Source organism: Triticum urartu, chromosome 2A, assembly GCF_056163025.1.
Source record: "Triticum urartu cultivar PI428250 chromosome 2A, HENAU_Tu73, whole genome shotgun sequence".
Taxonomy (NCBI): Eukaryota; Viridiplantae; Streptophyta; class Magnoliopsida; order Poales; family Poaceae; genus Triticum; species Triticum urartu.
In genome coordinates, this window is record NC_141874.1 from 754,817,555 (window position 1) to 754,889,643 (window position 72,089).

The window sequence follows — 72,089 nt, forward strand, 5'->3', positions numbered from 1 at the left end:
AAACGCGCTGCTGTTATAGCTATGTAATTTTCTTCCATTTTTTAATTTTCTTTTCTGTTTCTATAGCGGGGGTCTAGGACACGCGCTGCAGCTATGTTAGCTATAGCGCCTCTTACAAACACACGCTACTGCTATGCCTTCCTCCGTTTTTTCGCTTTTTTAATTATTATGCTTTACATTTTATTTTTTCCTTTCTCCTTTTTCTATTTCTTTCATTTTCATTTACTTTTCTATTTGTTTTTCATCTTATTTTATTTCCATTAGTAGTAGCGCTCTTCGTTGGGAACGCGCTACTACTTATGACCTAGCGGTAGCGCGCTTCTTCCAAGCCCGCTACTGCTATGCGTATCCTATCATTCTATCAACGGGAATATTAGTAGTAGCGCTTTTGGCACTACACGCGCGACTGCTAAGATTGTATCTGTAGCGCGGTTTTTCCTCAATCGCTACTGCTATCTAGCACTAGCGCTCTTTTTTGACCCGTGCTGTTGCTAAATTTCTGTGTATAGGCTTTTCCCTAGTAGTGTGACCTTGGAAGCATGCAGGTAAGAACGAGTGTAGCTTGAGCGGTGTGAGGTGCTGCAGCTTGGTTTCCTGCAAGCAAACAATGCTGGGGCAACAAAAGGTCATAATATCTCGAACCAACATTATCATCATCATCAAGGCTGCGTACATTCTAGTTTAAGATCTTCATGGCAAAACAAGGAGCATACAACCCAGATTATGAAGCAGGCAAACGCAAAGAACAAAGTGAACTAGGCATGACATAATTCTTGATAGATGCACCTGAGGGTGGACGCGATACAGACTTGAACGCGAGCAACAAAGACCTGACACATGGGCAAACATGCAGAGTGTGCTGCTACTGACTACTAACCCAACACAACAGACAGACTAACAGAAATAAACGGCGTAGAGCGCATGAACAGACTTGAGCAGACAGAACCAAAGGAAAATGGTAACAGTAAGCAATGGACTAATCATCGAGGCCGGAGAGGACATGCACATATGATGCAGACGAGTCACTGCTGGCAGGAGAGCCAGCCAAAACTGATGACACCGCAAAGGAGGCACGTAGGCTGGCTTGGTCGAGGATGGCAGCGGCATTGAGATCGCAAACCTCAGCGATCTGCTTCAGCTTGCCCCTGGTCAGCGGAGAGGGAGTCGACAGCAGAGGCAGCTCAAGGAGGCCGGCAACCACCACCGTCTCGGACTTCTTGCGGCGGGACGACGAGGAGCCGGAGCGGCGAGAGGGGCCTGCGCCCGAGCCCGTGCCCGAGCCAAACGCCGCCGCCTTGCGCTTGGCCGCGTGCTCCACTGAGCTCAAGAGCACGCCTGAGGCGCTGATTGCGCCACGAAGAAAGGTGGCCCTGCACAGCAGGGGGCGCGACCACCAGTCCGGCGACATCTCCAGGAGCGCAATCATTGACAGGCTCCAGATTCAGATCGAGCGCATCATGAACCAGGCTGTGCTTGCCAGCAGCAAAGCCTCCCAAGGGGCCGAGAAGCTGCAACGTGGGCGGTGAAGAGAGGAGCTCGCTGGCGGCAGGATCTTGCGGCGGATCGCGGCAGCTGCAGAAGACTGTGGCAACATGGGGAGGGAGCGCGGCGCTCGCGCCGTGCTTAAGGTCAGTCACAGCCATGGGAGAGACCTGACCATAGGGTAGGATACCAGGCTCAGGCCTGGGAATGCGGTTGGCGGGCCGCAAGTAGATGGGCCCAGAGGTGAGGATCTGGTGAGCTTTGAGATGGTCCTGGGCTGGGAAGTAAGCTACCGCGGGTAGGAGTGGCTTTCAGCAGAAGAGATGTGCAGGCCTACTGTAGGTAAGAGGCTGGAAGGCACATTAGGCTTGGGCGGGTATTTGCACTCCATAGACGGGAGCAGAGGTAGCGTGCGGGAGCAAAGACTGCCATCGAGCAGTTTGGGCCAGAATTTGAAAAAGAGGGAACGGCAGCTTTCCCGCGTCAGCTCCAGTGAGATGTAGTTGAAACACGGGAAGTAGCCATCCCCCACCGCCACTGGCCGCACCGTAATGGACCCGGCGACCGAGCGGCGGTTGTTCAACTCAAGCTTCAAGGAGAACCGTAGCTCTTCCGGGTTGAAGGAGACGATCGTGCGCGGCACGCGCGTGTCAGCAGCGAGTAGGGAAGCGTGGGGGCAATGCCGGGCTTCGTCCTCATGGCCGATCCGCGCGACCGTTGGGAGGAAGAAAGTGGCGTTCTTGATAAGCTTCGTCTTGACGACGACCTTGAGCATGGGTAGGCAGTCCCCATGAAGGCCATCTTAGGGTGGAGGAAGGCCCGGAAGGCCCGGTCAGCCATGCCCTCGTTGCCCCCAAGGCTTGCCAGGGCCGGCCGAGGATGCGCATTCCCTTGGCGCGGCATGGCGGGCTGGAGCGAGCCGCTGGTGCCCCCTCCATTGACCAGACCGGCTGGCTGCGGTAGTGCGGTCGGGGCGCCGAGGGAGCGGGCCAGGTCCCAGATCTCATTGATGATGTCGTCTGTGTAAATGCCATTGCCGTCGACACGGTGGAAGGTGAGGTGGTTAGGGATATGGTGGAGGGCTTCCACCTTGACGAGCACAAAGATAGACGAGAGTTCGCTGCCATGGAGGCAAGCATGCTCCAGCCTGAAGAGGTTGGCAAAACCAGCCACGCTAGCCGTCACCCCCTCCTATTCCACAGCTCGAGCGGCATCTTCTCAAGGGAGATGCTAACGACGTGGCGGTAGGAGAAGGAGAAGGCATTATCACCTGCGTTCTGAAGTCGGATCCAAATCTTACGGCTGCCTAAGCAGATTGGGCTGGCATGCAGGGCGGCAACCTGCTCCCATTCGCGCTGGAAGACAACAAAGACTGTGCCCACAGAGCAACCGGCGAAGCGAACGGCGTGCGCGTATTGTGTCAAGGAAAGGAATTCAACGCCATGGCAGGAGAGAGAGGAGCTGCTCCTAGTACAGGACGCCATGGAAGGTTCTCCTTTCTTGTTCTGCCTTTTTAACATTTCTGTTTCTTTTCCCGATATAGACAGGTTGAAGGATCTGTTTTGTGCAGGTGCTGCTCTGATGAGGATAAACTGCTGCTGTAGGACGCCCTCCTCCCCTCCTCCTACCCCCACACGTAGTGAGCTCCAATGCATATGTGGATAATCAGGAACTGGTGGTACAGCTAATGTTTAATAATCGGTTACTCGATAATCTGTTCCACTGTGTGCATGAACCCGCACACATTTTTTCCTGCTATTTACATACATAACTATTGGACAGTGAGAAGATTTCCATTGTGTGCATGAACGTACTTTTTTCCGTCAATCCATCTCTTATCATGCATACATACTACCACATATTATATGATAAATCTTTTAGTTGCTCACTGTATATATAGGTGCTCAAATTTTTAGATTCCATAGAACTTCTGTTTGTAGTGAAAAAAGGGTATCTGCAGCTTTTAGTCAGTGTCTATTTAAATAAATATATAAATAGAATACCTATTGAGTATATGTGTTCATTGGTGCACCATGCCGAATTACTTTTCCGTTTAAAAAAGAAATTACTTCTGTATATTGTGATGCTTCCCATAGTAGTTTGCACTCAGGAACCAACCAAGGAGAGATGCAATATATTTTACCAAGTATATACCGCCCTTACTATTTAAAAAATAGACATTGAGGATACCTATTTTTATTTTTTCCTACACCCTGCTGTGGGATTCTTAATAGCCTTACCTGCACATGAACAAACTGCAGGAGATAGATATAATTCATGACCTGTGAAAGGCTGTTTTATGACTTATCCATCTCACATGGCCACCTTCTATATCTACATGTATCGATCACTTCTTTCTACTTACAAGGTAGATATATCTACAAATAAACCTAGATTGGTTCTTTGTATAGTTCAGATGGAGTATCCTATATCATTTTTATTATTATGCAGAACTGTTTGTTCAGTCACATTTGCCCTTTGCTAGAGAGAGCGAAAACGGAAAACTGTTGTGGAGCAAATTAGATGGGCGAACCAATAGATAATTATGTAGCTGTAGTTGGCCAACAATGGTTCACAGGGATATTCCTTACTTATATATATTTACTTGATATTTGATCTTAATATTCACTGGACACAATCCTCTCATGGTTGCAATGTTTTTTTCCCCTAAGTTCACTCCAATTGTGTTGGCATTCATGCTTAGTTCGCGTTCATGCTTTATTTCTTTTAATCAATTTACTAATCATATTGAGAAAATAAATATAACTACTTGAGAATAAAGGGAAAATGTGCAAGCAAAGTTGATCATCAAGAATAAATGAAAAATGTCAAAGCAAAGTTGATCAAGCATGCATCAATCAAAGTACTTAGCTTGTAAGTGAAGCAATGGGTTAATGATGGTGATTTTGTTCTATTTGGAGGCATTCGCGCCCCATCATTGAGTGCACGGATGCAACAACAAGAAGAAGATCATGGTCGTGCACACCATGGAGATCATCCACCTCCTCACCGATGCTAACTCAATCCAGATCACCGTCAACGCTATCATCAACATGTATCTCTCTCGGTTTCCTTTATTCTCTCCCGCCGTTGTGATGTTAGCATGTGTGCGCTGACTAGTATTTTTGGAACTTGCAAGTTGAATGGATGGTTGTGGTAGTACAATGGTATTTTCGCTTAGGCGCAATCATACTTATGGAGTAGTAAATAACCTGTCATGTGATTCTTCAAGTCTGCACATAGCATTGTTATTTTAGGAGCATATTTCTCATCCTTAAGAAACCTGAACTTGCTTAATAGCCAATTTAGCGGTGTATTGCTAGTTCCTTGATGTCAACTCTAATGCCTCTGTTTACATTCCTTGATGTCATTTCTGGTATGCAATCATATGACATGTCTCATGTAAATGAATATGGGCTGCTGTCAATTTTTTAATCTACAATTGATCTAGTGTTTTTTACATGGTAGCTTAATATCCTATTTCCTTTCCTAATATGCAAACTTCTAATATGTGAGGTGCATAAGTGCATGAGGTGCGGTTCGCCATAAACCCTAATAAACTTGTGTCTGGTGCCATATGTCAGCCATTTGCTTTCTAAATTTATCTGAGTATAGTTTGATCTTTATTACATCTACACTTGGAATAGCGATGCCAGTTTTAACACACATGGGACTATTTAAATAGTGTACTTGCGCAAGGTAGCTTTTACTACATATATGAGAGTTCCTCTTTTCAGCAATCATGACTTACATAAGTTATGCAATAAAGTCAATAGTTGGTGTTAGATGAGCCAATTTATTTACCATGATCATGTTACAATGATTAAGTTGGATCATTTAATCACTTGTATGCATATCTTCCTGTTGCTATTTCTTTAGGAGTTTCCATTGGCTCAATAAAATTCATGGTCATTCATCAATGTGTTTTCTTCCTATTAGGGTAAAAACTGGAAATATTCATTTTTTTTTGACATGAACACTGACTTAGTCGTTCATTACTCACTAGGGAAAAATCAAGTGGCAACAATATAAGTGCTAGAAGTACTGTAAATAACCTTGGGGTTGTTGGCAGGGGCTTCAAATGTGATGTCAGGCTTCAGATGGCAACATACTATTGAAATATGATTCTGCTAGATATAAAGTGATGATATCACGAAGATATGCCTGATGCATCGTACAAGATGTTTCTACTCTATTTTCATGTTGCCTCAGTGGTCAATACTCATCTTTTGATGTTTATACAAGTAGCTACATAGAAGTGGGTGTCATCCAACATTTAATCTGTTAATTTTTTTTGTCAATGCTATTGCAGTGTTTTCCATGTTCCATATTCAATTACAACTGCTCTGAAAAGTCTCCATTGTTTTCCATTTGCCGTGATGACAATCTTTGCATTAGTCTACGAGGGTTGTATAAACCATTTTGCATGTTCTTGTGTTGTGTGAAATGTTGCCTTTTTGGTAAAGTTCATGTTTCATTCTACTAGCATTACATGCCACTTATATGAGTTTAGCTTTCGATTTATATATCTGTTATTCAGCTGTATTAACATCTCAATCTGGTAGTGTAGTTTACATTCCAGACTAAACTTTTTTGTGGTATTGGCTGTCAAGTAGAACAAAATGCTTGTAGATTTTGTAGGGATGGTGTGTGTTGCAGTATTTAGCATTTAACTTAACAAAATGCTTGTAGATTTTCTAGAGATGGTGTGTATTGCAGTATTTAGCATTTAGCTTAATCAATCAACTAATTGTATATATAGTGTTATCTGACCACTTCCAAGTAAAGTACTGCTGCCTATTTGTGACCTACATGTGTAAGTGATTTTTTTGTTTGTCTTTCTAGCATTGGTCAGGATACTTGGGCAGAAGTGTTGTGCACTGACCTCTCTGAGTGTGTAATCCTTATCCATTTTCCCCAGGTCGCCTTGAAGGAGAGGTCACCAGCGGCGATGGTTCAGCTCTTCCCGGTACTGGTGGGTGGCGACCACGGCCGTGTTCTTGCCGGCGCCGATTCCATGCGACGTGCCCTCCTTGCCCCTAGTACCAAGAGCTGAAACACGTGCGAGTACTCCTGCCCTAACCTAGCCGACGACACAAGGCTGCTGCTGCTCCCCGTCTTTATCATGGTGGTTCTGCCGTAGATCTCTAGGTCTGTTTCTAGTGTTGATCATTGTCTCCTGATAGCAGTTGCCAACATTTACTTTGGTTTTGTTCATGAGCACAATCATCTCCATTAGTTCAGCTGCTGAAAAGAAGAGCAGAGAAGGATGACGTCTGCAAGTATCAGGGTGGATGGATGAATTCATCGGCGTAGTTAACTAGGTTCTTATTTCTTTTCTAGAAGAGAAGAGAGTTCCTCTATGTGCCCTTTTGTTTTTTGCTGTGGAACAAACAACCAAACAAACATACTGTTGTGTACATAATAAAATTTGTGAATTCTCAAAAGGTTGATTCTTTGTTGATTTGGAGGTGCATTGATGAATGAACCGGGACCTGTTGGTCTCCTTGTGAAATAAATGGATTTGCTTGCTTCATACGCCTAGAACTCTGTCTTGACAGAGATCTATAAAAATCGTTTGTGAGGTTGAGGAGCCACAATTTGAACATGTTTATACTAAACATTTATGCTTATTTTTAACTCATTTTTATCATATCACATTCAGAGCTAATATAGTTTTTAATAACTTATGACAACATGATGTGATAATGTTGTTAAATATTAATAACAAACTCATGTTACATTTGTAATGTTCGTCGTCTAAAATATGCATCCACTGTGCACAATCTAATCGTGTTTGTAATATAAGTGACATTAGATAGTTTTGACACATTACACCTTAAAGATTTAAATCCAATCCCATATATGAGAGAAAATAAGAACAAACAATACAGTCTTGAATGTTTTCATGGATTTATTGGTGATACTTGCATAAACAGAGTTTATACATTTCTGGTATGAATTGATGGTCTTGAATATATCCTGATAGCGATGTCTAGATTATGATTAGGCTTCGTGAATAGAAAATTCTAGAATAAGAATTTTTAATAAAAACAACAGGACTGGCCTTTCCTAGGTAATTTTTGCCATTATGGCACCCACACATCAAAGGATAAATCCAAAAATACAAATGAGAGGTAGAACTTCTTTTTACAGGGATTTTATTAAAAAAAAGTCTATCCAACCCTTCTGAATTTGTATAATACTAGCAAACAAGCCCGTGCGTTGCAACAGGAGAATCACACACTCATTGCTTATAAGCATGCCTTAACCCCTCCCTCCCAAACACACACATGTCCATGTCTTCTAGTATTTCAAGATGACTTTCTCAAGGGAGGCTCGAATATTCTCTCTTTGGCATGTCCTGTCCTCTGTTGCTCCATCCCTCAATGCGAATAAAACCGAGGCCGAAATCAATCGTCCACCCTATTTGACCCTTCTTGTTCTCGAGGCATTCGCTCATTGGGAAGGAAGCTCAATAGCTCATATTTCTACAACCACTACATGGTTCATCGGTGCTTTGATACGGAGCCAACATCAATTACCATAAATCAGAATTGGCCGGGTCAAAGGGTCAAGATTCACATTGGACGAGATTGAGAAAGCCTAATAGGAACTTTCAACAAAGATTAATTTCCTTGCATAATTTTTCACCTTGCTCCATCCTGCCGCTAATATAATATAATAGGGAAGAGTGAGAAGTTAGTGTCGGAAACAGGAGAGATTTTTTTTTTTGATCTGATCCGCTGTCTTCGCTTTTGATTCCATTCTGATTCTGACTCATCGTGTCGAAGACGCACTCCACCATGGCCACATCCGGATGATTTTGTCTGGCAAAGATTATCACCTCACAAGACCCGGCCTAAATTGTAAGAGCGGGAAAAAGACTACAGCATGGACCAATTCACATGAGGTTTCGATCTAGGGTTGATGTTAGCAAACAATATGTACTCTCGTGCTTTCAATTATTAACCCAGCAGTCCTATGAATATACTTGGTTCAGAGAAAAATCAGTATAATTTCTTTTTGAAAAGAAGATCTAAAGCATACTGAGTAATAATCAAACATCGGGTTTTTAAGGATGGGCGTAGATCAAACCTGCATGATTCCCACATTAACTTGCGTGCAACAGGAGATACATACGTATGTATGCAGAGGCCAAAGCAAACATTAGCAGATGATGAGCTGCCGCCGGCAAGTACTTTTTCAACTCCTTGCATACGTACGTGTAGAGAACAAACCAAACATGATGATGTGATGAAGCTGCCGCCAACAATTACTTGTCGTCGACTCCTCGCATGCATGCGCCTCACGAACGCTTCATCTTTCGTTGGGTAATTAAGTGCCAAAGAGACATTCATCAACACCACGACTTGATCAGGACTTGATCAGGAAGCGCCCTATGACTGTCTTTTGCATGTACCTGATGAAACACTGGGGCTGTCAAATAGAGTTCCGGTTCGATGGCCGGAGGGGGTGGGTGTAGGCGCTCCGGTGGTGCCTGTTATATGCCTCCTCATCGATGGTGTTGGTGAATGGTGAACATGTCCACCGTGGCTCCGCGCTGGCAAGGTCGACACCAACTTGACATAGGAACATGGCTTCCTCGCCTCGCCGTTAGGCAGCTCGATGACCTAAGTAATCATCCGACCAGCACTGATCATGATTCATGACTGTGGATGAAGACCGTGGGCAACAGAGTAAGGACAGTACATGCAAACAAAAAGTGCGTCTAGGCATATCGATGAGAATCAGGTTCAATACCATGGCGGTACTATACCTGTACGATGTATTTACCTGACATTATCTATGTTGAACTCGTAGAGGAGCTACTCATAGTTAGAGAAGAAGAGAGAGTTGGCCTCGGAGGTGGCGATGATCCACTCGTACGCAGTGTTCAGTAAATCAGGGCTCGTCGTCATCATACAGTCATGCTGGATGTTCATCCTAGCCGAGGCTGCGTTCGGTGCACGGGATTTTCACAGGATTTCTTCAGGCCTAATTTCCACGGGAATAAATTCCAGGAAGTCCGTTCGCTTCGCAGGAAGTAGCTTGTCTGTTCCACTGGAAAGCGTCGCTAACCTGTACTTTTCACAGGAAAAACAACATCTACTCGTACCAAAGGGAACGCCCGGTGAAAATCCTCCCCTCGCTCCATCACTCTCCCGCCCCATCCCGCACCCTTCTCCCGCGAGCTTCGCGCGAAATCGACATGGATGACCATCGGTGCAGCATGCCCAACCGGCGGATCCGAGCACCTCCTCCTCCTCCTCCTCCACCCCCTCCACCTCATCCGCCCCCTCCCTGTGTGTCCTTCGAGCTCCACCCCCCGTTCCATCGACACAAGGGTTGGAAGATCTGAAATTTGGGGAAGTGAGGAGATCTTGCAAGGAATAGGTAATTCGCTTAATACATCTTGCTCTCTCATTCGGAAATCTCAATCTGGTGTTTTTTTATTAGGACAGATCTGTTTCTCTTTGTATAGTGTGGTAATCTGATTAGTTTGATAAGAGTGCTCCAGTGTGCTGGGGCGTTGGTGGTATCATCCCCGGTCCTGGCCTCCCCTTCAGAACGAATTTGTTGCAAAAGAAAAGGCAAATCCCAATGCTAAACTCACTTCTAATCACCGGCCCCTCTAATCACCGGCCCCTCTAATCACCCGGCCTCTCTAATCTCCCCAGCCGTTTTGGGGGCGTGCCCTTGTTTGGCCCCCACTTAAATTCAGCTCACACACTCCGCCACTGCCTGTGTGTTTCCATGTAGTAGCATATAGTTCTGATTAGTTAAATGGTAGTGTGCATCCATCATTTTCAGATAATATTTTTTTACCACAAATTAGGCAAGCATACATGCACTGATGTATATATATGTCACTGCATCAGCAGTTAACATTGTGCAGCTATAGCATGGCGTTCCTAGCTATCTTAAAAATTCTTTGAGATTATTTAGCAAACTATATTATGGATCCAGAGCATTAGGAAGACTGAACTTGTATGCGCATATGAGCAATTAACTTGTTATTCGATAACTATTACTAAAATTGCCCTTTTCCTGTCATTAGGTACCAACAAAAATTGTGCTAGAGCTAGCTGGAATCACAAAATGAAGTCATATCTTATTTGGCTCTTGAAAGAACATGATGTCCCAAGATATCGAACACAAAATGCATGGAGCAAAGAGGCTTGGAGAAGTATTGTGAATGCATTCAATATAAAGTTTGGTTTATCACTCACAGTAACTCAGATCAAACAAAAGGAGCAGGATCTGAAGAAAGATTTAAAAGCTATACAAGACTTGATATCTGAAAGTGGTTTTGGTTGGGATCATGATAGAATGATGGTGGTTGCTCTGGACAGTGTTTGGGAAGCATTAAAGGCCCGTAAGAACAAAGATGCCCTCCGATGGCAAGACAAGTCATTCCCATACTATAATGATCTATTTGCTCTATATGATGGCAAGTTTTAAATCATCGACTTGAGTTATGGTTTGTCTTGTACAATGTTCTTAAGTGAGATTATTCTGGACATAATTCATGCAGGGCACTACGCTCAAGGAAGGAGTTGTCGTGGCATGGATTATTACGCAAACAAGGCCACAGAACTCTCTCAGGTCACTACATCATATTCGCAACAGTTGGAAGGTCCCGAGGAGCATCATCGCTCACCTACACCGAACTTACCTGCACCTGGGGAATCGTGCATGCATATTGATACTGAAGAGGACAATGGAAGCACTAATTGGTTCTGCACCGATGATCCATTAGACCTAGAAGCTGCGAACTCAACTCAAGTGAAAGATTCTGCATTACATGTTCAATCACAAGATGCACTACCAACACTATTTTCTTCAAAACAAGCCCCACATATGTCGATGGAACTTCCAGAAGACATACGTAGAAATTGTCAACCATCTCATTCTGCTCCTGAGCTTACTAGTACTAAGAGGGGGAAAAGACTGAAGACTAATTCTAGTATTGATGATTTCCACGAGAGGTACCTGAGCCTCAAAAGAGAAGAGATGGAACGGTTTGCAGCCATCGAGGAGAGGAAATTGGAGGATCCCTATAGCATACAAAAATGCATTGCTGCACTTGAGGGGTTGCCGGACTTGCAAATGGGAGATATACTAAAAGCAGCTGACCTCTTCACCAACAACAAGGACAACAGGGAAGTCTTCCTCTCATTTTCAACTGATGCATTACGACTGGGCTGGTTAAGAAATAAAATTCAAAACACCTAGTGTACTAGCTATGGGAATATGCCCCTTGGAGAATGCTTTTGTGTTAATTACAAAAGTGGCTTTTGTATGTTGCTGTAGGCACTTGTACTGCTGAGTTAATGGTACCAAATTATCATGTAGTGCTAATGCTAAGTGTACGTGACTTTTGTGTATGTGTTCCTGGTCAGACTAGTACTAATGCAATGTTAAATGACACTTGATCACAAATCCTTTTGATTGGCTAGAATTACTTGCAGTACAAACCAAATTGTTTTACATTTATTATATATGGTTCATCGCCTTGCATTGTAGTCAGCCCACATTGCATTTGCCATGGCATCTCGCATGTCATTCCCAGCTTGCCTCATGCTGTCAAATAATGGCACATCAACATTGTATTTGGTATCTCCATCTGGTACATCTTCCATATTGCTTTCATTTATATCAGTACATCTGTCTGGCAATGACATGTCACCATCATGTAGCCGTATGAAATTGTGCATCACACAACAAGCCATAGAAATATCAACCTGAGTGTCAATATCATAAAACGTAGCAGCCTATAGTATGGGATACCTCTTTTTTAATATACCGATAATTCTCTCAACATGATTCCGAAGCTGAGCATGGCGGAGGTTGAACAATTCTTTGGCGGATTGTGGCCTCTGCTGGACTCTTCCCTGTTCTTGCAAATGATACCTTGTTCCCCTATATGGAGCAATGAATTGAGGTGTGTTTGCATAACCCGCATCTACAAGATAGAATTTACCAGGGGGTACACTAAAACCATGCTTAAGTGAGTCTTGTAGAACTCTTGCATCTGAAGCAGACCCCTCCCAACCAGGATGTACATGCACGAACTTTAGATCAAAGTCACATGCGACCATGCAATTTTGTGAAAGGCCTTGTTTTCTGTTTCTATATGGATCTTGCTGCCCAGGTGGAATGGTCATGGGAAAGTGAGTGCCGTCAATAGCTCCCAAGACAATTCTGTAAATTTCATGCTACAGTTAGAGATATGCAAACGTCAAATTTGCCTAGTATGAATTTACCATGTCAAAATATAGAACATAAGTAGTACCTGAAAGTATGCAAATTTTCGCTGCCTTAAGATGCGATGTGGGTGTAGGGACGGCAAGCGTATGTAGTTGCATGATAGTGATGTAATCGCATTGAGCACAACTCGAAAATAATAACTAACAATTGATCCACTGTGTTGGAATATATCTTGCACTGTCCGATTGCTCGCATTTTTTGATATTGTGTATAGAAATATAGCTACTTGCTCTTCCACGGATACATATGTTCCGTCTTCAAGTTTGCACTTCTCACACAATTTTTGAACTAAGGCTTGAAAGATCTCTCTCTCCATGTGGAATCGTCTCTGGCACAAGACCTCATGGCCGGTAAGTGTTTCATGCATGTATGTGGATCCTGTGAGGATGGATGTATGTATTGGCATTTTTGTGGATGAGCTGCTGCCTTCTAATGTAGGATGTATGAGAAAAACGAACTCATCTTCATTTTCTGAACGCCTACGGTAGTTTGGATTCATCGCTTGAATGAGAAACGTGATGTTGAAATGAACTCAGCAGTGAGGAATGGCTGTGGGAATGGTTGGCTGTGTGATGTGAACGGCTGTGTGATGTGTGTTGTTCTTAAGCTTGTGGATTTGTACGTCTATATAGAGCAAAGGTAGTGCAACGGCTAGTACGTGTGACGGTCAAAACTCAAGGCAACGGCTAGAAAGCTTCCTGTGATGCGAACACACCTCATTTTTCTATTCCTCTGGAGACCTATGATTTGTACTGTACACCCAACCTCACTTCCTGTACTTTTTCCCATTCCTTTGCTCTCAGCCTGAGTGTTCTTTCTCCAGGTCCAGTCCAACCAGCATCATCGGCAGGACACAATGAATCCACCAAGCGCTGCTGGTTTGCGGCCACCTCCAATCTGTGGCTCTACGCCGACGCAGCGCTCGGTCATGAAGCTCTTTCGTTCCTTCGCGCGGGACTGTGATCGTGCAAGCCTCAGATTGTAGTCGATGTAGGATCGAGCCGCGGGGGCTCGCATCGGCGGTTGCGCCGATCGACCTCATCGACGGAACCTTGAGTAGGCGAGACACGGATCTAGTCAGATGCACCGGAGGTAGCTATCGCCAATGACCTAACCCACCGTGATCTCCTTTTCGTCTCAAATAGGTACAAACAGAGACAGTCAGATTAAGGAAGGGATATTACACTGTAGGATTCCAATCCGAGTCGTCAAGAGTTGTTTTCCTTTTTCCATCCAGTCCAGCAGGACGTGCATAGTTCGTTTTTCCTTTTTTCTTCACCAAGCCAAACGTGTAGACTTTGTCTGTAGTGCTTTTGTGTTTTTTTCCCTTGCACGTGTGTAGAGCAACATATGTAGGACAAAAAATTCACCTAAACGGGGCGGACGAAAACAACAACACAGTGGGGAATATATAGATAGATTATAGTACCACCTTGGGTATAGAAAATAAATATAGACGTGTTGAAGAAAAAAAACTGAAAGCTTAAATTCACAGAAAGAAAGCGTATTGTGACGATGAACCTAAGGAGTCAATCCGTGCTTTATTATTATATATAGGGAAAAATATATATAATCGATAGAATTAAAGTTGTCTTCTGGGCAAACAAGTTTCTTAGGGGTTGCGTCACTATCATTTCATAGACGATGTGGTTAATTACATGACTGATACTTTGAGGAGCTTACAACTATAACGACATGCTGAGGGTACCTACACTTGCAGGATGCCTCCATTGACCAGTGGAGTATTATCATGCGAGAAACCCTGGAAGAAAAAACTTCTTACTGCCATTACGGCCACTGCCTCACAAAAGCTTAAGACAGAACAAGAGACCTTACACACTGCCTCACATGACTAAACCCTTAAAAGACCGTTACCTTCACTAGGTCTACCTTGTGGACAATATCGATCCACTGAACTTCAATTTCATCCTCAGGGTGCATGATTACATGGATGACTGGGACTACGACAGCTACTGCCTAAACACCCTCCTGGCCAAGACCCGGGGTTTCATCGACCGGCGAACCGGACAGCCCACTGTCTTCGAGCCCGACGTCACGAGGGTTCTGACATTGTGCAGGAACAACTCCCAGCACGCGTCCAGGTTCATGGAGCGGTTCATGGTGCTCATCATAGAGTTCGACTTCCCTGGGCTCGTGGCATGCCTTCAGCACACCCTGTTTAGGGCTGGGCTACTGCACTTCAACCTTGAGGCCACAATGCATGGGCTGATCTGCGCTCACAGGAACTCTTGAGAAGATCATGGCGACCTCCAAAGGGAACAAATGCATAGAATCTCTGGCTCACGGCATGATTTATAGTCTTTAGCCAAACGATTCATATTCATATTCATTCGCTTGTGAATATTGCTAGTTGAAACTGTACATGCTATAGGTGAATTTTGCAATATGAATAGTCAGTAGTAGTCTGACCACGGACTCGTTTGCTTGTGATCCCCCCTACATATACAGCCTGCCATCTACAAGCACCTCACGTTTCTTGCATGTTCTTCTCTCTTGTTTTTGCCCTTTGATATACTCTAGCAACAGCATCAGGCTCCTTTGCAGGCGCAGCTTCCAGCACTTTGCCGTTGTCGTGTTTTCTGCATGCGCTTCCACCCTCCCTCCCTTGCACATCCTTCAACCGCTCCTCGCATGAGCGCCCAATAGATCGATGGGACAGCCACACATACCTGTACAACATTATCCACTGTTAGGTGCACTAGGATCAATGATTAATAAGGTTCAATATGAGATAAGCATTTTGGCTTCAACAAATCCTTAATTTTCCAGCACCACACCACCACGAGAAAGGAGGGCACCGATTCAGGCCAAGCTCAATTGCAAATAGCAGTACAGTATGGACACTATTGTCTCTCTTAGAACAATATGAGCTGACTGTCTCTCTTAGAACAAACCATTTGAGCTGCAGCTTGAGGGCTGAAAAAATGTGTAATTTCTGCTGCTAAGGCAGTCTTTGGGAATGAAAAAGATCAACACAGTAATAGAGACATGTGCTAAGAAGAAAACTGAGAAAAAAACACTCAACATGACTCAACGAAATAACACCTAATCATTCTTTAACTGAAAACAAAGAACTTACTTGGTTTAAAACCTAGAAACCTGAGGTCCAATGTCTAAATTTAGCTTGCTTTGGAAAGAGCAAGAGTACCACATCTCAGTTTTGTTCAACCATAGGACCATGGCCATCTTCCTAAATGTATATGTTTCAGCAACAGATCTAGTGACACACATCAATAACTAGCATAATAAAAAATAGAACACGGATCAAGTAGCGCACAATTTCCAAGCAAACAGAACATTTTATTGATTCCACTTTTTCTAGGAGGAAAAAGCACAACATGAACCAGTGACAGTCAAGCAGGGATTTTGGAACAAGCCAAACAGTTTCTACATCCAAAATGCTACAGGACCAAAATGATCTTTATGACTAGACACTATGAAGGAGCGCGTGGAGCGGTGATCTGTGATCCGCAGCTCTCCCTTGTGATTGTACTTGAGCCCAAATATGGTGATATGGAGCACACAGCCATCATGGTCTCCGAGAGCCTGTCCCTCCTCCTCTCCCTTCACGCACTCGACGAGGCAGAACTTGCTCGTGCCCATGTAGGTGAGAGAGGCTCTCATGTGCATCTGCGTAGGAGTTGACGCGGCGGTGGAACGTTGGCGGTGGTGGCGGCAGAGTCTTCCAGGACCAGCCCTCAGTTGGCTGTTGCAGCACATCCGGGGCGGTGGACCCCCATGACATGACCCCAAAGGAGTGTTGTTTCTCGCGGAAGTGGTAAGATAATGCATAGAGCATCTCACCAACGACCACGGTGATGCCGAAGCCACAGACCATGTCAGCAGGGGCGTGGGCGCCAATCGTCATTGCGGCCGTCTTGGTGTCGTAGATGAGGCTGCATCACTGGTTCATGAAGGTGAAGATGTTGGTGCCCAAGGCAGAGAACGACATGCCGGGATGGGGTACAGTGCCAACCGGGCACTCTAACCGCAGGGTCGGAGGCTCCGGGAGATGCCGGGCACGGGCAGCGCCGCTGTGCTGGTCATCAGAGTCAGAGTCAGAGTCAGAAGCTGTCGGATTGGATCTTGTGGATGCTGTACCCCTTGGTCCAGTCATCCAACACGAGGTACAGATGCTTGATCCGCCGCGACCTCTTTTCACCGCCGTCGCCGGCATATCCCCGGCGCTTATTAGACATCCCCACTGCGATTTGACACAAGACCTAATAATAATAGTAATAACAGAGTAATCTATCTAATCCTCCTCCTGCTGCAGCTCTGCCTCTGTTCACCAATCAAGCGTCCTTGAAGAGTTTCGGCAGAAAGATCGAGCCTTGAATTTATTATATGATGCCGCTGCCGCCCTGCAAAATCAGTGTTAGAATCGGAATTGGATTCCGAAGACGATTAGCAATCTGGTGGCGTGACGGAGACGACGGCCAGATCAGACAAGATCGGTGGTGAACACCTACCCAAATCAATTCGCATCTAGTAGCAATCACGGAAGGAAAGGGATCTGTGTACCTGCCCTGCCTGCGGCGAGGGCGAATCGGGGACGGACGATGGCGCCAGATTCAATCCACACCCTGCCCTGCGCCGCCTCGCCTCTCCGTCACACCGGCGCGCCAGAATCAGTCCTGCGAAGGGAAGATGACTGGCAGCACTGCGGCGGCGGCGGCGGCGGCGGAGTTAGCGCGACGGAGAGCGGCCGCCCAAGACCCAGGAATATAATATATGGCTGGTGTTTTTTTAGAAGGAGAAAAGTATTCGTGGACGCGGCTACGTAGCGGTGCCGCTTCCCGTGCGCTTGCTAATCGCTCCGCCGATTAGCCACATCTTTGTGGTGGATCTGTGTCCTCATACTCCGCCGTTGCGATTGCGACGGCGTTTGCTCCAGCGTCGGTGTGGAACTTGGGAGGTAGCCCAGGAGCGGATGCAAATTGTGGTCTGCATCGACAGTATTTGGAAGATGGTGGATCGTGTGCTGGGTTTGTAGTTTGTGGATGGCAGGTGTGGTTTTCTCCTCCGGCGTCTTAGTCGTATGGGGGTGCCAGATCTAGAGTCCGATGGCGTGTCCGGGGTGTTGCCCCGGCCTGATTCGTTCAACGGTAATGGTTTCGCTTTTGCGGAGCCACCTTGGAGGTCCGCAAAGCTGTATATCAGCGATGGAGCCGCTTTGAGCTCGGGTGTGAAGGTGATTTGTCATTTTTTTCTTTGGTGGCTGCTATGATGGTTCGAGAGGCAGGTGACGGGCGTTGGTGTCAAGTTCAGAGGTTTTTTCGGTCTTGATTGTAATTTTACTTCTTGGCTGTTGTTCCTTTGTGCAAAGGCTAGCGATTTGCTGTCTTTTCAGTTTTACCAGTTCGGTTTGTGCGTGCCTTGTACTATGATCCTTATATGATATAAAGAGACATGTATTAGAGCATCTCCAACGGCCACGCCAAACGACGCGCGCGTGGGGTAAACCCAGCTTTTAGCGTGCGCGGGGCGTTTTGCCGCGCTCCAGCAGCCACGGGAAACTCGCGTGTGCGGAAACCGTCTGCGCGCGCGCGCCATTTTTTGCGCGCCGCTTCCGGCGCGCCTATAAAAGTGCAGCGCGCGCCACGCGCCTTCTCCACGCTTCCTCTTCTCCTCTTCCTCTCCCTCTCTGCCACGCGCCGCTCCACCGCCCCGCCACCGACGTGCCGCCGAGGAGCGTCCGGCTACCGCGGCGTCCGCCTGCGCCCCAACGGCAGCTACTCCGCGGAGTTACGCTCCGTCGATCTTCGGCTCGGCCTCGGCACGTACGGGACGGCGCGCGAGGCCGCCCGCGCGTACGACGCGGCGGCGTGGCGCCTAGGTCGGCCGCGCGGCCAGATGAACTTCCAAGATGTGTACACGCTCCAGCAAGCACTCAACTTCACCCCGCCGCCTCGTCTGAACACGGCGGAAGACCGTGCGGAGCACGCCGAGCGGCAACGCCGCCTCCTCGTCGCCCAGGAGGACGAGCGGGTCATGGCGGAGTGGCGCCAGCGCCACCCGGAGGACGTCGCCTACGAGCAGGCCTACTGGGCAAGGCGCCGCGAGGAGGACATGCGAAGGCGCCGCGAGACGCGGTTGGAAAGGCGTCAGCGGAAGGCGTTGGCGAATGCGCAGTTCGACATCGTTGCAGCAGGTGGGCAGTCGTTCTTCATGCCGGACGATGATCGGTGGCTGGACATCTGGCTAGACACCTCGGACGACACCGCCGATGATGATAATGGTGATGATGATAGCGACTTAGAGTAGTTTCTATCTAGTTGCGCCGTAGTTTATCTACGCTTTCGAACTATCTATCTAGTTGCACCGATGTAAAATACCTTTGTATCGTTTTTTACTTATGCAATCTATCTAGTTTTTATTTTATCTATGCTTTTGAAAATAAAAAAAAATGTTGTGTGCGCGCTGCATTTTTTGCGCGCTGCTGGAGCGGCGCGCGCTGCATTTTAGCGTGGCTGCTGGAGCGGGCGCAGCGCGCCGCGCCAAACTAGGCGATTGGGGCGCGCTAAAGCTGTTTTTTGCGCGCGCCGCGTTCGGCGCCTGTTGGAGATACTCTTACCATGCAAAAAAAATCGCTCCGCCAATGCGTGGGTTACAACAATCCTGTAAAACTTCTTTTTTAATAGGCGCCTGCTACAAATCAACCAACTGATTTCCTCCAGAAATCAGTCGGGTCCCTAGCCATCCGATTCATCCCTGTGTAGCCGTAGATGGGGTCAACGCATCAGCATGCTCCCGGCTTTCTCCTCCTGAGTCAGCAAACGCAAATGTTCGCAGCGGACCTTTCTGTCACCGCCGCTCCAGCGCTGCTGCAGAGTAGGAGAACCACCCCATGGCCGGCGAAGAGGCTTCATTGCAGCACTGGCAGCCGGCGACGAGGGCTTCATTGCAGCACCGGCAGCGACGACGAGAGCTTCATTGTAGCACCGGCAGCCGGCGACGAGGGCTTCATTGCAGCACCGCCAACCGGCGACGAGGGCTTCATTGCAGCACCGGCGGCGACGACGAGAGCTTCATTGTAGCACCGGCGGCTTCACTGCAGCACCGGTGGCCGTGACAATGCCTTCATTGCATCACCGGCGCCGGCGGCTTCATCGCAGCACCTGTGACCCGACGGCGTCGCGCCCCATACAACATGCAGCACCAGCGAGTGGGTTGCAGGCTCGCAACACGGGTGGAAGTTGCAACGCAGCATGCCAAATGCCCCCCTTGCCGACGCCGGCGACGCTCTGTAGCATTGGCCGGCAGCGCCCCTAGTGCATTGAAGCGACTGGTTCTTCACAGCCCCGACGGAGCTCCATTGCAGCCCTGGTGGCATTAACGGCCCCCGAACGACGCTCCATTGCAGCCCCGCCGGCCTCCATATTCTTCTGCAGCTCCGGCGGCCACCACTGCAGCCCCGGGGGCATGTCTCTGCAGCTACGGTGTCCGGAGTGTCTCTGCATGTCGGTGTACAAAAAGAGGGGTACACTTTTTGTACCCCTATAACTGTGCACGGGCAGTCTGAGCCACGGGCACCACCGCACTGAGCAAGGCAAGGGAAGTGAGCCAAGGTAAGGCCGAAGCTCGAGAGGAGCTGAACGACGCCAAGACCAAGACCACAAAGAGCAAAGGGGACGAAGCGGACTCTCCCGGCAAGATCCTTGCCGGGAGGCGGTTTTAGCAAACCCGGCAAAACCCTTGCCGTGGCAACTCGCCCCACACCTACGGAGCGAGTCACCCTTGAGTCCACTGCCCCCATGGGGCAAGGATTCGGGAGACATCCCCGTGGTGGTGTGCAGATCTGTCTGAAGATATCCAAGATCAGATACACACGATAGAAGACGATGACCCTTGGCGGTATCCCAGCCAAGGAGGACCACAAGGCCCCCGGCAAGAGCCTTGCCGGGGATGACAGCAGGCGCCACGGCAAGACCCTTGTCGGGGCTACGACGAGGCCCTTGCCAAGAGCACCCGTAGGGCTACCATCAGGCCCACGCCAGTCAAATCTCCACCACCGTTCGCATGCAGCTGCCAACCCAACCAGTTGGGCAGGCAGCTGCATGGCGGCAAGCGGGTCTTCGTGGAGACCCACCACTGCGCCACCTCAGCTGCCTGCCTGCCTAGATGGCACCGCGGGCACCGCTGGCCAGGGCGCGTGTCAACACGGAAGGAAGCGGCGACGGAGACTCTCCCCCGCCCCCGATAAAGCAAGGACACCTAAGCAAGACGCATTTAAGGCGCCTTGTCATGTAATGCGAGGGATAAACTCGCATCACTGTCCCCTTTCCACCTCCTGTATGCCACTGTGGCAACCCCTTTACCTATAAGAGGAGGGCCCAGGCGACCAGGAGGGGGATTCGGCTTTTTGGAGCTCCTCGCGCCCCATTGCTAGCTCAAGAACACAGATAAACAAACCATCAAAGCAGGAGTAGGGTTTTACGCATCCTAGCGGCCCGAACCTGGATAAAGAAACCGCGTGCTATCTGTTCGATCCGCTCTTCTCACGACCCCGCGCCCCGCAACCGTAGTAGGGATTCTTGTGATCCCATAGGTGTCGTTCCACACCGACATCTTTGGCGCGCCAGGTAAGGGGCGCAGTTGTGAGAATCGGCTCTAGCAGTTAGTTCGGCACTCCTTCATCTTCGTGACCCTTGAAGAAGAAAGGAGGCCAGAAGATCAACACTCGAGTGATCGCAAACAGAAGCTAAGTTGCACTGAACCCTTATTTGTGCTACCCTTCTTATTTGAGGTTATTCCCCCCCCAGAGATGGCACGTCTTTGTATGAGAAACCTGCACGCCAGGGGTCTCTCCCACGATTGGCAACGCCCTTGCCCTGTTTCGAGTCCGCTCAACAGCTCAAGCGGCTGCGTCGAGAATGGAAGTGTAACCTTCCGTGATTAACAACGCCCTCGGTTCTGACTCGAGTCAAGCTCGACAGTTCGAGCGGCCGCGTTCGGAACGGGAAGGTGGCTCGTCCGGTAGCACGTGTGCCCGGCAGGCCCTGGGGATCCGTCCCCAAAACGCCGCTAGGGGCTTCCGCACTGGCAAGCCTACCCGATCGACGTAGGGCACGCATACAAAGAGGAATTGAACGGGGGAATAACATGCATAAAAATTAAGAGTGCTTCAAAGTTATATTACATCACGTCATAGCTGCGGTTCTAACTAAAGATAAAAATTTTCTTGGTCGGGAACCCGCAGCGGCAAAGAAGAACGGGATGCCTAATCCCGGCGCTGGCCTTCCACCCTCTTGATTTCGTCGATGCAGTCGGTGATGGTTTTGATGCGCTCCTTGAGCCCCGTGAGGTCAACACCATCCGGCAAGCTCTTCATCGCAGCCGCGAAGTCAAGGTCGGGATTCCAGTGCGCCACCTTGGTGAGGACCTTGGTCACGACCCTCCGGCAAAGTCGCCGGGCCTCCTCGGCCAGCATGGCCGTCCTGTTGGAGTGAAGATAGGCCAAGGCTCCGAGGACGCCCTCGAAGAACTGGGTCAGCTTGGCGTTGGCGGTCCCGCTGCGCTCAGGGGCGTACCTCACGTTTGGCATCCCCATGGTGGCCAATTGCAAGGTGACCCTGCCGGCGACGGCCTCCAGATGGCTGATCCACCTGTTCTCACCCACCACATATTCCTGGTGGGAGGCGGCCTCGGCTGCCCGCAGCTGCTTCTCCTCCTCGAGGCTCCTGGTAAAGTTCATGTTTCATTCTACTAGCATTACATGCCACTTATATGAGTTTAGCTTTCGATTTATATATCTGTTATTCAGCTGTATTAACATCTCAATCTGGTAGTGTAGTTTACATTCCAGACTAAACTTTTTTGTGGTATTGGCTGTCAAGTAGAACAAAATGCTTGTAGATTTTGTAGGGATGGTGTGTATTGCAGTATTTAGCATTTAACTTAACAAAATGCTTGTAGATTTTCTAGAGATGGTGTGTATTGCAATATTTAGCATTTAGCTTAATCAATCAACTAATTGTATATATAGTGTTATCTGACCACTTCCAAGTAAAGTACTGCTGCCTATTTGTGACCTACATGTGTAAGTGATTTTTTTGTTTGTCTTTCTAGCATTGGTCAGGATACTTGGGCAGAAGTGTTGTGCACTGACCTCTCTGAGTGTGTAATCCTTATCCATTTTCCCCAGGTCGCCTTGAAGGAGAGGTCACCAGCGGCGATGGTTCAGCTCTTCCCGGTACTGGTGGGTGGCGACCACGGCCGTGTTCTTGCCGGCGCCGATTCCATGCGACGTGCCCTCCCTGCCCCTAGTACCAAGAGCTGAAACACGTGCGAGTACTCCTGCCCTAACCTAGCCGACGACACAAGGCTGCTGCTGCTCCCCGTCTTTATCATGGTGGTTCTGCCGTAGATCTCTAGGTCTGTTTCTAGTGTTGATCATTGTCTCCTGATAGCAGTTGCCAACATTTACTTTGGTTTTGTTCATGAGCACAATCATCTCCATTAGTTCAGCTGCTGAAAAGAAGAGCAGAGAAGGATGACGTCTGCAAGTATCAGGGTGGATGGATGAATTCATCGGCGTAGTTAACTAGGTTCTTATTTCTTTTCTAGAAGAGAAGAGAGTTCCTCTATGTGCCCTTTTGTTTTTTGCTGTGGAACAAACAACCAAACAAACATACTGTTGTGTACATAATAAAATTTGTGAATTCTCAAAAGGTTGATTCTTTGTTGATTTGGAGGTGCATTGATGAATGAACCGGGACCTGTTGGTCTCCTTGTGAAATAAATGGATTTGCTTGCTTCATACGCCTAGAACTCTGTCTTGACAGAGATCTATAAAAATCGTTTGTGAGGTTGAGGAGCCACAATTTGAACATGTTTATACTAAACATTTATGCTTATTTTTAACTCATTTTTATCATATCACATTCAGAGCTAATATAGTTTTTAATAACTTATGACAACATGATGTGATAATGTTGTTAAATATTAATAACAAACTCATGTTACATTTGTAATGTTCGTCGTCTAAAATATGCATCCACTGTGCACAATCTAATCGTGTTTGTAATATAAGTGACATTAGATAGTTTTGACACATTACACCTTAAAGATTTAAATCCAATCCCATATATGAGAGAAAATAAGAACAAACAATACAGTCTTGAATGTTTTCATGGATTTATTGGTGATACTTGCATAAACAGAGTTTATACATTTCTGGTATGAATTGATGGTCTTGAATATATCCTGATAGCGATGTCTAGATTATGATTAGGCTTCGTGAATAGAAAATTCTAGAATAAGAATTTTTAATAAAAACAACAGGACTGGCCTTTCCTAGGTAATTTTTGCCATTATGGCACCCACACATCAAAGGATAAATCCAAAAATACAAATGAGAGGTAGAACTTCTTTTTACAGGGATTTTATTAAAAAAAAGTCTATCCAACCCTTCTGAATTTGTATAATACTAGCAAACAAGCCCGTGCGTTGCAACAGGAGAATCACACACTCATTGCTTATAAGCATGCCTTAACCCCTCCCTCCCAAACACACACATGTCCATGTCTTCTAGTATTTCAAGATGACTTTCTCAAGGGAGGCTCGAATATTCTCTCTTTGGCATGTCCTGTCCTCTGTTGCTCCATCCCTCAATGCGAATAAAACCGAAGCCGAAATCAATCGTCCACCCTATTTGACCCTTCTTGTTCTCGAGGCATTCGCTCATTGGGAAGGAAGCTCAATAGCTCATATTTCTACAACCACTACATGGTTCATCGGTGCTTTGATACGGAGCCAACATCAATTACCATAAATCAGAATTGGCCGGGTCAAAGGGTCAAGATTCACATTGGACGAGATTGAGAAAGCCTAATAGGAACTTTCAACAAAGATTAATTTCCTTGCATAATTTTTCACCTTGCTCCATCCTGCCGCTAATATAATATAATAGGGAAGAGTGAAAAGTTAGTGTCGGAAACAGGAGAGATTTTTTTTTTTGATCTGATCCGCTGTCTTCGCTTTTGATTCCATTCTGATTCTGACTCATCGTGTCGAAGACGCACTCCACCATGGCCACATCCGGATGATTTTGTCTGGCAAAGATTATCACCTCACAAGACCCGGCCTAAATTGTAAGAGCGGGAAAAAGACTACAGCATGGACCAATTCACATGAGGTTTCGATCTAGGGTTGATGTTAGCAAACAATATGTACTCTCGTGCTTTCAATTATTAACCCAGCAGTCCTATGAATATACTTGGTTCAGAGAAAAATCAGTATAATTTCTTTTTGAAAAGAAGATCTAAAGCATACTGAGTAATAATCAAACATCGGGTTTTTAAGGATGGGCGTAGATCAAACCTGCATGATTCCCACATTAACTTGCGTGCAACAGGAGATACATACGTATGTATGCAGAGGCCAAAGCAAACATTAGCAGATGATGAGCTGCCGCCGGCAAGTACTTTTTCAACTCCTTGCATACGTACGTGTAGAGAACAAACCAAACATGATGATGTGATGAAGCTGCCGCCAACAATTACTTGTCGTCGACTCCTCGCATGCATGCGCCTCACGAACGCTTCATCTTTCGTTGGGTAATTAAGTGCCAAAGAGACATTCATCAACACCACGACTTGATCAGGACTTGATCAGGAAGCGCCCTATGACTGTCTTTTGCATGTACCTGATGAAACACTGGGGCTGTCAAATAGAGTTCCGGTTCGATGGCCGGAGGGGGTGGGTGTAGGCGCTCCGGTGGTGCCTGTTATATGCCTCCTCATCGATGGTGTTGGTGAATGGTGAACATGTCCACCGTGGCTCCGCGCTGGCAAGGTCGACACCAACTTGACATAGGAACATGGCTTCCTCGCCTCGCCGTTAGGCAGCTCGATGACCTAAGTAATCATCCGACCAGCACTGATCATGATTCATGACTGTGGATGAAGACCGTGGGCAACAGAGTAAGGACAGTACATGCAAACAAAAAGTGCGTCTAGGCATATCGATGAGAATCAGGTTCAATACCATGGCGGTACTATACCTGTACGATGTATTTACCTGACATTATCTATGTTGAACTCGTAGAGGAGCTACTCATAGTTAGAGAAGAAGAGAGAGTTGGCCTCGGAGGTGGCGATGATCCACTCGTACGCAGTGTTCAGTAAATCAGGGCTCGTCGTCATCATACAGTCATGCTGGATGTTCATCCTAGCCGAGGCTGCGTTCGGTGCACGGGATTTTCACAGGATTTCTTCAGGCCTAATTTCCACGGGAATAAATTCCAGGAAGTCCGTTCGCTTCGCAGGAAGTAGCTTGTCTGTTCCACTGGAAAGCGTCGCTAACCTGTACTTTTCACAGGAAAAACAACATCTACTCGTACCAAAGGGAACGCCCGGTGAAAATCCTCCCCTCGCTCCATCACTCTCCCGCCCCATCCCGCACCCTTCTCCCGCGAGCTTCGCGCGAAATCGACATGGATGACCATCGGTGCAGCATGCCCAACCGGCGGATCCGAGCACCTCCTCCTCCTCCTCCTCCACCCCCTCCACCTCATCCGCCCCCTCCCTGTGTGTCCTTCGAGCTCCACCCCCCGTTCCATCGACACAAGGGTTGGAAGATCTGAAATTTGGGGAAGTGAGGAGATCTTGCAAGGAATAGGTAATTCGCTTAATACATCTTGCTCTCTCATTCGGAAATCTCAATCTGGTGTTTTTTTATTAGGACAGATCTGTTTCTCTTTGTATAGTGTGGTAATCTGATTAGTTTGATAAGAGTGCTCCAGTGTGCTGGGGCGTTGGTGGTATCATCCCCGGTCCTGGCCTCCCCTTCAGAACGAATTTGTTGCAAAAGAAAAGGCAAATCCCAATGCTAAACTCACTTCTAATCACCGGCCCCTCTAATCACCGGCCCCTCTAATCACCCGGCCTCTCTAATCTCCCCAGCCGTTTTGGGGGCGTGCCCTTGTTTGGCCCCCACTTAAATTCAGCTCACACACTCCGCCACTGCCTGTGTGTTTCCATGTAGTAGCATATAGTTCTGATTAGTTAAATGGTAGTGTGCATCCATCATTTTCAGATAATATTTTTTTACCACAAATTAGGCAAGCATACATGCACTGATGTATATATATGTCACTGCATCAGCAGTTAACATTGTGCAGCTATAGCATGGCGTTCCTAGCTATCTTAAAAATTCTTTGAGATTATTTAGCAAACTATATTATGGATCCAGAGCATTAGGAAGACTGAACTTGTATGCGCATATGAGCAATTAACTTGTTATTCGATAACTATTACTAAAATTGCCCTTTTCCTGTCATTAGGTACCAACAAAAATTGTGCTAGAGCTAGCTGGAATCACAAAATGAAGTCATATCTTATTTGGCTCTTGAAAGAACATGATGTCCCAAGATATCGAACACAAAATGCATGGAGCAAAGAGGCTTGGAGAAGTATTGTGAATGCATTCAATATAAAGTTTGGTTTATCACTCACAGTAACTCAGATCAAACAAAAGGAGCAGGATCTGAAGAAAGATTTAAAAGCTATACAAGACTTGATATCTGAAAGTGGTTTTGGTTGGGATCATGATAGAATGATGGTGGTTGCTCTGGACAGTGTTTGGGAAGCATTAAAGGCCCGTAAGAACAAAGATGCCCTCCGATGGCAAGACAAGTCATTCCCATACTATAATGATCTATTTGCTCTATATGATGGCAAGTTTTAAATCATCGACTTGAGTTATGGTTTGTCTTGTACAATGTTCTTAAGTGAGATTATTCTGGACATAATTCATGCAGGGCACTACGCTCAAGGAAGGAGTTGTCGTGGCATGGATTATTACGCAAACAAGGCCACAGAACTCTCTCAGGTCACTACATCATATTCGCAACAGTTGGAAGGTCCCGAGGAGCATCATCGCTCACCTACACCGAACTTACCTGCACCTGGGGAATCGTGCATGCATATTGATACTGAAGAGGACAATGGAAGCACTAATTGGTTCTGCACCGATGATCCATTAGACCTAGAAGCTGCGAACTCAACTCAAGTGAAAGATTCTGCATTACATGTTCAATCACAAGATGCACTACCAACACTATTTTCTTCAAAACAAGCCCCACATATGTCGATGGAACTTCCAGAAGACATACGTAGAAATTGTCAACCATCTCATTCTGCTCCTGAGCTTACTAGTACTAAGAGGGGGAAAAGACTGAAGACTAATTCTAGTATTGATGATTTCCACGAGAGGTACCTGAGCCTCAAAAGAGAAGAGATGGAACGGTTTGCAGCCATCGAGGAGAGGAAATTGGAGGATCCCTATAGCATACAAAAATGCATTGCTGCACTTGAGGGGTTGCCGGACTTGCAAATGGGAGATATACTAAAAGCAGCTGACCTCTTCACCAACAACAAGGACAACAGGGAAGTCTTCCTCTCATTTTCAACTGATGCATTACGACTGGGCTGGTTAAGAAATAAAATTCAAAACACCTAGTGTACTAGCTATGGGAATATGCCCCTTGGAGAATGCTTTTGTGTTAATTACAAAAGTGGCTTTTGTATGTTGCTGTAGGCACTTGTACTGCTGAGTTAATGGTACCAAATTATCATGTAGTGCTAATGCTAAGTGTACGTGACTTTTGTGTATGTGTTCCTGGTCAGACTAGTACTAATGCAATGTTAAATGACACTTGATCACAAATCCTTTTGATTGGCTAGAATTACTTGCAGTACAAACCAAATTGTTTTACATTTATTATATATGGTTCATCGCCTTGCATTGTAGTCAGCCCACATTGCATTTGCCATGGCATCTCGCATGTCATTCCCAGCTTGCCTCATGCTGTCAAATAATGGCACATCAACATTGTATTTGGTATCTCCATCTGGTACATCTTCCATATTGCTTTCATTTATATCAGTACATCTGTCTGGCAATGACATGTCACCATCATGTAGCCGTATGAAATTGTGCATCACACAACAAGCCATAGAAATATCAACCTGAGTGTCAATATCATAAAACGTAGCAGCCTATAGTATGGGATACCTCTTTTTTAATATACCGATAATTCTCTCAACATGATTCCGAAGCTGAGCATGGCGGAGGTTGAACAATTCTTTGGCGGATTGTGGCCTCTGCTGGACTCTTCCCTGTTCTTGCAAATGATACCTTGTTCCCCTATATGGAGCAATGAATTGAGGTGTGTTTGCATAACCCGCATCTACAAGATAGAATTTACCAGGGGGTACACTAAAACCATGCTTAAGTGAGTCTTGTAGAACTCTTGCATCTGAAGCAGACCCCTCCCAACCAGGATGTACATGCACGAACTTTAGATCAAAGTCACATGCGACCATGCAATTTTGTGAAAGGCCTTGTTTTCTGTTTCTATATGGATCTTGCTGCCCAGGTGGAATGGTCATGGGAAAGTGAGTGCCGTCAATAGCTCCCAAGACAATTCTGTAAATTTCATGCTACAGTTAGAGATATGCAAACGTCAAATTTGCCTAGTATGAATTTACCATGTCAAAATATAGAACATAAGTAGTACCTGAAAGTATGCAAATTTTCGCTGCCTTAAGATGCGATGTGGGTGTAGGGACGGCAAGCGTATGTAGTTGCATGATAGTGATGTAATCGCATTGAGCACAACTCGAAAATAATAACTAACAATTGATCCACTGTGTTGGAATATATCTTGCACTGTCCGATTGCTCGCATTTTTTGATATTGTGTATAGAAATATAGCTACTTGCTCTTCCACGGATACATATGTTCCGTCTTCAAGTTTGCACTTCTCACACAATTTTTGAACTAAGGCTTGAAAGATCTCTCTCTCCATGTGGAATCGTCTCTGGCACAAGACCTCATGGCCGGTAAGTGTTTCATGCATGTATGTGGATCCTGTGAGGATGGATGTATGTATTGGCATTTTTGTGGATGAGCTGCTGCCTTCTAATGTAGGATGTATGAGAAAAACGAACTCATCTTCATTTTCTGAACGCCTACGGTAGTTTGGATTCATCGCTTGAATGAGAAACGTGATGTTGAAATGAACTCAGCAGTGAGGAATGGCTGTGGGAATGGTTGGCTGTGTGATGTGAACGGCTGTGTGATGTGTGTTGTTCTTAAGCTTGTGGATTTGTACGTCTATATAGAGCAAAGGTAGTGCAACGGCTAGTACGTGTGACGGTCAAAACTCAAGGCAACGGCTAGAAAGCTTCCTGTGATGCGAACACACCTCATTTTTCTATTCCTCTGGAGACCTATGATTTGTACTGTACACCCAACCTCACTTCCTGTACTTTTTCCCATTCCTTTGCTCTCAGCCTGAGTGTTCTTTCTCCAGGTCCAGTCCAACCAGCATCATCGGCAGGACACAATGAATCCACCAAGCGCTGCTGGTTTGCGGCCACCTCCAATCTGTGGCTCTACGCCGACGCAGCGCTCGGTCATGAAGCTCTTTCGTTCCTTCGCGCGGGACTGTGATCGTGCAAGCCTCAGATTGTAGTCGATGTAGGATCGAGCCGCGGGGGCTCGCATCGGCGGTTGCGCCGATCGACCTCATCGACGGAACCTTGAGTAGGCGAGACACGGATCTAGTCAGATGCACCGGAGGTAGCTATCGCCAATGACCTAACCCACCGTGATCTCCTTTTCGTCTCAAATAGGTACAAACAGAGACAGTCAGATTAAGGAAGGGATATTACACTGTAGGATTCCAATCCGAGTCGTCAAGAGTTGTTTTCCTTTTTCCATCCAGTCCAGCAGGACGTGCATAGTTCGTTTTTCCTTTTTTCTTCACCAAGCCAAACGTGTAGACTTTGTCTGTAGTGCTTTTGTGTTTTTTTCCCTTGCACGTGTGTAGAGCAACATATGTAGGACAAAAAATTCACCTAAACGGGGCGGACGAAAACAACAACACAGTGGGGAATATATAGATAGATTATAGTACCACCTTGGGTATAGAAAATAAATATAGACGTGTTGAAGAAAAAAAACTGAAAGCTTAAATTCACAGAAAGAAAGCGTATTGTGACGATGAACCTAAGGAGTCAATCCGTGCTTTATTATTATATATAGGGAAAAATATATATAATCGATAGAATTAAAGTTGTCTTCTGGGCAAACAAGTTTCTTAGGGGTTGCGTCACTATCATTTCATAGACGATGTGGTTAATTACCATGACTGATACTTTGAGGAGCTTACAACTATAACGACATGCTGAGGGTACCTACACTTGCAGGATGCCTCCATTGACCAGTGGAGTATTATCATGCGAGAAACCCTGGAAGAAAAAACTTCTTACTGCCATTACGGCCACTGCCTCACAAAAGCTTAAGACAGAACAAGAGACCTTACACACTGCCTCACATGACTAAACCCTTAAAAGACCGTTACCTTCACTAGGTCTACCTTGTGGACAATATCGATCCACTGAACTTCAATTTCATCCTCAGGGTGCATGATTACATGGATGACTGGGACTACGACAGCTACTGCCTAAACACCCTCCTGGCCAAGACCCGGGGTTTCATCGACCGGCGAACCGGACAGCCCACTGTCTTCGAGCCCGACGTCACGAGGGTTCTGACATTGTGCAGGAACAACTCCCAGCACGCGTCCAGGTTCATGGAGCGGTTCATGGTGCTCATCATAGAGTTCGACTTCCCTGGGCTCGTGGCATGCCTTCAGCACACCCTGTTTAGGGCTGGGCTACTGCACTTCAACCTTGAGGCCACAATGCATGGGCTGATCTGCGCTCACAGGAACTCTTGAGAAGATCATGGCGACCTCCAAAGGGAACAAATGCATAGAATCTCTGGCTCACGGCATGATTTATAGTCTTTAGCCAAACGATTCATATTCATATTCATTCGCTTGTGAATATTGCTAGTTGAAACTGTACATGCTATAGGTGAATTTTGCAATATGAATAGTCAGTAGTAGTCTGACCACGGACTCGTTTGCTTGTGATCCCCCCTACATATACAGCCTGCCATCTACAAGCACCTCACGTTTCTTGCATGTTCTTCTCTCTTGTTTTTGCCCTTTGATATACTCTAGCAACAGCATCAGGCTCCTTTGCAGGCGCAGCTTCCAGCACTTTGCCGTTGTCGTGTTTTCTGCATGCGCTTCCACCCTCCCTCCCTTGCACATCCTTCAACCGCTCCTCGCATGAGCGCCCAATAGATCGATGGGACAGCCACACATACCTGTACAACATTATCCACTGTTAGGTGCACTAGGATCAATGATTAATAAGGTTCAATATGAGATAAGCATTTTGGCTTCAACAAATCCTTAATTTTCCAGCACCACACCACCACGAGAAAGGAGGGCACCGATTCAGGCCAAGCTCAATTGCAAATAGCAGTACAGTATGGACACTATTGTCTCTCTTAGAACAATATGAGCTGACTGTCTCTCTTAGAACAAACCATTTGAGCTGCAGCTTGAGGGCTGAAAAAATGTGTAATTTCTGCTGCTAAGGCAGTCTTTGGGAATGAAAAAGATCAACACAGTAATAGAGACATGTGCTAAGAAGAAAACTGAGAAAAAAACACTCAACATGACTCAACGAAATAACACCTAATCATTCTTTAACTGAAAACAAAGAACTTACTTGGTTTAAAACCTAGAAACCTGAGGTCCAATGTCTAAATTTAGCTTGCTTTGGAAAGAGCAAGAGTACCACATCTCAGTTTTGTTCAACCATAGGACCATGGCCATCTTCCTAAATGTATATGTTTCAGCAACAGATCTAGTGACACACATCAATAACTAGCATAATAAAAAATAGAACACACGGATCAAGTAGCGCACAATTTCCAAGCAAACAGAACATTTTATTGATTCCACTTTTTCTAGGAGGAAAAAGCACAACATGAACCAGTGACAGTCAAGCAGGGATTTTGGAACAAGCCAAACAGTTTCTACATCCAAAATGCTACAGGACCAAAATGATCTTTATGACTAGACACTATGAAGGAGCGCGTGGAGCGGTGATCTGTGATCCGCAGCTCTCCCTTGTGATTGTACTTGAGCCCAAATATGGTGATATGGAGCACACAGCCATCATGGTCTCCGAGAGCCTGTCCCTCCTCCTCTCCCTTCACGCACTCGACGAGGCAGAACTTGCTCGTGCCCATGTAGGTGAGAGAGGCTCTCATGTGCATCTGCGTAGGAGTTGACGCGGCGGTGGAACGTTGGCGGTGGTGGCGGCAGAGTCTTCCAGGACCAGCCCTCAGTTGGCTGTTGCAGCACATCCGGGGCGGTGGACCCCCATGACATGACCCCAAAGGAGTGTTGTTTCTCGCGGAAGTGGTAAGATAATGCATAGAGCATCTCACCAACGACCACGGTGATGCCGAAGCCACAGACCATGTCAGCAGGGGCGTGGGCGCCAATCGTCATTGCGGCCGTCTTGGTGTCGTAGATGAGGCTGCATCACTGGTTCATGAAGGTGAAGATGTTGGTGCCCAAGGCAGAGAACGACATGCCGGGATGGGGTACAGTGCCAACCGGGCACTCTAACCGCAGGGTCGGAGGCTCCGGGAGATGCCGGGCACGGGCAGCGCCGCTGTGCTGGTCATCAGAGTCAGAGTCAGAGTCAGAAGCTGTCGGATTGGATCTTGTGGATGCTGTACCCCTTGGTCCAGTCATCCAACACGAGGTACAGATGCTTGATCCGCCGCGACCTCTTTTCACCGCCGTCGCCGGCATATCCCCGGCGCTTATTAGACATCCCCACTGCGATTTGACACAAGACCTAATAATAATAGTAATAACAGAGTAATCTATCTAATCCTCCTCCTGCTGCAGCTCTGCCTCTGTTCACCAATCAAGCGTCCTTGAAGAGTTTCGGCAGAAAGATCGAGCCTTGAATTTATTATATGATGCCGCTGCCGCCCTGCAAAATCAGTGTTAGAATCGGAATTGGATTCCGAAGACGATTAGCAATCTGGTGGCGTGACGGAGACGACGGCCAGATCAGACAAGATCGGTGGTGAACACCTACCCAAATCAATTCGCATCTAGTAGCAATCACGGAAGGAAAGGGATCTGTGTACCTGCCCTGCCTGCGGCGAGGGCGAATCGGGGACGGACGATGGCGCCAGATTCAATCCACACCCTGCCCTGCGCCGCCTCGCCTCTCCGTCACACCGGCGCGCCAGAATCAGTCCTGCGAAGGGAAGATGACTGGCAGCACTGCGGCGGCGGCGGCGGCGGCGGAGTTAGCGCGACGGAGAGCGGCCGCCCAAGACCCAGGAATATAATATATGGCTGGTGTTTTTTTAGAAGGAGAAAAGTATTCGTGGACGCGGCTACGTAGCGGTGCCGCTTCCCGTGCGCTTGCTAATCGCTCCGCCGATTAGCCACATCTTTGTGGTGGATCTGTGTCCTCATACTCCACCGTTGCGATTGCGACGGCGTTTGCTCCAGCATCGGTGTGGAACTTGGGAGGTAGCCCAGGAGCGGATGCAAATTGTGGTCTGCATCGACAGCATTTGGAAGATGGTGGATCGTGTGCTGGGTTTGTAGTTTGTGGATGGCAGGTGTGGTTTTCTCCTCCGGCGTCTTAGTCGTATGGGGGTGCCAGATCTAGAGTCCGATGGCGTGTCCGGGGTGTTGCCCCGGCCTGATTCGTTCAACGGTAATGGTTTCGCTTTTGCGGAGCCACCTTGGAGGTCCGCAAAGCTGTATATCAGCGATGGAGCCGCTTTGAGCTCGGGTGTGAAGGTGATTTGTCATTTTTTTCTTTGGTGGCTGCTATGATGGTACGAGAGGCAGGTGACGGGCGTTGGTGTCAAGTTCAGAGGTTTTTTCGGTCTTGATTGTAATTTTACTTCTTGGCTGTTGTTCCTTTGTGCAAAGGCTAGCGATTTGCTGTCTTTTCAGTTTTACCAGTTCGGTTTGTGCGTGCCTTGTACTATGATCCTTATATGATATAAAGAGACATGTATTAGAGCATCTCCAACGGCCACGCCAAACGACGCGCGCGTGGGGTAAACCCAGCTTTTAGCGTGCGCGGGGCGTTTTGCCGCGCTCCAGCAGCCACGGGAAACTCGCGTGTGCGGAAACCGTCTGCGCGCGCGCGCCATTTTTTGCGCGCCGCTTCCGGCGCGCCTATAAAAGTGCAGCGCGCGCCACGCGCCTTCTCCACGCTTCCTCTTCTCCTCTTCCTCTCCCTCTCTGCCACGCGCCGCTCCACCGCCCCGCCACCGACGTGCCGCCGAGGAGCGTCCGGCTACCGCGGCGTCCGCCTGCGCCCCAACGGCAGCTACTCCGCGGAGTTACGCTCCGTCGATCTTCGGCTCGGCCTCGGCACGTACGGGACGGCGCGCGAGGCCGCCCGCGCGTACGACGCGGCGGCGTGGCGCCTAGGTCGGCCGCGCGGCCAGATGAACTTCCAAGATGTGTACACGCTCCAGCAAGCACTCAACTTCACCCCGCCGCCTCGTCTGAACACGGCGGAAGACCGTGCGGAGCACGCCGAGCGGCAACGCCGCCTCCTCGTCGCCCAGGAGGACGAGCGGGTCATGGCGGAGTGGCGCCAGCGCCACCCGGAGGACGTCGCCTACGAGCAGGCCTACTGGGCAAGGCGCCGCGAGGAGGACATGCGAAGGCGCCGCGAGACGCGGTTGGAAAGGCGTCAGCGGAAGGCGTTGGCGAATGCGCAGTTCGACATCGTTGCAGCAGGTGGGCAGTCGTTCTTCATGCCGGACGATGATCGGTGGCTGGACATCTGGCTAGACACCTCGGACGACACCGCCGATGATGATAATGGTGATGATGATAGCGACTTAGAGTAGTTTCTATCTAGTTGCGCCGTAGTTTATCTACGCTTTCGAACTATCTATCTAGTTGCACCGATGTAAAATACCTTTGTATCGTTTTTTACTTATGCAATCTATCTAGTTTTTATTTTATCTATGCTTTTGAAAATAAAAAAAAATGTTGTGTGCGCGCTGCATTTTTTGCGCGCTGCTGGAGCGGCGCGCGCTGCATTTTAGCGTGGCTGCTGGAGCGGGCGCAGCGCGCCGCGCCAAACTAGGCGATTGGGGCGCGCTAAAGCTGTTTTTTGCGCGCGCCGCGTTCGGCGCCTGTTGGAGATACTCTTACCATGCAAAAAAAATCGCTCCGCCAATGCGTGGGTTACAACAATCCTGTAAAACTTCTTTTTTAATAGGCGCCTGCTACAAATCAACCAACTGATTTCCTCCAGAAATCAGTCGGGTCCCTAGCCATCCGATTCATCCCTGTGTAGCCGTAGATGGGGTCAACGCATCAGCATGCTCCCGGCTTTCTCCTCCTGAGTCAGCAAACGCAAATGTTCGCAGCGGACCTTTCTGTCACCGCCGCTCCAGCGCTGCTGCAGAGTAGGAGAACCACCCCATGGCCGGCGAAGAGGCTTCATTGCAGCACTGGCAGCCGGCGACGAGGGCTTCATTGCAGCACCGGCAGCGACGACGAGAGCTTCATTGTAGCACCGGCAGCCGGCGACGAGGGCTTCATTGCAGCACCGCCAACCGGCGACGAGGGCTTCATTGCAGCACCGGCGGCGACGACGAGAGCTTCATTGTAGCACCGGCGGCTTCACTGCAGCACCGGTGGCCGTGACAATGCCTTCATTGCATCACCGGCGCCGGCGGCTTCATCGCAGCACCTGTGACCCGACGGCGTCGCGCCCCATACAACATGCAGCACCAGCGAGTGGGTTGCAGGCTCGCAACACGGGTGGAAGTTGCAACGCAGCATGCCAAATGCCCCCCTTGCCGACGCCGGCGACGCTCTGTAGCATTGGCCGGCAGCGCCCCTAGTGCATTGAAGCGACTGGTTCTTCACAGCCCCGACGGAGCTCCATTGCAGCCCTGGTGGCATTAACGGCCCCCGAACGACGCTCCATTGCAGCCCCGCCGGCCTCCATATTCTTCTGCAGCTCCGGCGGCCACCACTGCAGCCCCGGGGGCATGTCTCTGCAGCTACGGTGTCCGGAGTGTCTCTGCATGTCGGTGTACAAAAAGAGGGGTACACTTTTTGTACCCCTATAACTGTGCACGGGCAGTCTGAGCCACGGGCACCACCGCACTGAGCAAGGCAAGGGAAGTGAGCCAAGGTAAGGCCGAAGCTCGAGAGGAGCTGAACGACGCCAAGACCAAGACCACAAAGAGCAAAGGGGACGAAGCGGACTCTCCCGGCAAGATCCTTGCCGGGAGGCGGTTTTAGCAAACCCGGCAAAACCCTTGCCGTGGCAACTCGCCCCACACCTACGGAGCGAGTCACCCTTGAGTCCACTGCCCCCATGGGGCAAGGATTCGGGAGACATCCCCGTGGTGGTGTGCAGATCTGTCTGAAGATATCCAAGATCAGATACACACGATAGAAGACGATGACCCTTGGCGGTATCCCAGCCAAGGAGGACCACAAGGCCCCCGGCAAGAGCCTTGCCGGGGATGACAGCAGGCGCCACGGCAAGACCCTTGTCGGGGCTACGACGAGGCCCTTGCCAAGAGCACCCGTAGGGCTACCATCAGGCCCACGCCAGTCAAATCTCCACCACCGTTCGCATGCAGCTGCCAACCCAACCAGTTGGGCAGGCAGCTGCATGGCGGCAAGCGGGTCTTCGTGGAGACCCACCACTGCGCCACCTCAGCTGCCTGCCTGCCTAGATGGCACCGCGGGCACCGCTGGCCAGGGCGCGTGTCGACACGGAAGGAAGCGGCGACGGAGACTCTCCCCCGCCCCCGATAAAGCAAGGACACCTAAGCAAGACGCATTTAAGGCGCCTTGTCATGTAATGCGAGGGATAAACTCGCATCACTGTCCCCTTTCCACCTCCTGTATGCCACTGTGGCAACCCCTTTACCTATAAGAGGAGGGCCCAGGCGACCAGGAGGGGGATTCGGCTTTTTGGAGCTCCTCGCGCCCCATTGCTAGCTCAAGAACACAGATAAACAAACCATCAAAGCAGGAGTAGGGTTTTACGCATCCAAGCGGCCCGAACCTGGATAAAGAAACCGCGTGCTATCTGTTCGATCCGCTCTTCTCACGACCCCGCGCCCCGCAACCGTAGTAGGGATTCTTGTGATCCCATAGGTGTCGTTCCACACCGACATCTTTGGCGCGCCAGGTAGGGGGCGCATTTGTGAGAATCGGCTCTAGCAGTTAGTTCGGCACTCCTTCATCTTCGTGACCCTTGAAGAAGAAAGGAGGCCAGAAGATCAACACTCGAGTGATCGCAAACAGAAGCTAAGTTGCACTGAACCCTTATTTGTGCTACCCTTCTTATTTGAGGTTATTCCCCCCCGGAGATGGCACGTCTTTGTATGAGAAACCTGCACGCCAGGGGTCTCTCCCACGATTGGCAACGCCCTTGCCCTGTTTCGAGTCCGCTCAACAGCTCAAGCGGCTGCGTCGAGAATGGAAGTGTAACCTTCCGTGATCAACAACGCCCTCGGTTCTGACTCGAGTCAAGCTCGACAGTTCGAGCGGCCGCGTTCGGAACGGGAAGGTGGCTCGTCCGGTAGCACGTGTGCCCGGCAGGCCCTGGGGATCCGTCCCCAAAACGCCGCTAGGGGCTTCCGCACTGGCAAGCCTACCCGATCGACGTAGGGCACGCATACAAAGAGGAATTGAACGGGGGAATAACATGCATAAAAATTAAGAGTGCTTCAAAGTTATATTACATCACGTCATAGCTGCGGTTCTAACTAAAGATAAAAATTTTCTTGGTCGGGAACCCGCAGCGGCAAAGAAGAACGGGATGCCTAATCCCGGCGCTGGCCTTCCACCCTCTTGATTTCGTCGATGCAGTCGGTGATGGTTTTGATGCGCTCCTTGAGCCCCGTGAGGTCAACACCATCCGGCAAGCTCTTCATCGCAGCCGCGAAGTCAAGGTTGGGATTCCAGTGCGCCACCTTGGTGAGGACCTTGGTCACGACCCTCCGGCAAAGTCGCCGGGCCTCCTCGGCCAGCATGGCCGTCCTGTTGGAGTGAAGATAGGCCAAGGCTCCGAGGACGCCCTCGAAGAACTGGGTCAGCTTGGCGTTGGCGGTCCCGCTGCGCTCAGGGGCGTACCTCACGTTTGGCATCCCCATGGTGGCCAATTGCAAGGTGACCCTGCCGGCGACGGCCTCCAGATGGCTGATCCACCTGTTCTCACCCACCACATATTCCTGGTGGGAGGCGGCCTCGGCTGCCCGCAGCTGCTTCTCCTCCTCGAGGCTCCTGGTCAAGGTCTCCTCCCGAGCCCTGCTCTCCGACAACATCTTCTCGAGACCCTCCAGCTTCAACTTGAGGTCTCTGATGGAGTTCTGCGCGTCGGAGAGCTCCCCAGTCATGCTGATGACTGCTCCTTGCGCCTCTATCAAGGTGCGGTTGAGCGTGTTCTTCTTGCCGGATAGCTTGAGGGCCTGCTCCTTTAGCTCGTCCCGCTCTACTTCCAGCTCCGTCACCTTGCTGGCATGGACCAGAGCTTGGGCATCGAGTGCCTCTTTGTGCCTCTGCTCCAGCTCGCGAGTCCGTCGCGCGACAAGGGCCTCGAGCTCCTCATCCTTGCTGCGGAGCGTTGCGATAAGCTTCGCTTCACACGCGGAGAGGTCCTCTTCCTGGGAATCCAGGGCGGCTTGATGCTGGTTTCGGGCGGCTTCGGCCGCGGAAGCCAAGTTCGCCGCCTCTTCCTGGGCCTTCTCGATGTCGGCCATCTTCATGTTGAGCTCCACGTCGCGCTTGGCCAATTCTAACTGGAAGGCCCTCTGCTCCTCGCGAGTCTGGTGGAACTAGGTCTGCGCCTCAGCGACGCACGCCTTGAAATCCACCTCCGCGTTGTCCACCGTTGCCATCCTGGACTTGACCTTGTCCAGGCGGGCACGGTAGAGCACTTGGAGCTTCCAGAAATCGGCCCCCATGGCGCGGAAAAGCTGCTCTTCTGGATAACCGTCGCCGCCAACGCCCGGCTCATCAACCACCTCAAGACCGGTGGCGGCAAGCACCTTGCCGTCAAAAGCTTCCCCTTCGGCGGGCGCTCGGCTTGACGCCCCTGGAAGATGGACGAAAAGATCGTCGCCCACCTTTAGATATCTGCAGGGGCCCGAGGTCGAGGAGGAGGGAGGCTGGTCACCCGCCACCTCTCCCTCGGCAGAGGCCTTGCCGGTCTCACCGGCAGGACCACCGCTTGTGCCCTTGGCAGAAGCCTCGCCGGCCGCCTTAGCGGCCCCCGCAGCGGCGTCCTCGGCTGCACCCTTGGCGGCTTCGTCGGCGGCAGCCTCATCAGCATCTTTGGCGGCCTCCTCGGCGGCAATACTGTTGGCCTCCGCCGCGGCCTCCTCAGCAATATCCCCAACAACAGTGTCCACGTCCTCCATGTCTGTTGAAGGGGGGCCTGGGCAACAATGGGAGCAATGAAGCCAAGAAAAGAATAAGGGAAAAACAGAGACGAAGGATAGGCGACTTACCAGTGCCAGGCTGTGAAGCAGGAGTCCCCTCTCCGCCAGTGTTTGGCGCCGTGGCAAAGTCACCAGCGCCCAAGTTCCCCTCTTCCTCCATGGGTGTGGGCTCCGTGCCGGATGCCCTTGCCGGGGACGCCCCCCGGGGCGGCATAGACGATGGGGAGGCGTGTTAGGAGTAGCCCTCTGTGCCTCCTCCTGCTGCCGCTCCCCTCCTGCAAACCCGGCAAGGTCAGCATCATAGCATCGAGCACCTATCACATGTCGAGTAAGAAGAGGGTGACGAACTTACACTGGGGGCTGCTGTCCGGGCTGCTCAGCACCACTAGTGGTGTTGTTGAAGCCCCAGCCGGGGGCTGACTGCTCGCCGAGGTCCTCGCCCTCTTCAACCTTTGGGCCAACGTCTCTGTCTCCCTGCAAAAGCAAAAATGGATCAAGACAAGTGACCAGATTCGAGGAAATGGAAATGACAGTAAGGAACAGAGTACTTACTCGTCATCCGTCTCCTCCTCTTCCACCAGTTTCCTTTTCCTCTCCGGGCTGAGAGGCCCGAGATCAAAGGGGAGCTCCACATCATCATCCGAGTCGACGCCTGCCGGAGGAGGCGAAGAAGGCGGCGGGGTTTGTGCGCACCCGGGTGAGGAAGGGGCTGTCGCCTTCTTCTTCCCAGCGGCCTTCGTCAGCCCCTTCGCTGCCGTGGCCCTCGTGTGGCGCTCGGACCCCTCCAGGGTCAATTGAGGCTGCGCAGCCCTGCCGGGCCAGACTGGCTCGCCGGAGCCAGACCGCCGCAGGACTCGCCCTTTTCCCCTGGCTGGTCTCGATCCCGCCACCACGTCCTCCTCCTCCGACGACTCGTCGGCCGCGTCCTCGACAAGAGGAGCTCCAGCGTCGGCGCTGCTGACATCCCCGGTGGTCGCCGCTCACAAGGTGAACTGCTCCTCCTCCCCAGCCGTCGCGGCCTTGTCCTCCACGCCCCCGGCGCTGCCAGCCTCCACGGCAAGCTGTGCCTCCCTCGCCCTGGTGGCGATGTAGTCCAGCTCCGCCTGGGTGGTGTCCATGACGAGCCGCCGCTCGACGTCAGCATTGACGTATACCTCGGTCAAGGAGTCGAAGAATTGCTACACATTTGCGTCCGACGGCTCCTTCCAGCTCGGGATAGGCCCGTGCGCGTTGCAGTCCGGCATCATAGCAATGATCTCGGACCGGCGTGAGTTATTGCACAACGGGACCACCCCCACTGGCAACTTGATGAATGGCCCCTTGAGGGCCTTGCCGACCTTTGCGGCAGCCTTCGCGGCCTTGCCGGTCCATTTGACCTCGCCGCCGTGGCCCACATCAAGCTGGAAAAGCCGTTGACAGAAGTGGGCGTGCGCCATCACCGTGAAGTTGTGGTCGAGGCCAGGGCGGAGCTGCATGATGTCAGCCGGGTTCGTAAAAAGCCAGGCTGGCCTCCCCTTGTTATGCAACGGGGCGATCCGGCGGCGAATGAAGTCCGCCCCGATCATCTCCAGGGTGAGCCCAGCCCGGGTCAGCCAGAGGATCCTGGTGGTGGCGACGGCAAGCCTCCCGTCGGCAGCATCGACATCACTCCAATCGCTGCCGCGGACTGGCGGCGCTCGGCGGACCTTGCAGAATGCCGGCGGGTCTTCGTCTTCAATCCAGCACCACCGGCCATGCCATTCATCCCACCTCTCCTTCATGGAACCGTCCGGATACGCCCCCTTGGATCTTGAGATCCAGGCGACGCATCCGGAGACGGCGCCTCCGGGCTGGATTCGAGGGAAGAAATAATGGCGAAAGAGGGCCATGTTGGGCTGCACTCCGGCAAAGCCTTCGCAAAGGTGCGTGAAGAGAGCCAGGCACGCCACCGCATTCGGAGTAAAATCCAAGAGGCGAAAGCCGAAGGTGTGCATGATATCGCAGAAGAAGTCGGAAAAAGGAGGGCACAACCCGCAAGAGAAGTAATCAACAAAAAAGGGATACCGATTTGGAGCAGGATCGGCGCAAGCGGCAGGAATGACGCGCGTCGCCGGGTGCCCCGAGTTCTCTCCCCCCATCTTCACCCCCCATAAGGGCCTGAAGGAGGCCCGGAGCTCATCAACGTCAATCGACGAGGGGAAGAAGAAGGCGGACTTCGTCCGGTCCCCCGACAGGGCGTTCTCCGGCGGCTCCACGGTCCCGGAGCCCTTGGCCACCCCCTTGCCCTTGGCGGATTTGGGCGCCATGGCGGCCAAGAGGTCCAGAGGATCGAGGAAGAGGGGTGGCGAAGCAGCGACAGCGGGCGACGGCGAAAGCTTAGGGAGGAAGGAAGAGAGGAAACGGCGGCTCTGAGATTGGAAAAGGTACGAGAGAAGAGGAAAAAGTGAGCAGCGCGCCCGCGGTTATTCCTTCTTATGGGGAAAAAACGCGGGCCGCCTCCTTTCCCATTAACTGCGACGTGACGCGTGCGCGCAGAGCTCAGCCCCGCGCATGCCGCCCACGTCACACACGCCTCCCCACGCCGAGCCGCGTGCGGGAGACGTGGGAAGCGCAACGCATGAAGAAACATACCGCGGTAAAAACCACCCTGCCTGCCCGCGCACCGTTTTTGGGCCTAGCACAACGACGTGATTGCGCTTACGTGTGGCCCAGGCCCGGGGGCTCCTGTCGGTGTACAAAAAGAGGGGTACACTTTTTGTACCCCTATAACTGTGCACGGGCAGTCTGAGCCACGGGCACCACCGCACTGAGCAAGGCAAGGGAAGTGAGCCAAGGTAAGGCCGAAGCTCGAGAGGAGCAGAACGACGCCAAGACCAAGACCACAAAGAGCAAAGGGGATGAAGCGGACTCTCCCGTCAAGATCCTTGCCGGGAGGCGGTTTTAGCAAACCCGGCAAAACCCTTGCCGTGGCAACTCGCCCCACACCTACGTGCGAGTCACCCTTGAGTCCACTGCCCCCATGGGGCAAGGATTCGGGAGACATCCCTGTGGTGGTGTGCAGATCTTTGTGAAGACATCCAAGATCAGATACACACGATAGAAGACGACGACCCTTGGCGGTATCCCAGCCAAGGAGGACCACAAGGCCCCCGGCAAGAGCCTTGCCGGGGATGACAGCAGGCGCCACGGCAAGACCCTTGCCAGGGTCCCGGCAAGACCCTTGTCGGGGCTACGACGAGGCCCTTGCCAAGAGCACCCGTAGGGCCACCATCAGGCCCACGCCAGTCAAATCTCCACCACCGTTCGCATGCAGCTGCCAACCCAACCAGTTGGGCAGGCACCTGCGTGGCGGCAAGCGGGTCTTCGTGGAGACCCACCATTGCGCCACCTCAGCTGCCTGCCTGCCTACATGGCACCGCTGGCCAGGGCACGTGTCAACACGGAAGGAAGCGGCGACGGACGAGACATGACTCTCCCCCGCCCCCGATAAAGCAAGGACACCTAAGCAAGATGCATTTAAGGCGCCTTGTCATGTAATGCGAGGGATAAACTCGCATCACTGTACCCTTTCCACCTCCTGTGCGCCACTGTGGCAACCCCTTTCCCTATAAAAGGAGGCCCCAGGCGACTAGGAGGGGGATTCGGCTTTTTGGAGCTCCTCACGCCCCATTGCTAGCTCAAGAACACAGATAAACAAACCACCAAAGCAGGAGTAGGGTTTTACGCATCCTAGCGGCCCGAACCTGGATAAAGAAACCGCGTGCTATCTGTTCGATCCGCTCTTCTCACGACCCCGCGCCCCGCAACCGTAGTAGGGATTCTTGTGATCCCATAGGTTTCGTTCCACACCGACACTGCAACATCAGAGTTTGCGCGAGGGAGAGGATGGATGGGTGCGCGGGAGGAGCACGTGCAAATTTCGGCCGGGCGGGTGGAGGAGGAAACTACCGGAGTGGAGGAGAAAAGCCATGCCCGACGAGATCTATAGAGAGGTTGAAGACGAGAGGAAGTCAAACTGGGAAAAACATGCGGGTGTGCGCTTCACATCGTGGGATAAGGGAGGGAGCGACCTAAGGGGTGCGTGGAGCCCACCGGACGCGTGTCGATCGTTCAAGACGGCTTACAAGTGCGATTGATCAACCGGATGATTTTGAACATTTTCCTTTTTAATACCTGTAAAACTTTCTTTTTTGACATCAGATCTCATAGAACTTCATGCTGTAAAATCGTTTTATAGGATAATGTAGAATGTTTCAACAACATTTTTATGGGATGATATGTGTAAGAACAGTCACAGTATAGATCGCCCTGTTTAAGAATTCATCTGATTAACCAGTTAACGGGCCAGTTAATCGCTACTCGTAGGGTGGCCGAAACGAATATCACTTATTCATCGCGTTAATTTGTGAGGCCAATTAATTGGCCTGTCACACCGATTAATCAGTTGTGAGGCCGATTAATCGTTGCTGACCCATTAACTTTTGGGCAAACAAAGCCCAAAATTTTGCGCCGTAACCCCTCCCATCCCCCTCTCGCTCCTCAATAGCTATGCTTCGACCAAATGGTAGCATATTTTGGTACTCCCTCCGTTCCAAAATAGATGACTCAATTTTGTACTAAAGTTAGTACAAAGTTGGGTCATCTATTTTGAAACGGAGGGAGTATATTACATAGCTAAAATTATGAGCGTATGCATGGTATACATAAAAAACTAGATATATGGTTGCAAGTACCTATTTAATCTATCTATTAATGGTCATGCGATTAATACAGTTAATAGGCTGATTCACCGATTAATCGTTACTCCCAAGCCGATCGAGCAGTTACCAGTTACCGATTTCCTTAACAATGATAAATCGTTTAGGTCAAATATGGAGCCCACTAGTCAGTAGTAGAATTTATAATAAGGTCCCTGCAAAATAGCATAAAGCTCCCTATAAAGAAAATAAAGATTGCAATTGGGTCCTTCACCCCTGCCGACGCGCATAGCTCTCCACCGGCATAGACGAGGCACAGGGCTGGGCCGAAGGTGCCACAGCACGAGGAGGAGTGCACGTCTTTCGATGGCGGCGCCGCCGTGCGCGGGAGCGGGGCTGGGAGCAGGCAGCGGTAGCTAGCGGCCGAATTTCATGTTTTGACCCTTTTCTGGTACTATTTCAGGATCTGACCCCGTGTAAAAAAAATCAGAATCTGACCCTTTCACCTACCGCCAAGGGTCCTGGCAGTAGGCCACCACATCCTACCGCCGGGTCCCCTGGCGGTACATGATGGGACGGCGCCAGCGTGGGGGCGGCGGAGGAGCGTCGGAGGGGCAGCAGGGGTGGTGAATCGGGACGCGGCGCCGGAGCAATGGCAGTGCAGCGACAGAGCATCGGGGCTTGGAGAGCCGAAGTAACAATGTTCCTTCCCGTGAATAACATTGTTACTTCCCGTGAATAACATTGTTATGTTGGTCCGCAGAAATTATCATTCGGATATTTTAGGTGGAGGGGCGTGGGAAACAGCCCCTCCAAGCCCCGATGCTCTGTCGCTGCACCGCCGTTGCTCCGCTGCCACGTCCCGGTTCACCACCCCTGCTGCCCCTTCGACGCTCATCCGCCACCCCCACGCTGCCTCGACGCCGCTGCCTTGAATCTCGCCGCGTTGGCAGGTGACCGCAGCCAGTTCGAGGAAGCCGGACACCGACCCTAGGGAGAAGCAGTGTTACTGATTATCACTAAAATTACTGATCAACATGTCAGCCCAAAATCACATAAAAGTAAAAGATAGGCCCTAACAATGTTATTCACGGGAAAGAACAATGTTCCGAGAAAATAACATTGTTACTCCTGCCATCGGAACATTGTTATTGTCGTGGCTGACACTAAAAATGTTATTCAGGGGCAGTAACAATGTTCCGACAAACATAACAATGTTCCGTTGTTATATTTCTCGGAACATTGTTACTATACGTGAATAACATTTTTACGTTGGTCCACAGAAATTATCCTTCAGAAATTTTAGGTGGAGGGGCGTGGGAAACAGCCCCTCCAAGCCCCGATGCTCTGTCACTGCACCGCCGTTGCTCCACCGCCGTGTCCTGATTCACCACCCCTGCTACCCCTCCAACGCTCCTTCGCCGCCCCCACGCTGCCCCAGCGCCGCAGCCTTGAATCTCGCCGCATTGGCAGGCGACCACAACCAATTGGAGGAAGCCGGACACCGACCCTAGGGAGAAGCAATGGTACTGACTGTCACTAAAATTACTGATCAGCATGTCAGCCAGAAATCACATAAAAGTAAAAGATAGGCCCTTCGCAGAGGGAAGCAGGGGTTGCCATGCGCTTATTTGTTATAGGGTTAAAGCTGGAGGAAGGAGATGAGAAGGGTGATAAGGTTTTTGGGGAGCGCTCAAAGCAGGCCGGTCAATACTGTAAAGTAGTCCGGATCGACTCACTATATCAAATCTCATACAAATTTAGTCACAGATTTGCGAAACATGCTTGGAGATTAATTGATAATGTGTATCCCCTTTGTGCCCGTGTTCTCAAAGCCAAATATTATCTAGATTGTTATATTATGAACACAAATCTCAAAAGAGAGCCTCATTCATAGGAAATCCAGTAGATTGTTTTCTTTGCAGTTAAAATTACCTGTTTAACTCATAGTGGCAACTAAACACGAGGGTTGTGCTCGTTGCGAAACTTAACCCAACACCTTACGACAAGAGCTGACAACAGCCATGCACCACCCGTGTCCATGTTCCCAATCCCGATGACACATTAAACTGATTAAGCCCCTCCTACTCCTCCTCGCCTCGGTTCCTTCCTTCCCGCCCTCAACATCGGTGACACAAAAAACCAATTTAATGTATAAAATTTCCAAACGAACCCTGAATAATTCCAATTTTTTTACGATACACATATAGTTGCATGTTCACTGCAGATAAAAGATCTAGCAATTCATACACCATCCATTGCCATTGTGACCCCATTATGTAATTCAAATCAAAATGAAAAATCAAGTAGATCCCACACAGTTTATTATCACCAACCATGTGAGATGCAGTACAAAATATCCTGGAGCACCGTCGGTGTATAGTATGCCTATGGCTTACACGAGAAGGTGCATCGGCTACAGTCCACATCCGGTGTGTCAAGCACACTAGCTCGCCCCCCAAATATCATTTCATTGTTCAATCATCACCGGTGAAAGATGAGGATGTGGGCCCGCTCGTGAGGGAAACTTCGGTGGCCCACTCCGGTGAGAGCGCGGCCGCAGCCGCCAGGCGCATGCTAACAAGCTTCGTGAGGCAACCGTAATCTGCGACCGGGCGGCCAAGGCAGCCCAAACGGCCGATATTGCTTCCCAGGCGGCAACAGTAACATCTTCCTCGGGGATAGCAACTGGCGAGAGTGGCACATCAGTTGTCCGTTCCGCAGCAGCAGCCTTAGCCATGATGGAGGCCACCCACGACCATGTCGAGGCCGCCCACGCCCAGCTCGTGGCGGTCACCGCACAAATCGAAAGAACCTTCTCCGACAACGGTCGGCAACCCCACGGCCGAAGTGTTCGCAATCTCCGAGAGTGTTCGAGCAGCCGTCCATTCCTCCACCGCATACCTTGCCACGACAGAGCCCGCCAAAGCCCAGATCGCGGCCGCCCATGCCCAGCTCGTGGCGGCCTTTTCCAAAGAGATGGCGGACGCGGATGGCGAGATGCTTGCCGAGTATGGTGCGATGGATGCCATGGAGCCCCTTCCCCAGGAGACCATCGGGCGCGAGCTGGACATGGAGGAGATGGCGGAGATCGACGAGCACCACCGTAGTAGTACTCTTTGTTTTGTTTAATTAAGAGCGTCATTCTTTAATATTTTAGAGTAATGTTTAGGCCAGCTAGCTCTGTTTAATTGCTGAACTTGCTCGATTAAGATGTGTGGGTGACCTGTAGTCTCCTTTGTGTATGCAAATTATGCAATGACTGAAGGAAATATGCCCTAGAGGCAATAATAAAGCTATTATTTATTTCCTTATTTCATGATAAATGTTTATTATTCATGCTAGAATTGTATTAACCGAGAACATTGTTACTTCGGCTCTGAGAAATAGGAACAATGTTCGGTTGTTATATTTCTCGGAACATTGTTACTTCCCGTGAATAACATTGTTATATTGGTCCGCAGAAATTATCATTCGGATATTTTAGGTGGAGGGGCGTGGGAAACAGCCCCTCCAAGCCCCGATGCTCTGTCGCTGCACCGCCGTTGCTCTGCTGTCACGTCCCGGTTCACCACCCCTGCTGCCCCCCCGACGCTCATCCGCCACCCCCATGCTGCCTCGACGCCGCTGCCTTGAATCTCGCCGCATTGGAAGGTGACCGCAGCCAATTCAAGGAAGCCGTACACCGACCCTAGGGAGAAGCAGTGTTACTGATTGTCACTAAAATTACTGATCAACATGTCAGCCCGAAATCACATAAAAGTAAAAGATAGGCCCTAACAATGTTATTCACGGGAAAGAACAATGTTCCGAGAAAATAACATTGTTACTCCTGCCATCGGAACATTGTTATTTTCGTGGCTGACACTAAAAATGTTATTCAGGGGCAGTAACAATGTTCCGACAAACATAACAATGTTCCGTTGTTATATTTCTCGGAACATTGTTACTATACGTGAATAACATTTTTACGTTGGTCCATAGAAATTATCATTCAGAAATTTTAGGTGGAGGGGCGTGGGAAACAGCCCCTCCAAGCCCTGATGCTCTGTCACTGCACCGCCGTTGCTCCACCGCCGCGTCCTGATTCACCACCCCTGCTACCCCTCCAACGCTCCTTCGCCGCCCCCACGCTGCCCCGACGCCGCAGCCTTGAATCTCGCCGCATTGGCAGGCGACCACAACCAATTGGAGGAAGCCGGACACCGACCCTAGGGAGAAGCAGTGGTACTGACTGTCACTAAAATTACTGATCAGCATGTCAGCTAGAAATCACATAAAAGTAAAAGATAGGCCCTTCGCAGAGGGAAGCAGGGGTTGCCATGCGCTTATTTGTTGTAGGGTTAAAGCTGGAGGAAGGAGATGAGAAGGGTGATAAGGTTTTTGGGGAGCGCTCAAAGCAGGCCGGTCGATACTGTAAAGTAGTCCGGATCGACTCACTATATCAAATCTCGTACAAATTCGGTCACAGATTTGCGAAACATGCTTGGAGATTAATTGATAATGTGTATCCCCTTTGTGCCCGTGTTCTCAAAGCCAAATATTATCCAGATTGTTATATTATGAACACAAATCTCAAAAGAGAGCCTCATTCATAGGAAATCCAGTAGATTGTTTTCTTTGCAGTTAAAATTACCTGTTTAACTCATAGTGGCAACTAAACACGAGGGTTGTGCTCGTTGCGAAACTTAACCCAACACCTTACGACAAGAGCTGACAACAGCCATGCACCACCCGTGTCCATGTTCCCAATCCCGATGACACATTAAACTGATTAAGCCCCTCCTACTCCTCCTCGCCTCGGTTCCTTCCTTCCCGCCCTCAACATCGGTGACACAGAAAACCAATTTAATGTATAAAATTTCCAAACGAACCCTGAATAATTCCAATTTTTTTACGACACACATATAGTTGCATGTTCACTGCAGATAAAAGATCTAGCAATTCATACACCGTCCATTGCCGTTGTGACCCCATTATGTAATTCAAATCAAAATGAAAAATCAAGTAGATCCCACACAGTTTATTATCACCAACCGTGTGAGATGCAGTACAAAATATCCCGGAGCACCGTCGGTGTATAGTATGCCTATGGCTTACACGAGAAGGTGCATCGGCTACAGTCCACATCCGGTGTGTCAAGCACACTAGCTCGCTCCCCAAATATCATTTCACTGTTCAATCATCACCGGTGAAAGATGAGGATGTGGGCCCGCTCGTGAGGGAAACTTCGGTGGCCCACTTCGGTGAGAGCGCGGCCGCAGCCGCCAGGCGCGTGCTAACAAGCTTCGTGAGGCGACCGTAATCTGCAACCGGGCGGCCAAGGCAGCCCAAACGGCCGATATTGCTTCCCAGGCGGCGACAGTAACATCTGCCTCGGCGATAGCAACTGGCGAGAGTGGCACATCAGTTGTCCGTTCCGCAGCGGCGGCCTTAGCCATGATGGAGGCCACCCACGACCATGTCGAGGCCGCCCACGCCTAGCTTGTGGCGGTCACGCACAAATCGAAAGGACCTTCTCCGACAGCGGTCGGCAACCCCATGGCCAAAGTGTTCGCAATCGCCGAGAGCGTTCGAGCAGCCGTCCATTCCTCCGCCGCATACCTTGCCACGACGGAGCCCGCCAAAGCCCAGATCGCGGCGGCCCATGCCCAGCTCGTGGCGGCCTTTTCCAAAGAGATGGCGGACGCGGATGGCGAGATGCTTGCCGAGTATGGTGCGATGGATGCCATGGAGCCCCTTCCCCAGGAGACCATCGGGCGCGAGCTGGACATGGAGGAGGTGGCTGAGATCGACGAGCACCACCGTAGTAGTACTCTTTGTTTTGTTTAATTAAGAGCGTCGTTCTTTAATATTTTAGAGTAATGTTTAGGCCAGCTAGCTCTGTTTAATTGCTGAACTTGCTTGATTAAGATGTGTGGGTGACCTGTAGTCTCCTTTGTGTATGCAAATTATGCAATGACTGAAGGAAATATGCCCTAGAGGCAATAATAAAGCTATTATTTATTTCCTTATTTCATGATAAATGTTTATTATTCATGCTAGAATTCTATTAACCGAGAACATGATACATGTGTGAATACATAGACAAACTGAGTCACTAGTATGCCTCTACTTGACTAGCTCATTAATCAAAGATGGTTATGTTTCCTAGCCATGGACAAAGAGTTGTCATTTGATTAACGGGATCACATCATTAGGAGAATGATGTGATTAACTTGACCCATTCCGTTAGCTTAGCACTTGATCATTTAGTATGTTGCTATTGCTTTCTTCATGACTTATACATGTTCCTATGACTATGAGATTATGCAACTCCCGTTTACCAGAGGAACACCTTGTGTGCTACCAAACGTCACAACGTAACTGGGTGATTATAAAGGTGGTCTACAGGTGTCTCCAAAGGTACTTGTTGGGTTGGCGTATTTAGAGATTAGGATTTGTCAATCCAATTGTCGGAGAGGTATCTCTGGGCCCTCTCAGTAATGCACATCACTATAAGCCTTGCAAGCAATGTAGCTAATGAGTTAGTTACGGAATGATGCATTACGTAACGAGTAAAGAGACTTGCCGGTAACGAGATTGAACTAGGTATTGAGATACCGACGATCGAATCTCGGGCAAGTAACATACCGATGACAAAGGGAACAACGTATGTTGTTATGCGGCTTGACCGATAAAGATTTTTGTAGAATATGTAGGAGCCAATATGAGCATCCAGGTTCCGCTATTGGTTATTGACCGGAAACGTGTCTCGGTCATGGCTATATAGTTCTCGAACCCGTAGGGTCCGCACGCTTAAGGTTTCGATGACAGTTATATTATGAGTTTATGTGTTTTGATGTACCAAAGGAGTTCAGAGTCACGGATGAGATCGGGGACATGACGAGGAGTCTCGAAATGGTCGAGACGTTAAGATCGATATATTGGACGACTATATTCGGACATCGGAAAGGTTCCGTGTGATTCTGGTATTTTTCGGGGTACCGGGGAGTTACGGGAATACGAGGAAGAAGTAATGGGCCTCATGGGCCAAGTGGTGGAAGAGAGGAGGCAGGGCGCGCGGCCCCCCTAGCCCAAACCAAATTGGACTAGGGGGCCGGCCCCCCTTTCCTCCTTTTCCTCCCTCTCCTTCCTTCTCCTTCTCCTCCCCTTCCTTCCCCTCTCCTACTTGGATTAGGAAAGGAGGGAGTCCTACTCCCGGCGCGCCTCCTCCTAGTCGGCCGCCCCCTCCCCCTTGATCCCTTATATACGGGGGCAAGGGGGCACCTCTAGGCACAACAACAATTGATCCCTTGGATCTCTTAGCCGTGTGCGGTGCCCCCTCCACCATGGTCCACCTCGATAATATCGTAGCGGTGCTTAGGCGAAGCCCTACGTCGGTAGAACATATCATCGTCACCACGCCGTCGTGCTGACGGAACTCTCCCTCAAAGCTCAGCTGGATCGGAGTTCGAGGGACGTCATCGAGCTAAACGTGTGCAAGAACTCGGAGGTGCCGTGCTTTCGGCCGTGAAGACGTACGACTACATCAACCGCGTTGTGCTAACGCTTCCGCTTTCGGTCTACGAGGGTACGTGGGCACACTCTCCCCTCTCGTTGCTATGCATCATCATGATCTTGTGTGTGCGTAGGAAATTTTTGAAATTACTACGTTCCCCAACAGTGGCATCCGATCCTGGTTTTATGCGTAGATGTTATATGCACGAGTAGAAGACAAGTGAGTTGTGGGCGATACAAGTCATACTGCTTACCAGCATGTCATACTTTGGTTTGGCGGTATTGTTGGATGAAGCGGCCCGGACCGACATTACGCGTACGCTTACGCGAGACTGGTTCTACCGACGTGCTTTGCACACAGGTGGCTGGCGGGTGTCAGTTTCTCCAACTTTAGTTGAACCAAGTGTGGCTACGCCCGGTCCTTGAGAAGGTTAAAACAACACTAACTTGACGAACTATCGTTGTGGTTTTGATGCGTAGGTAAGAACTATTCTTGCTCAGCCCGTAGCAGCCACGTAAAACTTGCAACAACAAAGTAGATGACGTCTAACTTGTTTTTGCAGGGCATGTTGTGAGTGATATGGTCAAGACGTGATGCTATATTTTATTGTATGATATGATCATGTTTTGTAACCGAGTTATCGGCAACTGGCAGGAGCCATATGGTTGTCGCTTTATTGTATGCAATGCAATTGCCCTGTAATTGCTTTACTTTATCACTAAGCGGTAGCGATAGTCGTAGAAGCAATAGTTGGCGAAACGACAACGATGCTACGATGGAGATCAAGGTGTCGCGCCGGTGACGATGGTGATCATGACGGTGCTTCGGAGATGGAGATCACAAGCACAAGATGATGATGGCCATATCATATCACTTATATTGATTGCATGTGATGTTTATCCTTTATGCATCTTATCTTGCTTTGATTGACGGTAGCATTATAAGATGATCTCTCACTAAATTTGAAGATAAAAGTGTTCTCCCTGAGTATGCACCGTTGCCAAAGTTCGTCGTGCCCAGAAACCACGTGATGATCGGGTGTGATAAGCTCTACGTCCATCTACAACGGGTGCAAGCCAGTTTTGCACACGCAGAATACTCAGGTTAAACTTGACGAGCCTAGCATATGCAGATATGGCCTCGGAACACTGAGACCGAAAGGTCGAGCGTGAATCATATAGTAGATATGATCAACATAGTGATGTCACCATTGAAAACTACTCCATTTCACGTGATGATCGGTTATGGTTTAGTTGATTTGGATCACGTGATCACTTAGATGATTAGAGGGATGTCTATCTAAGTGGGAGTTCTTAAGTAATATGATTAATTAAACTTTAATATATCATGAACTTAGTCCTGGTAGTATTTTGCAAATTATGTTGCAGATCAATAGCTCGCGTTGTTGCTTTCATATGTTTATTTTGATATGTTCCTAGAGAAAAACTATGTTGAAAGATGTTAGTAGTAATGATGCGGATTCGATCCGTGATCTGAGGATTATCCTCATTGCTGCACAGAAAAATTATGTCCTTGATGCACCGCTAGGTGACAAACCTATTGCAGGAGCAGATGCAGACGTTATGAACGTTTGGCTAGCTCAGTGTGATGACTACTTGATAGTTTAGTGCACCATGCTTCACAGCTTAGAATCTGGACTTCAAAGACGTTTTGAACGTCATGGACCATATGAGATGTTCCAGGAGTTGAAGTTAATATTTCAAGCAAATACCCGAGTTGAGAGATATGAAGTCTCCAACAAGTTCTATAGCTAAAAAGATGGAGGAGAATTGCTCAACTAGTGAGCAATTGCTTAGATTGTCTGTGTACTAACAATCGCTTGAATCAAGTGGGAGTCAATCTTCCAGATAATATAGTGATTGGAAAAGTTCTCTAGTCACCATCACCAAGTTACTGGAACTTCGTGATGAACTATAATGCAAGGGATGTCAAAAATGATTCCCGAGCTCTTCGTGATGCTGAAATCGACGAAGGTAGAAATCAAGAAAAAAGCATCAAGTGTTGATGATTAACAAGATCACTAGTTTCAAGAAAAGGGCGAAGGGAAAGAAAGGGAACTTCAAGCAGAATGGCAAGCAAGTTGTCGCTCCCGTGAAGAAACCCAAAGCTGGACCAAAGCCTGAAACTAAGTGCTTCTACTGCAAAGGAAATGGTCACTGGAAGCGGAAATGCCCTGAATATTTGGTGGATAAGAAGGATGGCAAAGTGAACAAGGGTATATTTGATATACAAGTTATTAATGTGTACCTTACTAGTGTTTATAGTAGCCCCTGAGTATTTGATACTTGTTCAGTTGCTAAGATTAGTAACTCGAAATAGGAGTTACAGAATAAACACAGACTAGTTGAGGGTGAAGTAACGATGTGTGTTGGAAGTGGTTCCAAGATTGATATGATCATCATCGTACTCTCCCTATATTTTCGAGATTAGTGTTGAACCTAAATAAATGTTATTTGGCGTTTGCGTTGAGCATGAATATGATTTGATCATGTTTATTGCAATAAGGTTATTCATTTAAAATCAGAGAATAATTGTTGTTCTGTTTACATGAATAAAACCTTTGATGGTCATACACCCAATGAAAATAGTTTGTTGCATCTCGATCGTAGTGATACACATATTCATAATATTGATGCCAAAAGATGCAAAGTTGATAATGATAGTGCAACTTATTTGTGGCACTGCCGTTTGGGTCATATCGGTGTAAAGCGCATGAAGAAACTCCATGAAGATGGATTTTTGGAATCACTTGGTTATGAATCATTTGATGCTTGTGAACCGTGCCTTATGGGCAAGATGACTAAAACTCCGTTCTCCGGAACAATGGAACGAGCTAGTGACTTATTGGAGATAATACATACCGATGTATGCGGTCCAATGAGTGTTGATGCACGTGGCGGGTATCGTTATTTTCCGACCTTCACAAGATGATTTGAGCAGATATGAGTATATCTACTTAATGAAGCACAAGTTTGAAACATTTGAAAGGTTCAAAGAATTTCAGAGTGAAGTGGAAAATCATCGTAACAAGAAAATAAAATTTTTGTGCGATTTGATCGCGGAGACAAATATTTGAGTTACGAGTTTGGTCTTCAATTAAAACAATGTGGAATAGTTTCACAAACTCATGCCACCTGGAGCACCACAGCTTAATGGTGTGTCCGAACGTCATAACCGTACTTTATTGGATATGGTGCGATCACTGGTGTCTCTTACCGATTTACCAATATCGTTTTGGGGTTATGCATTAGACATAGCTGCATTCACGTTTAAATAGGGAACCATCAAAATCCGTTGAGACGACACCTTATGAACTGTGGTTTGGCAAGAAACCAAAGTTGTCGTTTCTTAAAGTTTGGGGCTGCGATGCTTATGTGAAAAAGTTTCAACCTGATAAGCTCGAACCCAAATCGGAGAAATGTGTCTTCATAGGATACCCAAAGGAGACTATTGGGTACACCTTCTATCACAGATCCGAAGGCAAGACATTCGTTGCTAAGATGGATCCTTTCTAGAGAAGGAGTTTCTCTCGAAAGAAGTGAGTGGGAGGAAAGTAGAACTTGATGAGGTAACTGTACCTGCTCCCTTATTGGAAAGTAGTTCATCAGAGAAACCGGTTCCTGTGACATCTGTACCAATTAGTGAGGAAGTTAATGATGATGATCATGAAACTTCAGATCAAGTTGTTGCTGAACCTCGTAGGTCAACTAGAATAAGATCCGCACCAGAGTGGTATGGTAATGCTGTTCTGGAGGTCATGTTACTAGACCATGACGAACCTACGAACTATGAGGAAGCGATGATGAGCCCAGATTCCGCGAAATGGCTTGAGGCCATGAAATCTGAGATGGGATCCATATATGAGAACAAAGTGTGGACTTTGGTTGACTTGCCCGATGATCGGCAAGCCATAGAAAATAAATGGATCTTCAAGAGGAAGATGGACGCTGATAATAGTGTTACTATCTACAAAGCTCGACTTGTCGCAAAAAGTTTTTCGACAAGTTCAAGGTGTTGAATATGATGAGATTTTCTAACTCGTATTGATGCTTAAGTCTGTCCGAATCATGTTAGCAATTGCCACATTTTATGAAATCTGGCAAATGGATGTTAAAACTGCATTCCTTAATGGATTTATTAAAGAATAGTTGTATATGATGCAACCAGAAAGTTTTGTCAATCCTAAAGGTGCTAACAAAGTGTGCAAGCTCCAGCGATCCATCAAGGGACTGGTGCAAGCATCTCAAAGTTGGAATATATGCTTTGATGATTTGATCAAAGCATATGGTTTTATGCAGACTTTTGGAAAGGCCTGTATTTACAAGAAAGTGAGTGGGAGCACTACAGCCTTTCTGATAAGTATATGTGAATGACATATTGTTGATCAAAAATGATGTAGAATTTTATGGAAAGCATAAAGGAGTGTTTGAAAGGAGTTTTTAAAAGAAAGACTTCAGTAAAGCTACTTACATATTGAGCATCAAGATCTATTGAGATAGATCAAGACGCTTGATAAGATTTTCAATGAGTACATACCTTGACAAGATTTTGAAGTAGTTCAAAATGGAACAGTCAAAGAAAGAGTTCTTGCCTGTGTTGCAAAGGTATGAAATTGAGTAAGACTCAAATCCCGACAATGACAGAAAATAGAAAGAGAATGAAAGTCATTCCCTATGCATCAGTCATAGGTTCTATAAAAGTATGACATGCTATGGACCAGACCTATTGTATACTCTGCCCTGTTTTGGCAAGGGAGTACAATAGTGATCTAGGAGTAGATCACTGGACATTGCTCAAAATTATCCTTAGTGGAATAAGGATATGTTTCTCGATTATGGAGGTGACAAAAGGTTCGTCGTAAAGGGTTACATCGATACAAGTTTTGGCACTGATCCAAATGACTCTAAGTCTCAATCTGGATACATATTGAAAGTGGGAGCAATTAGCTAGAGTAGCTCCGTGCAGAGCATTGTAGACTGATGTCTACTACACAACCTTCTTTTTGTAGACGTTGTTGGGCCTGCAAGTGCACATGTTTGTAGGACAGTAGCAAATTTCCCTCAAGTGGATGACCTAAGGTTTATCAATCCGTAGGAGGCGTAGGATGAAGATGGTCTCTCTCAAGCAACCCTGCAACCAAATAACAAAGAGTCTCTTGTGTCCCCAACACACCCAATACAATGGTAGATTGTATAGGTGCACTAGTTCGGCGAAGAGATGGTGATACAAGTGCAAAATGGATGGTAGATAAAGGTTTTGTAATCTGAAATTATAAAAACAGCAAGGTAACAAGTGGTAAAAGTGGGCGTAAATGGTATTGCAATGATAGGAAACAAGGCCTAGGGTTCATACTTTCACTAGTGCAAGTTCTCTCAACAATAATAACATAGATAGATCATATAACAAGCCCTCAACATGCAACAAAGAGTCACTCCAAAGCCACTAATAGCAGAGAACAAACGTAGAGATTATGGTAGGGTACGAAACCACCTCAAAGTTATTCTTTCGGTCGATCTATAAAAGAGTTTGTACTAGAATAACACCTTAAGACACAAATCAACCAAAACCCTAATGTCACCTAGATACTCCATTGTCACCTCAAGTATCCGTGGGCATGATTATACGATATGCATCACACAATCTCAGATTCATCTATTCAACCAACACAAAAGTACTTCAAAGAGTGCCCCAAAGTTTCTACCGGAGAGTCAAGAATGTGTGCCAACCCCTATGCATAGGTTCATGGGCGGAACCCGCAAATTGGTCACCAAAACATACATCAAGAGGCACATGATATCCCATTGTCACCACAGATAAGCACGACAAGACATACATCAAGTGTTCTCATAAAAGACTCAATCCGATAAGATAACTTCAAAGGGGAAACTCAATTCATCACAAGAGAGTAGATGGGGAGAAACATCATAGGATCCAACTACAATAGCAAAGCTCGGGATACATCAAGATCGTGCCATAGAGGGAACACGAGAGAGAACACGAGAGAGAGATCAAACACATAGCTACTGGTACATACTCTCAGCCCCGAGGGTGAACTACTCCCTCCTCGTCATGGAGAGCGCCTGGATGATGAATATGGCCACCGGTGAAGGATCACCCTTCCGACAGGGTGCCGGTGTTGGGGAACGTTGCAGAAAATAAAATTTTTCCTACGGTTTCACCAAGATCAATCTATGAGTTCATCTAGCAACGAGAGAAAGGAGTGCATCTACATACCCTTGTAGATCGCGAGCGGAAGCGTTCAAGAGAACGGGGATGATGGAGTCGTACTCGCCGTGATCCAAATCACCGATGACCAAGTGCCGAACGGACAGCACCTCCGCGTTCAACACACGTACGGAGCGGATGACGTCTCCCGCGCCTTGATCCAGCAAGGAGGGGGGAGAGGTTGAGGAAGAAGGCTCCAACAGCAGCACGACGGCGTGGTGGTGATGGAGTGGCAGTTCTCCGGCAGGGCTTCGCCAAGCTCACGCGGAGGAGGAGAGGTGTTGGGGAGGGGAGGGGCTGCGCCTTGGATGTTGTGTGCAGCCCTCCCCTCACCCCTCTATTTATAGGGGAAGGGGGTGAAGGAAATATGCCCTAGAGGCAATAATAAAGTTATTATTTATTTCCTTATAATCATGATAAATGTTTATTATTCATGCTAGAATTGTATTAACCGGAAACATAATACATGTGTGAATACATAGACAAACAGAGAGTCACTAGTATGCCTCTACTAGACTAGATCGTTAATCAAAGATGGTTATGTTTCCTAACCATAGACAAAGGAGTTGTTATTTGATTAACGAGGTCACATCATTAGTTGAATGATCTGATTGACATGACCCATTCCATTAGCTTAGCACCCGATCGTTCAGTATGTTGCTATTGCTTTTCTTCATGACTTATACATGTTCCTATGACTATGAGATTATGCAACTCCCGTTTACCGGAGGAACACTTTGGGTGCTACAAAACATCACAACATAACTGAGTGATTATAAAGGAGCATTACAGGTGTCTCCAAAGGTAGATGTTGGGTTGGCGTATTTCGAGATTAGGATTTGTCACTCCGATTGTCGGAGAGGTATCTCTGGGCCCTCTCGGTAATGCACATCACATAAGCCTTGCAAGCATTGCAACTAATGAGTTAGTTGCGAGATGATGTATTACAGAATGAGTAAAGAGACTTGCCGGTAACGAGATTGAACTAGGTATTGGATACCGACGATCGAATCTCGGGCAAGTAACATACCGATGACAAAGGGAACAACGTATGTTGTTATGCGGTCTGACCGATAAAGATCTTCGTAGAATATGTAGGAGCCAATATGGGCATCCAGGTCCCGCTATTGGTTACTAACCGGAGACATGTCTCGGTCATGTCTACATCGTTCTCGAACCCATAGGGTCCGCACGCTTAAGGTTACGATGACAGTGATATTATGAGTTTATGCATTTTGATGTACCGAAGGTTGTTCGGAGTCCCGGATGTGATCACGGACATGACGAGGAGTCTCGAAATGGTCGAGACGTAAAGATTGATATATTGGAAGCCTATATTTGGATATCGGAAGTGTTCCGGGTGAAATCGGGATTTTACCGGATTACCGGGAGGTTACCGGAACCCCCCGGGAGCCATATGGGCCTTATTGGGCTTTAGTGGAAAAGTGAAAGGGGCTGCCCATGGTGGGCTGCGCGCCTCCCCCCCTCCCCTAGTCCAACTAGGACTAGGAGAGGTGGCCGGCCACATCTCTCTCTCTTTCCCACTTGGGAATCCTATTTGGAATAGGATTGGGGGGGGGAGTCCTACTCCCGGTAGGAGTAGGACTCCTCCTGCGCCTCCATAGGGCTGGACGCACCCCTCCCCCTTGGCTCCTTTATATACGGAGGCAGGGGGCACCTCTAGACACACAAGTTGATCCACGTGATCTATTCCTTAGCCGTGTGTGGTGCCCCCAGCCACCATATTCCTCGATAATACTGTAGCGGAGTTTAGGCGAAGCCCTGCTGCTGTAGTGCATCAAGATCGTCACCACGCCGTCGTGCTGATGGAACTCTTCCCTAACACTTTGCTGGATCGGAGTCCGGGGATCGTCATCGAGCTAAACGTGTGCTCGAACTCGGAGGTGTCGTAGATTCGGTACTTGATCGGTTGGATTGTGAAGACGTACGACTACTTCCTCTATGTCGTGTCAGCGCTTCCGCAGTCGGTCTGCGTTGGGTACGTAGACAACACTCTCCCCTCTCGTTGCTATGCATCACATGATCTTGCGTGTGCGTAGGAATTTTTTTGAAATTACTACGAAACCCAATAGTGGCATCCGAGCCTAGGTTATTGATGTTGATGTTATATGCACGAGTAGAACACAAGTGAGTTGTGGGCGATATAATTCATACTGCCTACCAGCATGTCATACTTTGGTTCGGCGGCATTGTTGGACGAGACGACCCGGACCAACCTTACGCGTACGCTTACGCGAGACCGGTTCCCCCGACGTGCTTTGCACATAGGTGGCTTGCGGGCGACTGTCTCTCCAACTTTAGTTGAACCAAGTATGGCTACGCCCGGTCCTTGCGAAGGTTAAAACGGAGTCTATTTGACAAACTATCGTTGTGGTTTTGATGCGTAGGTGAGATTGGTTCTTGCTTAAGCCCGTAGCAGCCACGTAAAACTTGCAACAACAAAGTAGAGGACGTCTAACTTGTTTTTGCAGGGCATGTTGTGATGTGATATGGTCAAGGCATGATGCTAAATTTTATTGTATGAGATGATCATGTTTTGTAACCGAGTTATCGGCAACTGGCAGGAGCCATATGGTTGTCGCTTTATTGTATGCAATACAATCGCGATGTAATGCTTTACTTTATTGCTAAGCGGTAGTGATAGTCGTGGAAGCATAAGATTGGCGAGACGACAACGATGCTACGATGGAGATCAAGGTGTCGCGCCGGTGACGATGGTGATCACGACGGTGCTTCGGAGATGGAGATCACATGCACAAGATGATGATGGCCATATCATATCACTTATATTGATTGCATGTGATGTTTATCTTTTTATGCATCTTATCTTGCTTTGATTGACGGTAGCATTATAAGATGATCTCTCACTAAATTATCAAGAAGTGTTCTCCCTGAGTATGCACCGTTGCCAAAGTTCGTCGTGCCCAGACACCACGTGATGATCGGGTGTGATAAGCTCTACGTCCATCTACAACGGGTGCAAGCCAGTTTTGCACACGCAGAATACTCAGGTTAAACTTGACGAGCCTAGCATATGCAAATATGGCCTCGGAACACGGAGACCGAAAGGTCGAGTGTGAATCATATAGTAGATATGATCAACATAAACGATGTTCACCATTGAAAACTACTCCATCTCACGTGATGATCGGTTATGGTTTAGTTGATTTGGATCACGTAATCACTTAGAAGATTAGAGGGATGTCTATCTAAGTGGGAGTTCTTAAGTAATTTGATTAATTGAACTTAAACTTATCATGAACTTAGTACCTGATAGTATCTTGCTTGTTTATGTTGATTGTAGATAGATGGCTCGTGCTGTTGTTCCGTTGAATTTTAATGCGTTCCTTGAGAAAGCAAAGTTTAAAGATGATGGTAGCAATTATACGGACTGGGTCCGTATCTTGAGGATTATCCTCATTGCTGCTCAGAAGAATTACGTCCTAGAAGCACCGCTGGGTGCCAGGCCTGCTGCTGGAGCAACACCAGATGTTATGAACGTCTGGCAGAGCAAAGCTGATGACTACTCGATAGTTCAGTGTGCCATGCTTTACGGCTTAGAATCGGGACTTCAACGACGTTTTGAACGTCATGGAGCATATGAGATGTTCCAGGAGTTGAAGTTAATATTTCAAGAAAATGCCCGGATTGAGAGATATGAAGTCTCCAATAAGTTCTATAGCTGCAAGATGGAGGAGAACAGTTCTGTCAGTGAGCATATACTCAAAATGTCTGGGTATAATAATCACTTGATTCAATTGGGAGTTAATCTTCCGGATGATTGCGTCATTGACAGAATTCTCCAATCACTGCCACCAAGCTACAAGAGCTTCGTGATGAACTATAATATGCAAGGGATGAACAAGACTATTCCCGAGCTCTTCGCAATGCTGAAAGCTGCGGAGGTAGAAATCAAGAAGGAGCATCAAGTGTTGATGGTTAACAAGACCACTAGTTTCAAGAAAAAGGGCAAAGGGAAGAAGAAGGGGAACTTCAAGAAGAACAACAAGCAAGTTGCTGCTCAGGAGAAGAAACCCAAGTCTGGACCTAAGCCTGAAACTGAGTGCTTCTACTGCAAGCAGACTGGTCACTGGAAGCGGAACTGCCCCAAGTATTTGGCGGATAAGAAGGATGGCAAGGTGAACAAAGGTATATGTGATATACATGTTATTGATGTGTACCTTACTAGAGCTCGCAGTAGCACCTGGGTATTTGATACTGGTTCTGTTGCTAATATTTGCAACTCGAAACAGGGACTACAGAATAAGCGGGCACTGGCAAAGGACGAGGTGACGATGCACGTGGGAAACGGTTCCAAAGTCGATGTGATCGCGGTCGGCACGCTACCTCTACATCTACCTTCGGGATTAATATTAGACCTAAATAATTGTTATTTGGTGCCAGCGTTGAGCATGAACATTATATCTGGATCTTGTTTAATGCGAGACGGTTATTCATTTAAATCAGAGAATAATGGTTGTTCTATTTATATGAGTAATATCTTTTATGGTCATGCACCCTTGAAGAGTGGTCTATTCTTATTGAATCTCGATAGTAGTAATACACATATTCATAATGTTGAAACCAAAAGATTCAGAGTTGATAATGAAAGTGCAACTTATTTGTGGCACTGTCGTTTAGGTCATATCGGTGTAAAGCGCATGAAGAAACTCCATACTGATGGACTTTTGGAACCACTTGATTATGAATCACTTGGTACTTATGAACCGTGCCTCATGGGCAAGATGACTAAAACACCGTTCTCCGGTACTATGGAGAGAGCAACAGATTTGTTGGAAATCATACATACCGATGTATGTGGTCCGATGAATATTGAGGCTCGTGGCGGATATCGTTATTTTCTCACCTTCACAGATGATTTAAGCAGATATGGGTATATCTACTTAATGAAACATAATTCTGAAACATTTGAAAAGTTTAAAGAATTTCAGAGTGAAGTTGAAAATCATCGTAACAAGAAAATAAAGTTTCTATGATCTGATCGTGAAGGAGAATATTTGAGTTACAAGTTTGGTGTACATTTGAAAAACTGTGGAATAGTTCCGCAACTCACGCCACCCGGAACACCACAGCGTAATGGTGTGTCCGAACGTCGTAATCGCACTTTACTAGATATGGTGCGATCTATGATGTCTCTTACAGATTTACCGCTATCGTTTTGGGGTTATGCTTTAGAGACGGCCGCATTCACGTTAAATAGGGCACCATCAAAATCCATTGAGACGACACCTTATGAACTATGGTTTGGCAAGAAACCAAAGTTGTCGTTTCTTAAAGTTTGGGGCTGCGATGCTTATGTGAAAAAGCTTCAACCTGATAAGCTCGAACCCAAATCGGAGAAATGTGTCTTCATAGGATACCCAAAGGAAACTGTTGGGTACACCTTCTATCACAGATCCGAAGGCAAGACATTCGTTGCTAAGAATGGATCCTTTCTAGAGAAGGAGTTTCTCTCGAAAGAAGTGAGTGGGAGAAAAGTAGAACTTGACGAGGTAACTGTACCTGCTCCCTTACTGGAAAGTAGTACATCATAGAAAACTGTTTCAGTGACACCTACACCAGTTAGTGAGGAAGCTAATGATAATGATCATGAAACTTCAGATCAAGATACTACTGAACCCCGTAGATCAACCAGAGTAAGATCCGCACCAGAGTGGTACGGTAATCCTGTTCTGGAAGTCATGCTACTAGATCATGATGAACCTACGAACTATGAAGAAGCGATGGTGAGCCCAGATTCCGCAAAGTGGCTAGAAGCCATGAAATCTGAGATGGGATCCATGTATGAGAACAAAGTATGGACTTTGGTTGACTTTCCCGATGATCGGCAAGCAATTGAGAATAAATGGATCTTCAAGAAGAAGACTGACGCTGATGGTAATGTTACTGTCTACAAAGCTCGACTTGTCGCGAAAGGTTTTCGGCAAGTTCAAGGGATTGACTACGATGAGACCTTCTCACCCGTAGCGATGCTTAAGTCCGTTCGAATCATGTTAGCGATTGCCGCATTTTATGATTATGAAATATGGCAGATGGATGTCAAAACTGCATTCCTGAATGGATTTCTGGAAGAAGAGTTGTATATGATGCAACCGGAAGGTTTTGTCGATCCAAAGGGAGCTAACAAAGTGTGCAAGCTCCAGCGATCCATTTATGGACTGGTGCAAGCCTCTCGGAGTTGGAATAAACGTTTTGATAGTGTGATCAAAGCATTTGGTTTTATACAGACTTTCGGAGAAGCCTGTATTTACAAGAAAGTGAGTGGGAGCTCTGTAGCATTTCTGATATTATATGTGGATGACATATTGCTGATTGGAAATGATATAGAATTTTTGGATAGCATAAAGGGATACTTGAACAAAAGTTTTTCAATGAAAGACCTCGGTGAAGCTGCTTACATATTAGGCATTAAGATCTATAGAGATAGATCAAGACGCTTAATTGGACTTTCACAAAGCACATACCTTGACAAAATTTTGAAGAAGTTCAAAATGGATCAAGCAAAGAAAGGGTTCTTGCCTGTGTTACAAGGTGTGAAGTTGAGTAAGACTCAATGCCCGACCACTGCAGAAGATAGAGAGAATATGAAAGATGTTCCCTATGCATCAGCCATAGGATCTATCATGTATGCAATGCTGTGTACTAGACCTGATGTGTACCTTACTATAAGTCTAGCAGGGAGGTACCAAAGTAATCCAGGAGTGGATCACTGGACAGCGGTCAAGAACATCCTGAAATTCCTGAAAAGGACTAAGGATATGTTTCTCGTATATGGAGGTGACAAAGAGCTCACCTTAAAAGGTTACGTTGATGCAAGCTTTGACACTGATCCAGATGATTCTAAATCGCAAACCGGATACGTGTTTACATTAAACGGTGGAGCTGTCAGTTGGTGCAGTTCTAAACAAAGCGTCGTAGCGGGATCTACATGTGAAGCGGAGTACATAGCTGCTTCGGAAGCAGCGAACGAAGGAGTCTGGATGAAGGAGTTCATATCCGATCTATGTGTCATACCTAGTGCATCAGGTCCAATGAAAATCTTTTGTGACAATACTGGTGCAATTGCCTTGGCAAAGGAATCCAGATTTCACAAAAGGACCAAACACATCAAGAGACGCTTCAATTCCATCCGGGATCTAGTCCAGGTGGGAGACATAGAGATTTGCAAGATACATACGGATCTGAATGTTGCAGACCCGTTGACTAAGCCTCTTCCACGAGCAAAACATGATCAGCACCAAGGCTCCATGGGTGTTAGAATCATTACAGTGTAATCTAGATTATTGACTCTAGTGCAAGTGGGAGACTGAAGGAAATATGCCCTAGAGGCAATAATAAAGTTATTATTTATTTCCTTATAATCATGATAAATGTTTATTATTCATGCTAGAATTGTATTAACCGGAAACATAATACATGTGTGAATACATAGACAAACAGAGAGTCACTAGTATGCCTCTACTAGACTAGCTCGTTAATCAAAGATGGTTATGTTTCCTAACCATAGACAAAGGAGTTGTTATTTGATTAACGAGGTCACATCATTAGTTGAATGATCTGATTGACATGACCCATTCCATTAGCTTAGCACCCGATCGTTCAGTATGTTGCTATTGCTTTTCTTCATGACTTATACATGTTCCTATGACTATGAGATTATGCAACTCCCGTTTACCGGAGGAACACTTTGGGTGCTACAAAACATCACAACATAACTGAGTGATTATAAAGGAGCATTACAGGTGTCTCCAAAGGTAGATGTTGGGTTGGCGTATTTCGAGATTAGGATTTGTCACTCCGATTGTCGGAGAGGTATCTCTGGGCCCTCTCGGTAATGCACATCACATAAGCCTTGCAAGCATTGCAACTAATGAGTTAGTTGCGAGATGATGTATTATAGAACGAGTAAAGAGACTTGCCGGTAACGAGATTGAACTAGGTATTGGATACCGACGATCGAATCTCGGGCAAGTAACATACCGATGACAAAGGGAACAACGTATGTTGTTATGCGGTCTGACCGATAAAGATCTTCGTAGAATATGTAGGAGCCAATATGGGCATCTAGGTCCCGCTATTGGTTATTGACCGGAGACATGTCTCGGTCATGTCTACATCGTTCTCGAACCCGTAGGGTCCGCACGCTTAAGGTTACGATGACAGTGATATTATGAGTTTATGCATTTTGATGTACCGAAGGTTGTTCGGAGTCCCGGATGTGATCACGGACATGACGAGGAGTCTCGAACTGGTCGAGACGTAAAGATTGATATATTGGAAGCCTATATTTGGATATCGGAAGTGTTCCGGGTGAAATCGGGATTTTACCGGATTACCGGGAGGTTACCGGAACCCCCCGGGAGCCATATGGGCCTTATTGGGCTTTAGTGGAAAAGTGAAAGGGGCTGCCCATGGTGGGCTGCGCGCCTCCCCCCCTCCCCTAGTCCAACTAGGACTAGGAGAGGTGGCCGGCCACATCTCTCTCTCTTTCCCACTTGGGAATCCTATTTGGAATAGGATTGGGGGGGGGTGGAGTCCTACTCCCGGTAGGAGTAGGACTCCTCCTGCGCCTCCATAGGGCTGGCCGCACCCCTCCCCCTTGGCTCCTTTATATACGGAGGCAGGGGGCACCTCTAGACACACAAGTTGATCCACGTGATCTATTCCTTAGCCGTGTGCGGTGCCTCCAGCCACCATTTTCCTCGATAATACTATAGCGGAGTTTAGGCGAAGCCCTGCTGCTGTAGTGCATCAAGATCGTCACCACGCCGTCGTGCTGATGGAACTCTTCCCCGACACTTTGCTGGATCGGAGTCCGGGGATCATCATCGAGCTGAACGTGTGCTCGAACTCGGAGGTGCCATAGATTCGGTACTTGATCGGTTGGATCGTGAAGACGTACGACTACTTCCTCTACGTCGTGTCAGCGCTTCCGCAGTCGGTCTGCGTTGGGTACGTAGACAACACTCTCCCCTCTCGTTGCTATGCATCACATGATCTTGCGTGTGCGTAGGAAATTTTTTGAAATTACTACGAAACCCAACAGGTGAAGGGGGCCGGCCCCCTCTAGATGAGATCTAGAGGGGGTGCGGCGGCCAAGGGGAGGGGGCTTGCCCCCCAAGCACGGGGGACGCCCCCACTAGGGTTTCCCCCCAACCCTAGGCGCATGGGCCCAAGGGGGGGATGCGCCCAGCCCTCTAGGGGCTGGTTCCCTGCCCACTATGGCCCATGAGGCCCTCCGAGAGAGGTGGCCCATCCCGGTGGACCCCCGGAACCCCTCCGGTGGCCCAGGTACAATACCGATATGACCCCAAAACTTTCCGGTGACCGTATGGCAACTTCCCATATATAAATCTTCACCTCCAGACCATTCCGGAACTACTCGTGATGTCTGGGATCTTATCCGGGACTCCGAACAACATTCGATAATCACATACAAGTCTTCCTAATAACCCTAGCGTCACCGAACCTTAAGTGTGTAGACCCTACGGGTTCGGGAGACATGCAGACATGACCGAGACACCTCTCCGGTCAATAATCAACAGCAGGATCTGGATACCCATGTTGGCTCCCACATGCTCCTCGATGATCTCATCGGATGAACCATGATGTCGAGGATTCAATCACCCCCGTATACAATTCCCTTTGTCAATCGGTACGTTACTTGCCCGAGACTCGATCGTCGGTATCCCAATACCTCGTTTAATCTCGTTACCGACAAGTCACTTTACTCGTATCGTAATGCATGATCCCGTGACCAGACACTTGGTCACATTGAGCTCATTATGATGATGCATTACCGAGTGGGCCCAGAGATACCTCTCCGTCATACGGAGTGACAAATCCCAGTCTTGTTTCGTGCCAACCCAACAGACACTTTCGGAGATACCCGTAGTGTACCTTTATAGTCACCCAGTTACGTTGTGACGTTTGGCACACCCAAAGCACTCCTACGGTATCCAGGAGTTGCACAATCTCATGGTCTAAGGAAATGATACTTGACATTTGGAAAAGCTCTAGCTAAACGAACTACACGATCTTTGAGCTATGCTTACGATTGGGTCTTGTCCATCACATCATTCTCCTAATGATGTGATCCCGTTATCAATGACATCCAATGCCCATAGTCAGGAAACCATGACTATCTGTTGATCAACGAGCTAGTCAACTAGAGGCTTACTAGGGACATGTTGTGGTCTATTTATTCACACGTGTATTATGATTTCCGGATAACACAGTTATAGCATGAATAATAGACAATTATCATGAAAAAAGAAATATAATAATAACCATTTTATTATTGCCTCTAGGGCATATTTCCAACAGTCTCCCACTTGCACTAGAGTCAATATCCTAGTTACATCGTGATGAATCGAACACCCATAGCGTTCTGGTGTGGATCATGTTTTTCTCTAGGGAGAGGTTTAGTCAACTAATCTGCCACATTCAGATCCGTATGTACTTTACAAATATCTATGTCTCGATCTTGAAAATTTTCACGTATGGAGTTGAAGCAACGCTTGATGTGCCTGGTCTTCTTGTGAAACCTGGGCTCCTTGGCAAGTGCAATAGCTCCAGTGTTGTCACAGAAGAGTGCGATCGGCCCCGACGCATTGGGTATGACTCCTAGGTCGGTGATGAACTCCTTCACCCAGATTGCTTCATGCATGGCCTCCGAGGCTGCCATGTACTCCACTTCACATGTAGATCCCGCCACCACGCTCTGCTTGCAACTGCACCAGCTTACTGCCCACCATTCAAAATATACACGTATCCGGTTTGTGACTTAGAGTCATCCAGACCAGTGTCGAAGCTAGCGTCGACGTAACCCTTTACGACGAGCTCTTCGTCACCTCCATAAACGAGAAACATATCCTTAGGCCTTTTCAGGTACTTCAGGATGTTCTTGACCGCTGTCCAGTGTTCCTTGTCGGGATTACTTTGGTACCTTCCTACCAAACTTACGGCAAGGTTATATCAGGTCTGGTACACAGCATGACATACATAATAGACCCTATGGCTGATGCATAGGGGATGACACTCATCTCTTCTTTATCTTCTGCCGTGGTCGGGCATTGAGCCGAGCTCAATCTCACACCTTGCAATACAGGCAAGAACCCTTTCTTGGACTGATCCATATTGAACTTCTTCAATATCTTATCAAGGTATGTGCTTTGTGAAAGACCTATGAGGCGTCTCGATCTATCCTTATAGATCTTGATGCCTAATATGTAAGCAGCTTCTCCAAGGTCCTTCATTGAAAAACACTTATTCAAGTAGGCCGTAATGCTGTCCAAAAGTTCTATATCATTTCCCATCAAAAGTATGTCATCTACATATAATATGAGAAATGCTACAGAGCTCCCACTCACTTTCTTGTAAACGCAGGCTTCTCCATAAGTCTGTGTAAACCCACTTTGATCATCTCATCAAAGCGAATGTTCCAACTCCGAGATGCTTGCACCAGCCCATAAATGGATCGCTGGAGCTTGCATACCTTGTTAGCATTCTCAGGGTCGACAAAACCTTTCGGCTGCATCATATACAGTTCTTCCTTAAGATGGCCGTTAAGGAATGCCATTTTGACATCCATTTGCCATATCTCATAATCATAGTATGCGGCAATTGTTAACATGATTTGGACGGACTTCAGCTTCGCTACGGGAGAGAAAGTCTCATCATAGTCAATCCCTTGAACTTGTCGATAACCCTTAGCTACAAGTCGAGCTTTATATATGGTAACATTACCATCCGCGTCCGTCTTGTTCTTAAAGATCCATTTGTTTTCTATTGCTCGCCGATCATCGGGCAAGTCTGTCAAAGTCCATACTTTGTTTTCATACATGGATCCTATCTCGGATTGCATGGCTTCAAGCCATTTGTTGGAATCTGGGCTCGCCATCGCTTCCTCATAGTTCGAAGGTTCACCGTTGTCTAACAACATGATTTCCAAGACAGGGTTGCCGTACCACTCTGGTGCAGAATGTGTCCTTGTGGACCTTCGAAGTTCAGTGGGAGCTTGATCCGAAGTATCTTTATCATCATCATTAGCCTCCTCGCTTGTCGGTGCAGGCACCACAGGAACATGTTCCTGATTTGCGCTACTTACCGTTTCAAGAGGTAGTATTTCATCAAGCTCTACTTTCCTCCCACTTAATTCTTTCGACAGAAACTCTTTTTCCAGAAAGGACCCGTTCTTGGCAACAAAGATCTTGCCTTCGGATCTTAAGTAGAAGGTATACCCAATGGTTTCCTTAGGGTATCCTATGAAGACGCATTTTTCCGACTTGGGTTCGAGCTTTTCAGGTTGGAGTTTCTTGACATAAGCATCGCATCCCCAAACTTTTAGAAACGACAGCTTAGGTTTCTTCCCAAACCATTATTCATACGGTGTCGTCTCAACGGATTTAGACGGTGCCCTATTTAAAGTGAATGCGGCTGTCTCTAGAGCGTATCCCCAAAATGATAGCGGTAAATCGGTAAGAGACATCATAGATCGCACCATATCTAATAAAGTGCGATTACGACGTTCGGACACACCGTTACGCTGAGGTGTTCCAGGCGGCGTGAGTTGTGAAACGACTCCACATTTCCTTAAGTGCGTACCAAATTCGTGACTTAAATATTCTCCCCCACGATCTGATCGTAAGAACTTTATCTTTCGGTCACGTTGATTCTCTACCTCATTCTGAAATTCCTTGAACTTTTCAAAGGTTCCAGACTTATGTTTCATCAAGTAGACATACCCATATCTACTCAAATCATCAGTGAGAGTGAGAACATAACGATATCCTCCGCGAGCCTCAACGCTCATTGGACCGCACACATCAGTATGTATGATTTCCAATAAGTTGGTTGCTCGCTCCATTGTTCCGGAGAATAGAGTCTTGGTCATTTTTCCCATGAGGCATGGTTCGCATGTGTCAAATGATTCATAATCGAGAGACTCTAAAAGTCCATCAGCATGGAGCTTCTTCATGCGCTTGACACCAATGTGACCAAGGCGGCAGTGCCACAAGTATGTGGGACTATCGTTATCAACTTTACATCTTTTGGTATTCACACTATGAATATGTGTAACATCACGTCCGAGATTCATTAAGAATAAACCATTGACCATCGGGGCATGACCATAAAACATATCTCTCATATAAATAGAACAACCATTATTCTCGGATTTAAATGAGCAGCCATCTCGAATTAAACGAGATCCTGATACAATGTTCATGCTCAAAGCTGGTACTAAATAACAATTATTGAGGTTTAAAACTAATCCCGTAGGTAAATGTAGAGGTAGCGTGCCGACGGCGATCACATCGACCTTGGAACCATTCCCGACGCGCATCGTCACCTCGTCCTTCGCCAGTCTCCGCTTATTCCGCAGCTCCTGCTTTGAGTTACAAATATGAGCAACCGCACCGGTATCAAATACCCAAGAGCTACTACGAGTACTGGTAAGGTACACATCAATTACATGTATATCA

The 72,089-nt window shown here is 48.0% G+C and overlaps 2 protein-coding genes and 3 pseudogenes across 4 annotated transcripts; 2 read left to right on the plus strand and 3 right to left on the minus strand.

Annotated features, from left to right (window-relative positions):
* Window positions 1-10,818: 10,818 nt before the first annotated feature.
* On the plus strand, window positions 10,819-11,721 carry LOC147987823 (uncharacterized). Its single transcript, XM_087540447.1, has 2 exons — window positions 10,819-10,936; window positions 11,021-11,721. Exons 1-2 carry the CDS (start codon window positions 10,819-10,821, stop codon window positions 11,719-11,721), a joined length of 819 nt encoding a protein of 272 aa, XP_087396573.1.
* Window positions 11,722-15,492: 3,771 nt separating this feature from the next.
* On the minus strand, window positions 15,493-17,386 carry LOC147987824 (uncharacterized; annotated as a pseudogene). The gene is made up of 2 exons (XR_015615323.1): window positions 17,250-17,386; window positions 15,493-17,141 (listed from the first exon to the last, which is right to left on the minus strand). The product of XR_015615323.1 is annotated as an uncharacterized LOC147987824 (transcript).
* Window positions 17,387-27,339: 9,953 nt separating this feature from the next.
* LOC147987825 (uncharacterized) lies at window positions 27,340-28,242 on the plus strand. Its single transcript, XM_087540448.1, has 2 exons — window positions 27,340-27,457; window positions 27,542-28,242. Exons 1-2 carry the CDS (start codon window positions 27,340-27,342, stop codon window positions 28,240-28,242), a joined length of 819 nt encoding a protein of 272 aa, XP_087396574.1.
* A 3,732-nt stretch (window positions 28,243-31,974) lies between these two features.
* LOC147987826 (uncharacterized) lies at window positions 31,975-34,134 on the minus strand (annotated as a pseudogene). Its single transcript, XR_015617728.1, has 2 exons — window positions 33,826-34,134; window positions 31,975-33,665 (listed from the first exon to the last, which is right to left on the minus strand). The product of XR_015617728.1 is annotated as an uncharacterized LOC147987826 (transcript).
* Window positions 34,135-48,286: 14,152 nt separating this feature from the next.
* The window catches only part of LOC147987827 (uncharacterized), a 24,645-nt pseudogene continuing 842 nt past the window's right edge, over window positions 48,287-72,089 (minus strand).

Excerpts from the sequence above, each read along its gene's own strand:
- LOC147987823 (XM_087540447.1), top strand. The coding sequence starts at position 10,819 with ATGGTGGTTGCTCTGGACAGTGTTTGGGAAGCATTAAAGGCCCGTAAG. Across the intron at positions 10,937-11,020 it reads TCTATTTGCTCTATATGATG|GGCACTACGCTCAAGGAAGG; the intron begins GCAAGTTTTAAA and ends TAATTCATGCAG.
- LOC147987825 (XM_087540448.1), top strand. The coding sequence starts at position 27,340 with ATGGTGGTTGCTCTGGACAGTGTTTGGGAAGCATTAAAGGCCCGTAAG. Across the intron at positions 27,458-27,541 it reads TCTATTTGCTCTATATGATG|GGCACTACGCTCAAGGAAGG; the intron begins GCAAGTTTTAAA and ends TAATTCATGCAG.